This window comes from Rhipicephalus microplus, chromosome 6 (genome assembly GCF_043290135.1).
Source record: "Rhipicephalus microplus isolate Deutch F79 chromosome 6, USDA_Rmic, whole genome shotgun sequence".
NCBI lineage: Eukaryota > Metazoa > Arthropoda > Arachnida > Ixodida > Ixodidae > Rhipicephalus > Rhipicephalus microplus.
The window spans coordinates 167101383-167173471 of NC_134705.1; the positions used below are offsets into that span (position 1 = coordinate 167101383).

At 46.9% G+C, this 72089-nt stretch overlaps 1 protein-coding gene and 1 long non-coding RNA gene across 3 annotated transcripts in view; both read right to left on the minus strand.

Annotated features, from left to right (window-relative positions):
- Positions 1-4606: 4606 nt before the first annotated feature.
- Positions 4607-36813, minus strand: LOC142765639 (uncharacterized). 2 transcript variants are annotated; one of them, XM_075866967.1, is made up of 6 exons: positions 36485-36813; positions 35590-35718; positions 34216-34266; positions 25090-25185; positions 7638-7739; positions 4607-4923 (listed from the first exon to the last, which is right to left on the minus strand). In XM_075866967.1, exons 2-6 carry the CDS (start codon positions 35666-35668, stop codon positions 4880-4882), a joined length of 372 nt encoding a protein of 123 aa, XP_075723082.1. In that variant the 5' UTR covers positions 35669-35718; positions 36485-36813; the 3' UTR covers positions 4607-4879. The 2 variants fall into 2 exon arrangements, 1 of the variants encoding a protein (XP_075723082.1); XR_012884340.1 differs by lacking the exon at positions 35590-35718 and having other exon boundaries at positions 36485-36806.
- Positions 36814-71916: 35103 nt separating this feature from the next.
- Positions 71917-72089, minus strand: part of LOC142765640 (uncharacterized) — a 9784-nt gene continuing 9611 nt past the window's right edge. The window contains exon 5 of the long non-coding RNA XR_012884341.1: positions 71917-72089. This exon is cut by the window's right edge and continues 88 nt beyond it. This is a non-coding gene — a long non-coding RNA (uncharacterized LOC142765640).

The window sequence follows — 72089 nt, forward strand, 5'->3', positions numbered from 1 at the left end:
AACAATGTAGTGAAGATAACACGTGTAATCCCGTTCGCAGAAGTCGCACTTCGATGCGGGCGAAATTAAAAAAGGCCCTTGTATTGTGCAATATCAGAGAACGCTAAGGAACATCAGATGGTTGAAATTCCCGGAGAGCTCCCCTACGGCACTCATGGTAGTCTCTATTGATTTTATGACATAAAACCATAGGTGACAATTGTCAGCATTGTTTCGATTGCATGCCTACGATACTACCAACCATAGTCTAGAGTTACCAGTTCAAAATTTCAATACATAAGGGTTTCTGCTAAACCAATCATACAAACTTCATTTCAAATAAAGTGACGTGTGCGCTCTAACGCGAGTGCCAGCATAAGACGGTGTGTGAGCTGCGTACATTTTACGTGTCCACGTAATTTGCGTGTCTGGTTATCCCCCCCCCCCCCCCCCCCACACACACACAGCTACTCAAGCTAAATAACAATGTCGATCCACCTGAAAAAAGTAGGCTCGCTTTCAAAAAACATGCATGGTGGGGACTGCCTCGCATAAACTCTATTAACAGAATACATGAGATCTGTAATAATTTATCAAACATACCTTATATTGAGAACCTTACCACAATTCCTCATTTTTCTTTGTAATAACTTCCAGTTGCCAAACCAACAATGTCTTCAGCAAAAAGTTAACCGAGAACAATGGTATACTTACGGCCACATTGACTCGCGAGAACTGAAGCGTTAACGAAAACGCCGGAGCAGCCAGAGAAGCATGACCGCGCACGTCGAAAATGTTCACATGCATTCTGCCTCTGGGGAACCACCACTATCACCACCGCTGCCTTCGATACTTTTAAAATTATTGCAATTTTGCAGCACTCGCGCAAAATACTAAAAACAAATTCACAGCATATCCACGGAGTGAATGATGATGAGTAGGGCGAATCGTCCGTCAGCCCAACCACGCTCTCTTACGTCCGTTCGTTCTTGCTTTCGTCCGTCCGCGCTACCATTTGTACGTCTATCTGTCCGTGCGTTCATCCATGAGTCAGTCCATTCATCTGCCTGTCTGTCTGTTCATGCGTTCATCCGTCTCTACGTTCGCGCATCTACCCATCCGCCCGTCCGTCTGCTAGTCTGTCTGTCAGCCCGTCCGCGCGTCCATCTAGTGAACACTCCAAGTACCGCCATCTCCCATCTCGCATCCCCTCTAGCACATACCCGCTTTAGAGCGGGTATATGCCACGTATGGCTACGTACTACTACATACATACATAGAAGGGATGGACAGACCCATGACTTAAGGAGCTTTGCCCCTAAAATAGCTCGAACCTTTTTAAAAAGTTGTTTCAGCAGATACCCCAGCAGAATGCCTGGAGCGAACGCACCAGCAGAGGCTGAATTAGCCGGCTGTGCACAAGAAGGAGACACGTTGGGAAATTCTGAGCCGCACCAACTACTTCCATTGTTCTCGGTGATTATAATTTAAACCGAGTTATCGATGAACGCGTCCACTTTGAGGACATCAAGCGTCGTCAGGCTGCACGGGTAGTACGAAATTTAAGCCGATGTGGCAGAATATAAAGTTGAGTTAGTTGGATATGCATGGCATAACTGTAGTTTAGGCGCATGAAGAAACATAAAGAAACATAAGACATGCACTTTCTCGCAACTAAAATTTATGAGAAAAAGAAAAATATATAAGCAGGCGAGCTATGTCAATGCATGAGTCTGAAGGCAAAAAGTACAACCACGACAACTCGAGAACAAGCAGTAAAAAAAAAAGAAAGATTAACCAGAAACACATTTTAGAAAAGCAAACTCTTCATCGTGCAGCATCACCGAAGGTTGGATAATGCACTGTTCTCCTCTTTTTTCTCACGTGAAAAGCTTTCGTGAACTCACGAGTTAATTGATTGTTAGAACGAAAGCCAACTTCAGCATCTGGAAGAACAGGACAGCAGCCGCACTCTCTGCAATGAACCACGAGATGCGACGCCCCTGAAGATTTCAAAGATAAACCGTACTCTTTAAGACAAACTTTCATGCACCGGCCCGACTGTCCTACGTACACGTTACCACAGCTAAAAGGAGTCACGTGAACGACGCCAGTTGCGCAGTCTACGAACTTTTTCTTGTGTATCATTCGACAGTGTGGAAACTCTCTGCGCATGTGCGAAGAAATGAACAGCAGTTTATGTTTGGCTGAAAAAAGCACATCGACTTTCTATCTCTTGCCGAGTTGCTTGAGCTCATGCAATGTCTTATGAAGATAAAAAATTACTGCTATCCTCTTACCTTTTCTAGCCCCGCCGCGGTGGTCTAGCGGCTAAGGTACTCGGCTGCTGACCCGCAGGGCGCGGGTTTGAATCCCGGCTGCGGCGGCTGCATTTCCGATGGAGGCGGAAATGTTGTAGGCCCGTGTGCTCAGATTTGGGTGCACGTTAAAGAACCCCAGGTGGTCTAAATTTCCGGAGTCCTCCACTACGGCGTCTCTCATAATCATATAGTGGTTTTGGGACGTTAAACCCCACATATCAATCAATCCATCTTACCTTTTCTACTGTCATTATGACAGCCCGAGTGATTCCCATTGAATTTTAATTTCTTAATCATGTTACACATGGATGTGATGACATCATTAGGATACCTTGTTTGTTCTAGTTTACTTACTTCATAGTCAAAACTCATTTTCATTCTGTGTTGGCAGGGCATTTTAAGAGGGAAATCCAAACTAGTGTTAACAACACTTCTTTTCACGAGCATAGAGTGGCTCTACTCGTAATTAAGTATAGATTTTATGGATATAGGACAATACTACCAGCAAACGTACTGGGGTGACCCGCCGTGGCTTTCTAATGGCTAAGGTACTCGGCTGCTGACCCGCAGGTTGCGGGATCGAATCCCGGCTGCGGCGGCTGCATTTTTGATGGAGGCAAAAATGCTGTAGGCCCGCGTGCTCAGATTTGGGTTCACATTAAAGAACTCCAGGTGGTTAAAATTTCCGGAGCCCTTCACTATGGCGTCTGTCATAATCATATGGTGGTTTCGGCTCGTTAAACGTCACATTTCAATCAAGGTACATGGGTTCGAGGACCAAAAAAATATATAAAGAAGTCGCAGTTTCTTTAGACGCGCCAACTAAAAAAAGTTTAGTTTATGCTTCTTTTTTTTAAACTTAGCGATCGTCGTCTCGAAAGGAAGAGGTGCAGCGACAAGCAGATACCTCCGACTTCCCGTAACCATACTAGGGAAAAGCTGTGGTCTGTTCATTATCAGTTTAACGACTGACGCGCCGGTTTCCAGCTCGCAGGGGGCGAGGGAATGGCGTTAAGGGATCCAGGGCTGTAACACCGACGTATCTCTGACAGAGTTCGCGAACCTGCTGTTACGCAGTAGTGTATGAAAAATTATCATCTTATTTGTGATCAAAGATGCAAATAAAGTAAATAATAAAAACACCCGGGTTAGAGTGCGAAGCGAAATCATGCCGACTGTGGGGCGAGCAGGTATTCTAGCACAAAGCCATGAGTTTTTTTTTTTCTTTACTGCCGAATGTAATATTCAAAGAAAAGCAAGCACACACCCACTGAGGTTCGAGCTGAACGTTATGGCTTCGAGGGAGGTTAGCCACGCACCATACATTCATAACATGGTTTCAGATCCCACAAGACCTCTTTAACATTTGGCAGTTTATTATCGTAGCAAAGTTTTTCAAAGTCGCAACTTGCTTGTTAGTTAAATAAAATAAATACGGGCTGGCCGAGCATCTAAGTCAGAATGCCTAATTGCCATGCGGCTTCGCGATATGCTGTGTAGGCCCAGGAGAAAGGAGAAAGAACGCATCACCTTTTAAAAGCGAGCCACTTGATTTGCTGAAACTAAAAAAAAAACAGTATATGGTTGAATGGAAGGAGTCTCCTTAGCTTTCTATAAGTTGCATGGCAGAAGCGTAGAGTCGCGCCAGACATCAAAACCTGTGAACTGAGACACGAGCGGGTGTTTTGAAGGCCTACCCATTACAAAACGTTCAGACATATTTAATAATCATCAGCAACAGGACCATCAACAAAGTTATATGCTGTGTGAGTTGGCGTGTTGTCTTACGGACGCACAGTGGGCCCTACGCTTATTCGCAAAAGGAGTAATTATGTCGAAGTGGGCGCTTGAGAACAGTGTTTGCAATATGCATTCAATGGTACTTTCAAACGGCCAGTGTTAGACGCGCACGGTCATTCGTTTCCTTACGGCATGGTTCAGGCACGCTTCGAGAACTGAACCAGTTCAGAAGGGATGGAGGAGGATATTACAGCTTAACATGCAAAAGTCACCATAACCATCTACTCTTGCAGGTAAAGCTGAAGTATCTTTCTCCATTTTTCTGCCGGCGTATGTACGCGAAGATGGTTTAAAAGAGTCAAATGACTTACGAAACATTATCAGTATTGCTCATCAAAATCATGCCGGTACCAGTGACTTACTATCTTGGCTTTCAGTGCAAGGCAGAACCGCCGCAGGTTAGCTGTTCTGAAGGCGATGCATTTACGACCCGATAACGCTATCACGACCTATTCTTGAAAGTAAAGCTCAAGCGTCCTATAATTTTCGGTTATTAGGAAACTACGTTGGTATTATAGACGTCGTACTACGTCATACATTTATTTGCTCCGCATTTTCACAAGAAATACCCAGTTACGAGTAGACGAATGCTAATTATTAGTGGTTGCCATAAGGCGTGGCACTAAAAAACAGTAATCACCCCGTCACTGTTTACGTCGCACAGGCATTGAAATCACAACTGTTTCAAGCATTTTCACACATTAAGGTTTGTCGGTATTTCTTCAACCGTGAAATGAGCTTGGCGGCGTAGCATTTTGTAGATATTTAGAATTTCCTTCTCACTCCGCCTTATTTTTTGCCTTCATGATCACCCTGGAATCGGCTGAAAAGAATAGTATTTGCAATTGCATCAATGTATATGTGAAAATTTGAGGGACGGCAAATAAATAGTATTACCATATAGTACATTTCACAAGGCAACAGCCAATAAAAAATTCTTTTTTCGTTCATATGTTTTTGTAGACATCAGAAACTTGAACAGTACTCACTGAAATATTATCGAATGTGCACACCGCTTACATTCTTTGTTTCGCATATCCAGCAAAATGACATAATGCACAAATCCTTTCTTTTGGGCGACTAATTGGTAGTGTTAAAATACACGGTAATATTTTTTAGAGTAGGTACGACTGTCCTGGACGAGAACAAATATTTAAAGATAATAATGGCCGAGTTTTTTCTCTAAAAACTTAGATTAAAATATCTAGCCATAACTATACACTAGCCACCACATTATTTATGCGCTAAGAGCCTAAGTCATCTCAATAAAGAGACACGTTTGAAAGCATAAAATGCGAAGCACGAATAAAATGCAACACAGAGAAAAAAACAGCTGAATATTTTTGCACTTCTTCCCTTTTGCCTCTTTTCGTTTCACCAGGAAAGGGTGCTGCACCATGAAGCGCATTGTGGACTAGCGCACATGGATGTGGCGCACTCCGACCATAAAGACTTCATCAATACAAAAGAAGTTGCTCTTAAAAAGCTTTCAAAAATTCATTTCGTTTGAATACTCTTAAAAATATTTGCAAGTTTGATTTTTTTAGACACGTGCCAACAATCTGCATTTACCTCAACAAGAGTGATTTGACATATTGTCATTTGTTTTCGACCTTATCTCGTCCTCGGAGTCAATGTTGATCGCGACCTCTCCTGGAGCCCTCACATCGCCCACGTGAAAACTAAACTCTTCCTGATCACCCACGTGCTCAGTTTGCTTGCTGGAAAAACGTGGTGTGCATCGGTACGAGCAATGCTTCAACTCCACATCGTTCTGTTTACCAGGTATATGCGATACAGCTTACCCGTGCTTTGTGGGATCCGAAGAACAAACTTGCGCGTCCTCCAGTCGATCCAAGCCCAAGCCTTGAGAATATCCCTTGGTCTCCCGAGATGCGTGTCTACAGCAGCGACAGTCATCATTGCGCGTGATTATCCAGTCAACGCATACATCCGCGTAGACGCTTTGAGAATGCACGTAAGACATTTCGCTCGGCTTCCATCTCATCACCTCGCCTCACTTCGAACTTCCAGGCCCCACTCAGCGTTCAGCGCAACTGTAGCTCAGCATTGCGCAGTGCTTCCATTGCACTTCACGCATGCAGCACGGCCACCGATACCATTATGGTGCCTACACCCACTCAAAGTCCTTCTTACAATTCCTGGCATCCAAAATAAGAAAACATTGTCGCACCTAGCCCTGAAACAGGCCACATTACTCCTCCTGCATGAGAAGCACAACGGACGCCTTCACATTTACATGGATGGCTCGGTGTCTTCAGTAAGCTCTGCAGGGGAGGTGGTTATTCCCGCGAGGTACATCACAATTGCATTCATGACATCGCAATTGACGTCGTCGACAGCTGCAGAACTCGCCGCCATACGTGCAGCTTAGGAGTTTATAGTTGAAGAACCGTCGGGAACTTGGTCTATCTTCTCGGACTCGAAGGCAGCTCTTCAGTGTCTTATGTCACCCTTTCGACATAGATCTAATGAACAGTTAGTAGCTTAAATAAGGCTCCTTCATCACCAGGCCATCGAGAAACAACACAGCATAGTGTATCAGTGGATACCAGGTCATTGCGGCATATATGGCAATGACCACGCAGATGAGGCCACTAGATCTGCACACGACAGGTAACCAATACGCAGCCATCCCGTTCTCAAGAACCGACGCAGCTACAAGACTTCATTCGCTTGCACGTGATCTCGCACTGGTACATTAAAACTCACCAGAATTCACAAACGCGCGCCTGTATAACTTGGATCCCAATCTGCAGCTTCGTCTTCCCTCAAGGACATCTTGAGCTGAGGAGACTCTTCTATATGCCGCCTGTGGCTTGGAGTGGCCTTCACGAACGCATACTCTTATCTCCAGCTCTTCTAAATGCACTTACTGCAGCTACGAAGAAACCATTGCGCAGCTTCTGTGTGAGTGCACCCATTTCAACGCGCAAAGACAAGAGCTCACTGCAGCTCTGAAGATAGACTGGACGATCGGCCTTTGTCAGAACAAAGTATTCTGCTTCATTGGCCGAGCCCATCCTCAGCCAATAAGGCTTTGAAAGCTTTGCTGCGCTTTTTGTGGACAACTGGCCTCAGAGACAGACTTTAGTGTCTGATGTTGCCTTTCCTCTGTCGCATTTTTTTTGTGATTTCTTTCTCTCTTCACGACTTTTCTTTTTAACATCTTTTATTCCCCTCACCACATTCCCCAGCACAGGGTAGCCAGCCGGTCTAAGAACTGGCTAACCTCCCTGTCTTTCCGCTTAAACTTTCTTCCTCCTCCTTCCTCCGCTCAGTACTGCAACGGAGCAGCCATCGCAGCTCTTTACTTCGGGAAACCAATTCAAGCAAGTTCGTCAAGTTAGAGCTGGGGTCGAATAACAAAATAAAAAAAATATATGAGGCGTAACTGCGTGTTGTACTTGGGTATGTAAACTTTCACTAATTAAACATATATGAAAAGCTTTAGCCAATGTGTTGCAACATAAGTCAAGAATTATTTAGGTTTGGAGAGATCTGGCTCTTACTCACCGCAAGCGCAGATGCAGTGTTTAGGAGTTGAGCTACAATAAGGAATAGAAGAATTGGTGCAAATTTTTCGCCAATATTGCTCGCAGGTGCTGTTTAGTTGTACTGCAAAAAATAAAAGTAAAAGTTGAAAGCGACAGAAATAATAAATAGAATAATAAAACTTCCAGAAATAATCAATAGAATGATAAAACTTCCTAAGAGGGTCTGTAATACTTTGTAAACAAAGAAAATGTACACAAAAGAGGGTACTTTGAGGAAAACTTTGTGTGGCGACTACAGCTTTACTGGTAACGACTTGTCACAAAATATTCTGATGAACACCTTTTCTAAGAGTTGCCCTAGGTGCTGTGACGTGTCTTTGCCGGTCGTAGATGCTCCTTAAAATGAACCAGTTCTGACCACTTCAGATGTTACATGTTTTTCTAGAGCTTACAAATTCACTTTTTCACTCACAAATCAACATATAGGCGTGGAATTAGGGAAATTTCTGTTAGAGCGTAGACTGGGCTTTGCGGGTATTGAAACATGGAATTTCGTGATTTCAACTTGCACGTTTTCGATAGATGTTCTATAGCATATGTTCGCTTGACACGATGCTCTCACGTGTTTTGTCCCGTTTCACAGCGAAAGCTATCATAAGATTACAGCAGCAGCTGTTTTCGCACCGCCGTTGTCCTTTGCCACTGCCGTTGCTACTGGCGCCACCACCATTGTTCGTAACTGCCTTCCCGAGAAGTAACACAAAAACAAAAGAAGAAAAAAAGCATCCATTATAAAATGGCATAAAAGCTCGGAACTTTTTCGTGGCAGCATAGTATCCTAGCACAGTGCTATGCCGGTGCGTGAAACTCTTTCAAAAAGAGGCGCTATTCAGACCATGTCGTGGAAACAATCGCGTAGCATGCATAATGGCGGGTTCAAGAAAAGTAAAATATTAGCCCGGCGTCACAAAATCCAAAATACTGCACAAGGTTGCTTTTGACTGGTTCGAGAGCTGGGCAGGAACACTCGGAAAAGTTTTTCGGAATACAAATACAGCGGTGTAGATACTGGAATACTTTTTGTATTTCAGATTTTGATTGGCCTGATAGAACTTCGATGTATTATATATATATATATATATATATATATATATATATATATATATATATATATATATATATATATATATATATATATATATATATATATATATATATATATTGTTACGAAGCAGTGGGCATGGCTCTGCCGTCCTAAACGAATCGATGAAGAAGAAGCGGTCTTGCCACTTGAGGTGCTGGCAACCCCGGGCTGTTGTCACACCTCCCTGTAAATATTGGAAATATTCTCGTTTCTCTTTTCCGTGTGTTCGTAATCCCCGTAACAATTTGGTGGACGGGCTGGGTGACGAAGTGCCACACAACGGAGCTCCGCAGTGGTCGTCAAATCAGAGTTTCTGTGATGGAACACGGGACTGATCCCACAGCCACCTCTCCATCAGCCTGTCGGCCTCGGCAACGCCTGCACCATTGACGGCATCCCCTCCACCGGCCCTACCCCCACTCACGTACGTGCTGACGCATCCGAAACGTCCAGGAACATTCTGCGGTACCGACGAAGTTGATGTCGACGACTGGTTAGCTGACTATGAACGTACCAATGCGCTCAACCGGTATGACCTGACTCTCATGCCAGCCAAAGTGCTGTTTTACCTGAAAGGCACGGCCAAAGTCTGGTATGAGAACCATGAGGAGGAGATGGCCAGTTGGGACACCTTCAAGGAGAAGCTTCGCGAATTATTTGGGAAGCCCTTCGGTCGAAAGGCGGCTGCAAAGGAGGAGTTGTCTATACGTGCTCAGACGTCCACAGAGCCGTATATCTCGTATACACAGGACGTGCTGGCTCTATGTCGTAAAGTTGACAACGTCATGTTGGAGTCTGATAAGGTTGGCCATGTCCTAAAGGGGATAGCGGACGACGCGTTCCACCTGCTAATGTTCCAGAACTGCGTGACCATCGACGAAATTATTCCGGAATGCCGGCGTTTTGAACTTGCCAAAAGCAGGCGTATTTCAAGATCATTCACTCGACTGCCGAACACTGCTGCGACATCCTCCTGCGCAGAAGGACTGACCTCTTGTCAGCAGTTTTCACTGGCGTTAAATCACGTGAATCGTCCGGCGGAAAATCAAAGCTATTACACCTGCTCTTCCAATTAACAGCCACGTCGATTCGCAAGTACCTCAGATTTGCTTGGTACAGTCGATTGTGCGGGAAGAACTCAGCAATTTGGGCTTCGATGTCTGTGCTGTTGCTAAATCTCGACCAATTGGCTTCCGTTCAAGGTCACCTCCTCGCCCCTGGTCACCGCCCCAGGAACGGTGTTATCCATGCTCTCGCAATCCGGCCGAATGTTGAACTGCGGATGATCGGCCGATGTGCTTTAACTGCCACAGAATGGGTCACGTCGCATGGTATTGCCACAACCATTGGTCTTTGTCCCGAACCGAGTATAGCACTGCTCTCTCCGCCGACAGCTACCACGTTTTCCAGCCTCCTGCGCCGATCCCCGACAACTACCGCCGCCTTCCACCCTTCAATTCCTACGCCTTCAATGCCCCTGATATGCAGCACCGCCGCTCACCATCGTCTCGACGTCACCAGTCTCGTTCGCCACATGGACGTTGGCCGTCGTACCCTTCTCCTTTACGACGACGCCCGACCTCCCCACTCAATCTTCATAAGGGAAACAGAGTGGTGCAGCTCTTAGAGGTGAAGCTGCATTCTCGATACCGACCTCAAATCCTTTCCATGTACTGCAGACACGACGAAATTTCATCAACGTCGACGTTCACCGCCTGACTGTTTCTGCGCTTATTGACACCGGGGCGCATATTTCTGTGATGAGTGCCCGGCTTCATCACCGCCTGAAGAAAGTGCTCACACTGGCTGCTCCTGGCATTATTCGTGTCGCCGACGGAAGGAGTCTTGCCATCACAGGAATGTGCTCAGCACGCATCACAGTCACCGATCAGCCCACATCTGTTCTCTTTGCAGTTATTGGGCAGTGCCCAAATGACCTCATCCTTGGATTAGATTTCTTGTCCACTCATACCGCCCTCATCGACTGTACAACCGGCGTTCTCAAACTTGATTGGCCTCGACTTGGGGCTGTGCCGTCCTCATCGTCACACCGTTTGTGTGCTGTTGATTATGTTCGGCTGTCACCGCAAGCCACCACGTGTGTGGGCTTAAAGATATCATCAGCTCTTCCTGACAGTGACTACATAGTGTCTCCACTAGTGGATGTGCTCTTGGCCCAAAGTGTTGCTGTGCCGCATACCATCGTGACTATTGTGGACAACTACGTTCAGCTTCCACTCCTCAACTTTAGTAGCTCAACCCAAGTTCTCCCGCAAGGCATTTCCTTGACCCACGTTTCCCCACTGGATGCATGTAACATCGTGGCATTAGCTCCTGAAGACTGCTCGTCCCCTATTGTAGCCAGCCGAGCAACCGCACCTACCGACGAAATCACGATGATGATTACCCTTCATCTCCTGCCCTGTCAGGCTGCGCAACTCCACCACGTTCCGACTACCTACCGAGATGTTTTCGACATCGATGACCACCCTTTAAGTCAAACGTCCGTCGTGCGTCATCAAATACATACCGGCGACGCTAGTCCTGCTAGAGCGCGACCATATCATGTTTCCCAGTCCGAACGCCAGGTCATACAACCTGACGCCGAGACGATGCTCTACAAAGGAGTCGTAGAGGCCTCTTCAAGTCCATGGGCGTCACCTGTTGCTTTAGTCAAAAAGAAGGATGGCAGTTGGAGATTTTGCGTTGACTACCGTGCCTTGAACAAGGTAACCTGCAAAGACGTATATCCGCTGCCACGAATCGACGAACGCCTTTGACTGCCTTCATGGCGCTCGATACTTCTCATCTATAGATCTGCATTCTGGGTATTGGCAAACTTCTGTGGACGACTTAGATCGAAAAAAAGCTGCCTTCGTCACACCAGACGGCCTTTATCAGCTCAAGGTTATGCTTTTTTGGCTGTGCAACACCCCGGCAACATTCGAACGCATGATGGACTCTCTCCTTCGTGGTTATAAATGGTTGATCTGCCTTTGCTACCTCAACGATGTGATTGTTTTTTCTATAAGATTTTAAAGGCACCTAAGTCATTTGTCGACCATTCCAGCCGTTTTTCGTCGAGCGGGATTCCAGCTGAACTCGAAAAAGTGCAATTTAGGCCGACGAGAAATCACGGTCTTTGGTCATCGTGTAAGTGCTGCTGGCGTGCAACCGGACCCTGACAAGATTAGCGCAGTCGAGAACTTTCCTCAGCCTTCTTCTACTAAAGATGTTCATTGTTTTGTGGGCTTATGCTCGTACTTCGGATGTTTTATACGCAATTTCGCTTCAATCACACGACAACTAACTGATCTTCTAAAAAAGAACGCACCCTTCTCGTGGGGCCAAGACCAAGTAGCTGCATCTTTCACGCTGATCGACCTGCTCACTTCTCCACCAATGCTGGCTCACTTCGACCCATCCACGACAACTTAATTTCGTGAAGACATCAGGGCTCACGGCATCGGTGCCGTCCTCGCTCAAAACCAGGAAGGCCAAACGCGTGTTATTGCGTATGCCAGCCGCCTTTTCTCCACTTGTGAGCGAAACTGAATGATAACGGAGCGCGAGTGTCTTGCGTTGGTCTTGGCTGTAGCGAAGTTTTGCCCGTACTTGTATAGCCGGGAGTTTTAAGTTATTACGGACCACCACGCTCGGTGTTGGTTTTCGTCGCTCAAGGACCCGACAGGTCACCTAGGTCACGGGGCTCTATGCCTCCAGGAGTATAACTTCGACGTAATTTATAAATTTGGCAGGTTACGCCAAGATTCCGGTTGTCTCTCACGTTATCTGGTGGACCCTGCTAGCCTCGCTGTACATGAGAGCGATTCTTGTGTGCTCGTCATATCTGATTTGCGCGACATCGGCACAGAGCAGCGCCGGGATGCAACCCTCAAGATGGTCATTGAGCGAGTATCTTTCCAACCCTTCACACTGTCAATATGTCCTCCACGACGAAATTCTGTATCGCCGCATGATGAAGCCTGATGGCCCGGAATTTTTGTTAGTTATTCCACGACACCTGCGTGCCACCATTCTTGAACATCTGCACGACGCTCCGACGGCAGAACACCTGGGTTTTTCACGCACCTATTACCGCGTAAGTCAATGGTTTTTTTGGCCTGGCCTGTATAAATTTGTGCGCCGCTATGTCGCTGCTTGCGAGCGCTGCCAGCGTCGCAAAGGTCCTGCTCTCCATACCGCTGGCCTGCTCCAACCTATCGACATTCCCCTAGAACCATTCTTCCGCGTCGGCCTCGACTTGCTCGGATCTTTCCCGACGTCCGTGTCAGGCAACAAATGAATCGCTGTCACAACTGACTATGTGACCAGATACGCTATAACTCGTGCCTTGCCAAGTAGCTGCGCTACAGACGTCGCAGACTTTCTACTGAATGACGTCATTCTGCAGCATGGGGCTCCACGCCAGCTTCTGGCGGATCGTGAACGTTGCTTCCTCACAAAAGTTATCGATAAAATCCTCCGTAGATGCTCTACCGAACATCACCTTCCTACTGCCCACCAAACCCAGACCAACGGTTTTATGGAGTGCCTCAACCGAACTCTTACAGACATGTTGTCCATGCAAGCCTCCGATGACCACCATGACTGGGATGCAACACTCCCATACGTTACGTTTGCATATAGTTCGTCAAGGCATGACACCGGCAGCTATTCTCCGTTCTTTCTTCTGTACGGTCGCAACCCTGCGTTGCCATTCGACACACTCCTTCCTTCTGATACTACCGAACCAACGGTGTATGCTCAGGACGTTGCTTCTCGAGCGCGCGTCGCTCACCAAATCGCGCGCACTAGGCTCACTGCTTTTCAGGCATCACAAATAGTTCGCTACGATGACTGGCACCATGACGTTGACTACCTTGCTGACTCTCTCGTCCTACCCTGCTGACTCTCTCGACACCGTATTGACGTGAAGGCTTGCGCGAGAATTTCCTCCCATGATACACAGGGCCTTACAAGGTTCTCCGCAAGGTCACCATTGTTGACTACCTCATTACTCCGTTCAACCACCCTCATCTTCTGCTACATCACCTACTGACGTTGTCCATGTGTCGCGACTAAAACGCTACTACACTGCCAGTCCTGATTGACTTAGCGACGTCGTGATGGCGCTTCGTCCACCCACCGGGAGTGATGTTACGAAGCAGTGGGCATGGCTCCACCACCGTAGACGAATCGATGAAGAAAAAGTGGTCTATATATATATATATATATACATATATATATACATTGTTGTTCGATGCTTGAATGAGTTCGATAACGCGTTATTCGAAGGTCGTAGAATCGATTCCTGCTCACAGCAAGTTAATTTTTCACGCACTTTTCTTTCATCTTATTTACATTACCATGGTTGAATTAACTTCCCCTATACGTTCTTTGGCAGTATTGTCTGTTAGATCTTAATGTTATTGTGTCCAAACACGGGAAAACGAGCCCTTAGGTATACACTTCTTTTCCCCCCCCCACACCCCCCCCACACACATATATATATATATATATATATAATAAAATAGAGGTGTTGTACGTCGAAAAAGGTTCAGACGCAGCTTGGCAGAATGTGTTTTATCAGGCAGGTCTGGCTAATGGCGAGCGGCGTGCGCGTGCTCCTACAACAGCCACCGATCATCGTATTCTTCTTCATTACCAGCACAGCGTCCGTTATTCAGATTCATTATTTCATTACAATTACTCCCCGTGAAATAAGGAGCCATCCTGGCGACCGATGGACAAGTAAACACGGGAGGGTCGTTGCAGGGCTTAAGTCTCGAGACGTGGACAACTTCCTGGCCACGACGACCTTGGTCAGAAGATGGTTCCAGTGGCTCAATGAAGTGATTCACTGGCGACGTTTTTTGTAGCACACGATATGGGCCGTGATACTTGGGCACCAACTTAGCAGAAAAGCCAGGTGTAGCAGAAGGGATATGCAGCCAGACGAGTGAACCTGGATTGTAGGAAGTAGTGTTATTTGATGCGTCATGGTGGTGCTTTTGGCGTCGTTGGTCTTTGGTTGTAAATGATCTTGCCAGTTGGCGGCATTCCTCAGCGTATGTAGCGGCTTGAGACAAAGTCGTGTACTCTGAGGAGTCAGGTTTGTACGAAAGAATGGTGTCCATAGTGCAAGAAGGTTCGCGTTCGTAAAGGAGGAAAAAAGGAGAGAACCCAGTAGTGCTTTGAATGGCGGTATTATAGGCGAACATGATAAACGGGAGCACTCGGTCCCAATTGGAGTGGTCTGACGAGATATACATAGCATGTCACCAAGGTTGCTGTTGAAGCGCTCTATCATTCCATTGGTCTGGGGATGATAGGCGCTTGTAGTGCGGTGAACGACGTGGCACTCACGCAGCAATGCTGTGATGACGTCTGACAAGAATACGCGACCACATTCGCTCAGTAACTCCCGAGGCGCTCCATGACGTAATACGATGTTGTAAAGTACGAAAGTCGCAACGTCTTTTACTGTAGACGAGGGAAGGGATGAAGTTTCGGCATACCGCGTAAGATGGTCGACGGCAACTATGATCCAGTGGTTACCGTCAGCAGTGTTCGGAAAGAGACCATAGATATCAATGCCGACGCGGTCGAATGGTCGGGATGGGCATGGTAAGGGTAACAGGGTACCGCTGGCGTGATAAGGGGGAGTTTTTCGTCTCTGGCACGTTGAGCAGGCCCGAACGTATTGTCGTATAAAACGGTACATGCCACGCCAGTAATATGGGAGACGTATGCGAGAATAAATCTTCAGGAAACCTGCGTGGCCACATTGGGAGTCGTCATCAAACGTGAAACAAATTTCGGATCGCAGATGACGTGGAAGCACGAGTAGCCACTGACGTCCACCGGGTGCGTAGTTGCGTCGGTACAGCACGTCGTCACGAGTGGCAAAGGGCTCGACTTGCCGACGCAACGTGCGAGAAGGGGGGGAAGCCGTCCGCCCAGCCAGGATGTCTAGTATCGAAGCAACCCAAGGGTCCTTGCGTTGCTCAGATGGCATGTCGGCGATGGTGACGGCAGTGGCATCACAGGTTAGACTTTCGCAGCAGTCCGGGTCAGGGGGTAGGGGCGAACGGGATAGGGCGTCCGCGTCCGAATGTTTCCGGCCGGAGCGATAGACCACGCGAATATTACATTCTTGGAGGCGTAATGCCCATCGGGCGAGGCGACCGCTTGGATCCTTGAGTGACGACAACCAGCAGAGGGCGTGGTGGTCATTACGACGTCAAAAGGGCGCCCATACCAGTAAGGTTGAAATTTCTCTATCGCCCAAATAATGGCTAGGCATTCCTTTTCAGTGACGGAAAAGTTGATTTCAGCTTTGCTAAGAGTTCGGCTTGCGTAGGCAATCACGTACTCTTGGAAGCCGTCTTTCTTCTGTGCAAGAATAGCGCCTAGCCTGACACCACTAGCGTCGGTGCGGATCTCTGTGGGTGCCGATGGGTCGTAGTGTCGCAGAATAGGCGGCGACGTGAGGAGGTGGCGCAGTTCATTGAAAGAATCGTCACAGGTGGCAGACCAGGCTGAAAGGTCTCTAGAGCCGGCAAGGAGCTTGGTCAAAGGAGCGATGATCGTCGCGAAATTGTGGACGAAGCACCGGAAGTAAGAGCACAGGCCTATGAAGCTTTGGAGCTCTTTCATGGTGGTCGGTTTGGGAAACGCTTAAACGGCTGTAAGTTTGGCAGTGTCAGGAAGAATGCCGTCTTTTGAAACCACGTGGCCAAGGATCGTAAGCTTTTGAGCGGTGAAATTGCACTTCTTCAGATTCAGTTGCAGCCCCGCGGCAGAAATACACGCGAGGACTTTCTCGAGGCGGGTTAAATGGGTTGCGAAATCAGTTGAAAAAATGACAATGTCATCTAAATAACAAAGGCAAAGGTTCCATTTGAGGCCTCGAAGGATAGAGTCCATCATTCGCTCGAAAGTAGCTGGCGCGTTGCAGAGGCCGAAGGGCATGACTGTGAATTCGTAAAGCCCGGCGGGCGTGATGAAAGCTGTTTTCTCGCGATCGGCCTCTGCCATGGGTACCTGCCAGTATGCAGAGCGCAGATCTAAAGAAGAGAAAAATTCGGCTCCCTGTAGGCAGTCCAAGGCATCATCAATGCGTGGCAGCGGATAGACATCCTTGCGCGTGATTCGGTTGAGACGCCGGTAGTCCAAGCAAAACCTGATGGATCCGTCCTTCTTCTTCACCAACACAACTGGAGAGGCCTAGGGACTGCTTGACGGTTCGATTATGCCACGTGTCAGCATGTCGTCAACCTGTTCATTGACGGCACGGCGTTCGGTAGTTGACACACGATATGGACGCTGCCGTAATGGCGTCTCTTGACCGGTATCTATAAGTGAACAACAGATGACGCTTGACCTAAGGAAGGCTGATTGAGGTCAAACGAGGCTCGAAAACGCTGTAGGAGCTTGGTCAGCTGTTCCTGCTGCCCAGGCGTGAGGTTGCAATCAATAAACTTGCGGAATACGCCCATAGGTTCATTAGCGTCAGTTGCGGGTGTAATGGCACAAGCCGGTAAAAATGGCTTGTCTGGATAGATCGGGTCTTCGAAAATACAATTTAAGGTCTCGAGGCTTCCCAGACACTCGCCGCGTAGCAGGATGTACGGCAAGCAGAAACGTGTCACGCATAAAGTACCGCCGAACCATTGGAAGAGTTGATGACGGCAAACGGGAGTACAGTGGTTCGGTGTTGCACACTAGCTATAGCTGGTTGGAAGAGGAGTGTCGACTTAGTGGCAGCAGGGGAAAACACAGGCACTAGGACGGCGGACAACGGCGCGATGCGGACGTCAACTGCGGCAAACACTTTCGAGGGACTTTGTGGTCGATATCAAGGCACGGATTCGTCAACGTGAGTTTAGCACGAGCGCAGTCGACGAGGGCCTGATGGGTAGAAGGGAAATCCCATCCTAGTATGACGTCGCAAGATGAACGTTGGAGAACAACAAAGTTGACGGCGTATCAAACATCTTGAATAAGAACGCGTGCTGTGCACTGAGCTGTCAGCGCGATGAAATGGGAGGTGGCTGTACGCAGAGCAAGATTCGTAAGTGGCGTTGTAACTTTTCTCAAATCGCGACATAGTTTTTCACTAATTACAGAAACGACAGCGCCTGTGTCGACAAGTGCACGTACAGCAGCACCTTCTACTAGCACATCAATTTCGTTGGTCGGACAAAGAAGAGGTCTTAGAAATTTCGACGACGACGCAGTTGTTGCCTCCGGAACTGCGGCTGTCAGTTTTCCTCTCGAGCGGGGCTCGTGCGCCGAAGCATCGGGGAGACAGATCGGCGACGGGGTGGTAATGACCGGCGAGAATCGACAGGGCGTCGTGGGGACAATAAGTCGGTGATAGGAGAAGATGGTCGCTGGGGATTCTGCGCAGCCTGGTAATTTGCAGAATTCCCATGGTTTGGTGGCTGGAAGTTGCAACGGCGACGGTAGCGTGCTATATGTCCCACGAAACCGCATGCGAAACAGATGGGTCGATTATCCAAGGTGCGCAATGGGTTAACGACAGAAGGTACTGGGGGCGAAACGGCATGGGGTGCCGTGTATGTAGGCAGCGTCGTAGGGTAGGAGAAGCCGGTGCCCCGGTATGCGCCAGAGACAGGTGGGGCTGGGGGTCTAGCAACGACGGCAGCATAGGTCAGGTGGGGCTGGGGGTCTAGCAACGACGGCAGCATAGGTCAGCGGCGTAGGGAGAGATGGCGATGGAGGCAGTGCCTGCGTGACCTGTGTCTCGATGACCTGGCGTTGACGTAGGTCTAACGAGGTCACTGGCGCGGATGCTTCGGCCACAAGAGAAAGCTGACGCGCAACTTCCTCACGAATGAATTGTTTGATGTGGGACAGTAAAACGGTGTGATCAGCAGCGACGTCGTGTACGAGGGCGGAAACTCCAGCCGTATCTCCAGCGGCCCTGCGCGTCGAGACGCGCTGCTTACGCAACTCGTCGTACTCCTGACAGAGCTGGACAACATCGGTGACGGTCTGTGGATTTCTAGCGACGAGCATCTGGAAGGTATCGTGGTCAACTCCTTTGATGATGTGCTTGATTTTGTCGCGTTCGGTTAGAGATTCATCGACGCGCTTGCAAAGAGACAAGACATCTTCAATGTAACTTGTAAAGGTCTCGTCCCTGCGCTGGGCTCGACTACGAAGACGCTGTTCCGCGCGAAACCGGCGCACGGCGGGGCGACCGAAGAGCGTGGCGATGGTGGTCTTGAAGGTGGACCAGTTGGTGATTTCACCTTCGTGGTTCTTGAACCAGAGGCTGGCCACATCAGCGAGGTAAAAGCGCACGTTTGTGAGCTGGTCGCAGACGTTCCACTTGTTGGAAGCGCTTACGATTTCGTACTCGACGAGCCAGTCCTCGACGTCTTGTTCGTCGTTGCCGCGAAAAATTGGTGGGTCGCGTTGCCGAGGCACGCCAGTACAGTAGACTGTCGTTGGTAAGGCAGCTTGAGAATGGCCAGGAGCAGTCATAGTGCACGGTGAGGGTAGCGTCCGATTGGGAAGTTCCAGGTTGATGGGAACCCCGGCTCCCCCACCATTTAAAATGGAGGTGTTGTACGTCGAAAAGGGTTCAGACGCAGCTTGGCAGAATGTGCTTTATCAGGCAGGTCTGGCTAATGGCGAGCGGCGTGCGCGAGCTACTACAACAGCCATCGATCATCGTCTTCTTTTTCATTGCCAGCAGAGCGTCCGTTATTCAGATTCATTCACTACATTTATATATATATATATATATATATATATATATATATATATATATATATATATATATATATTGCCCCAAAGGAGTTCTGTTTTTAACGATGAAGTTTTGAAAACAATTACAGAGCGTCGCTATAAGTGCACTGCGCAAGGAACCCCACGTGATGAAACTTCTGGTACGTCTCAATGATCGAGAAGCGCGCGGGAATCAAAAACAGCGTTTGGCATCAGTGGCAGATTGAATTCAAGAAGGCAAGGTTTTGAAGTTTGAAGATTCTACTTTCACTCTCAAGCACACATTTCGACAAATATTTTCCCGCCCAATCTGCAATGAACTCGAAGCACACTCCAGTAGTGCCATAGGGCACACAGAAAACTGCAGGGCCCTATAAATGCAGGTATGAATTGTAATAAAATCTATAGTCTATTTCACAGAAGGTAACACCGAAAGGTAACACCGGAACCACCGAAATGCCGAAATAATCGACACAGAAATTGATCTAATTGGCGACAAAAGAATGATTGATTGATATGTGGGGTTTAACGTCCCAAAACCACCATATGATTATGAGAGACGCTGTAGTGGAGGGCTCCGGAAATTTCGACCACCTGGGGTTCTTTAACGTGCACCCAAATCTGAGTACACGGACCTACAGCGACAAAAGAATGAGCGATGCTTAAAATAACATAGTTAAGGCATTGACAAGAACCACTAACGTGCCGTGAATTGACAGAAAATATACCTCAACTTTGCACATAAAAATAGTTTTGTTGAGTAGGATGTCGTTTAGCTGCTCTTAAGCAACAGGAGCTTTTTCAACAGGCCATTTTTTAGACTACGTCATTTCAGCCTCAAGAGAAATCGTGAAAGAAAATAATCTTTATATCGCTGGAGTTGCTGCAGACTTACAAACATGTGCGTTATACAGAATAAACGGTGCTTTGATAGCCCGATAGTCCTTCGGCGTGGTGATATTTTTACTGCGAAAGCTGTTATTAGATCAATGCTCAAGTCACGCGCGGTGCCGTAGTTGTCGGCCGCCGCCGCCGCCAGTGTCCGTAACCACGATCACACGAAATAAAAAAAAAAACAGTACCAAGGACATAGTGGAGCTCTAACCGGTATTCACTGGCTGCCAGCTCAATATTCAACCACTGAGCCACGCCGGTGTCATGGACTTCTTCGCAAACTTGACTTATATAGGCAGGCTTGTTGTCGGGAAAGTAATCACGTAATATGAGCAACGAAGCGTTTTAAAGTAGCGAAAAAACAACGAGTCATCGTACAATGCGAATATCGTAACGAGCGGGTTACCAACCCTCGAAACCATTACAAAATCTTGCTTTTTAGCACCTACTAACTGTGATGTATTACTCACTTCAGGCATAATTCCTCATCGTCGTCAGCCACCACATGAACAATTGGCACGAAATTCCTCGTAATAGTTTAGCGGATACAACGCTTTTAAGAAGAATGACGAAAAATAGCATCGCGAATGCTTGTCTACTAGCGAGAAATCATTATTCAAAATCTTTATATGTCACAAAAAAATATACACACATGGGGTTAGTATATACAGAAGGAGGTCCCATAGCACAAGGCTGAGAGGGGAACTCCTGTTAGAAAATGACATGTTGATAAGTACAACGAAATGGCAACAAAAAGCGATTGAGTAAAGATTGATAGTAATATTATTGCGATAGTGGGCATCAAGCAAGTGTGCTAGCAGCAATTACCCAATGACTGTTTTGGAAAGGCTCTGTAAGGCCGCTCTCCTATAGCTTTCTCCATGAATGTTCGGCGCCTTCCACGCAGGCCTGGTGTTTTAGGGGAGAAGTTCCTTAAAGCGGCACCCGTTCGTGCCTCGTCGTAGTACGTAACATGTCTTACGCTTTGACCTGCAAGGTGGTGCCGGTGGGAGATTTCTTCAGTGCGTTCTTGAACAATAAAAATTCGCAGCGTGTGCGTTAACTAAAAGCCGAATTCTCATGTCTCTCATTCCCCATTAGCAGCCATTGGCATGTACATTCAGCACTATCTGACAAGAAAGGGTTGCTACGTTATACTTGCTGGTCGTCACCTCCTTGGTTTTAGAAAGGTTTACCGAGCGTTGGGCCGCAGTGCCATGAATACAGGGAACTAGTATATACCATGAACTCGAGGTGTTTAAAGGTGGGAAGTAGACCCGAAGCGCAAGCCGTAAAAAAACGTGCGTGTGCCACCTCTCGTTTAGTCTTTGGAATGTTCGCTGGATGGCGGTGCTTCTATATGCAAAATATATGATGAAAAGATGCGAGATGGTGGTACTTGGAGTGCTGAATAGATGGATGAACGGACACCCAGATGCATGGACGAACGCACGGATGGCTGCACGGACGGACGCACGGATGGCTGCACGGACGGATGGACGCATGGACGGACGCAGGGGCAGATGCATGGATGAACGCAGGGACGGACGCACGGATAGACATGTGGACGCACGAACAGACGCACGCACGGGCGGGCGGATGGACGCACGGACGGTCACACAGACGGACGCATGGATGGGTGGAAGCAAGAACGAATGAACGGACAAATGCTTCGCCCCTCTCTCCGTCATTCACCCCGTGGATATGATGACATTTTTTTCGGTTGAGTTACCTCGATGCAGAAGCACTAATGCCTTACGTAGGTCTATCTGAAGAATGAGAAGCCTAAGTAGGTCCCATTAGTTGCAAAAAAATGCAACTCACTCAGACTGGCTCTATAAACATATCTTATGTTTTGTACTTTCCCGGACTCAGAATCACCAAACTCTTCCTCAGCTGGGCTCACTTGCACTCACACTCACGAAGATTTTCTGCAACCACACTCACTCGGACTCAGGTTCACCAAAATATTACTCACTCACCAAAACTCAAGCTCCATGTCGGTCTGAGCGAGTCCGAGTGAGTTGACCTAAAAGTGAGTTGACCTACCTGAGGCTCGCCATTCGCTGTGGTTTATGAGTGAGTTCGCCGACCGTGTGTTTAGAATCCTCAAGCATCGGGCATGGTGGCCGCCATGCGAGACCGCTGATAATTACCTACGACTCAAGTATTCAAACACTGGCTTCCTAATATTGCGTTATTTCGTTGTTTCTTGGTGAGGGGTTTTAAGCCATTCGAGGTCGTTCGTGGCAGCTCGATGAATAGACGTGGAAACAGGGTCACATCATTAGAGCACCCGATCAAAGGCAGCAGCCGACACTCGTCACCTGGGATGAAAAGGACACTTTTCCACGAAGCTCTCACCACCACCGATGCCAGTCGTGGTCATTTCAGCAAGCCGCAACAGGTGCTGACAGCTTTAGAGTAGTTGGAGCCGGGTACTACAAGAGACCATTTTATACCGTCAAATCAATTACCAACGCTCCCTGATAGACTCAAAGGGTAGCTGGAGCGATGTCAAATATAGCAGTCTTCTTGTAGCTCCCGCTGAGACTACGGGGACTACTGTTGGAAGTGCCGCACGCGAAACGTTGCAAAGCTTCTAATAGGAGGGGGTATCTAAGCGGGAAGTCACGAAGTAATGGCTTGCCACCCGAAAAAAGTAAGGCGTGCTACACTATCTGCGAAAGACGCTGACTGTCATTGGTCGACAAAACTGCCTTCACAATTGTACCATTATCGGCGAAGCGCAATTTACCACAACAGCTAATATGCGCTTGAAGAAAAACCGTCGCTGCTCTTCCCACCCCGTCCTTATGGTGGCACGCCTTTGTTTGTCCTGGCACAAAGAAAGAACCCCCCTTTTCTTTTTGAAAAGATCCACCTGCTCTTCACCATCGTGAAGGTACTGGGTACATGGCGCTGCCCATTGTATCCAGTTCAGAAAAACGACGAAGGCGCTGTTGCGTTTTCTCAAGGACACTGGTATAATTCATCGTGTGATGTCAAACGCGAAACTGTTGCACATCGACTCAATCTATGGCTTTTCTCTCCTCTACTCTAACTTTATTTCCCTCTTTCCCCGTAAAAAGTAGCCTACGGAGATCATCTCCGGGTCACCTATACGCTTTTCTTCTTATCTCTCTCTGCACTCAATTCATACGAAAAAAATGCCCGTATACTGCAACAATCTCAACGCAATCGATAAGTGATAAATCTATTTCACTACTTTGGTAGAAGTACATTTTCAATCGCTTCTTGATATTGCAATACGGATAATCATACATATATATCTGAAACACTGTTGTTATATTCTTATAACCAGATACTGCCTAGTCCTGAGTGCATTCAACCAATTGCAAAGGGCTATGTCACAATTTGACATTACAGCATCAACAAACGGCACACAACGTGTTATAAGCGGGTAGCAGGTACCAGCCCCTCCGTGAAATGGTGATAATAATGCCAAAGCGAACGATTCGCTACAAAGAAAACGTTATGGTTTATGGTAGAGTTGGTACCCCGTGAAAAACTTTGTATTAGTTGAGATTGAATCAGGTTAACGTATATAATATAACGCAGTAGGAGAAGGAGTAAAACAACAACCGGGCTCTGCAGAATCTGAAATATGTAACTAAATGTGGGTCATTGAAAGTTTCCAACCTATCACAAAGAATTAGTCGTGATTATCGTTATCAGCCACAGCACAAGTATGCCCATAAGGGCTCTTAGATGCGAATATATAATCACGCTTCTTTGTAGATTGAGAAAATGGCATACTGGTTGCTTTACGTCAAAAGTAAGATGGATCAGCGCGCCAGCGCGCACTAAGAGAACGAACAATGAGCATTAGAAAAGCCGGCATTCAAGATTCCGCTGTGAAAAGTGGTGTGTCCTCTGCAGGAATGCCAATTTCTTTCATATGGTGTATCCTTGTTTAGTTCATTCTTCCTCCACCTCTTTCACAACGAAGGCAGTTATAATATTAAAACAACGGTCGTTTTTGGCGATCTGGTTGTATGCCATGGCCGCCGATGTCTGTAACTCCTATCGTGCGAAATAAGAAAATTTCTGAGATTGAATGGAAATATATAGTCTGCTCCTGTTCGTCGTGGTCGACTATTTCACCACTGAGCCTTGCCGACGCATGTTTTTTCATCACTAAAATACCCAATGGACGCGTTATGTCAGGGAACGAATCGTGTTATCATATAATGTAGCATGGAAGAACAGTGATATAACCAGGCGTCATACAACGTGATCTGTGCAACGAGTCTGCTATTGAATACTTCCGACCCACTTCGTAGGGATGATCTATAGATTATTCGTTATCAGACGCCGCACAAAGTGCACTTAATGATATCTAGCGGGTACCACCTTCTCTGCAGAATGCAATTAATGGCGTAGGGGCTACTTACCTGCTGCATAATGAGTGCGATGATTTATGACGTACACATACAGTATGTCTGTGGTTGTAGTATTGGCCCCAAGACAGTTTGTATTAGGCTCTAGAAAAGCCCTTTTTTCCGCTTTCGCTCTGACTTTTCTGCATTTACCGGACAGGTTCGCAATTTTGTCAGCGAGAGGGGGCAAACAAACAGATGACATATGAACACTGAGGAGTTTTTCTGAAATATGAAGTTTGTAGAACCATTGACGTGCTTACCACAAAAAATAGTCCATTCATTATTAGGTGTTCGGCATAACTGAACCCATCCCTGTGGGCAGAGAGATACTCGCCGGCATAGAGGATGATCATGACCTAACAAGAAAACAAAGTAGATGTCTTAGTTAGATGCGATTATAAAATGCAGTTCTTCATCACTTGAGTGTTTACTTTTCGTATTGTCATCGTTTTTAAGCAACTCTTGTATCAATAATAATTTCAAAAGTGGTGCTTGCCTTAGTGAGGCTAACAATAAATCTTTGCCAGAAGAAAGCTTTCGCGACAGACGCTTTGCTCACGGAAGCTGAGTTGAGTACGCGACCACAATGATTAATGACCACAGCTGCAAAACGATCGGAGTGGCCGTACTGCGCCGCATCAACGAAAGCTACTCTGCCCGTGGACTTAGCCACGAAATCAAGGAGAGACTTGGCCCGTGCCCTTCGCCGGCCAACATGGTACTGTGGATGAACGTTACGCGGGAAGGGTGCCACCTCGTACGTGCCTTTCATTGTTTGTGATAAGAATATCTTCTGTTCCTCTCTGCCGTATGATGATATCCCAGCGACTGTAGGAGACGCTGCCCAGCTTTCGTGGAGGGGAGTCGCGTGACCTGAGCTACTGTTTGTGCTTCGGTCACCTCCGTGAGGGTGTTAGCATGCCCCGACTCATGAGCCGGTCCGTGCTGGTCCTCATAGGTAGGCCTAGTACTCTTTTGATGCTTTTACGCAATAAAGTGTCGAGTTTATCCTCCTCTCGTTTCGACCAATTAAGCGAGGATGCCACGTAATTATTGTGGCTCATCAGGAATGAATGAAAGAGCCGAAGGAGATCGCTCTCCCTCAGCCCTTCCCTGCGGCTTGAAACCCTCAATATTAGTCTGAGCATGTTCTCTGTTTTGGAGGTGATGCGAGCGAAAACCTGCGAATTTCTGCCGTTAGATTCAATAAGGAAGCCTAGCACCCGAATACAATTGACTCTTGGAATCGACTGCCCATCCCGTGTGGTTATAGTAATATGCACCTGATCAAGCCGTGACTTGTTCCTTCTTCCGGGTTGAACTGGTCGATATAGAAGAAACTCCAATTTACAGGTGGATAGTTGGAGCCTTGTACCTTGCAGAAAACGTTCTGTGATGGACAAAGTAGATTGAAGCGCCCGCTCCACTTCAGCATCCGAACCGCCCATGCACCAGACTGTAATGTCGTCGGCATATAAGGCATGGCTGGTAGTGGCTACAGTGGAGAGGCGCTCCGAGAGGCCTTTCATGGCTATGTTAAACAAAAGGGGTGAAATTACTGCTCCCTGTGACGTGCCCCTCGCACCCAGGGTGGAAGCCTCCAATTTTAATTCGCCAATCTTTATGGTGGCTTTGCGGTCCCTGAGGAAGGCGCGGAACACAGGCGTGGAACTTGAAACCTAATCCCATGCGCTCTACCTGCTCCAGTATAAACTGATGTGAAATCGTATCGAAGGCCTTGGCGAGATCAAGTGCCAGTATTACTCGAACATCTCGGGTGTGTCGATCGATAATTTGCCTCTTAATCAGCTGCATCACATACTGGGTGGAGAGACCCGGCCGGAAACCTACCATTTTGTACGGAAACAGCTATTTATTCTCAATATACCGAGATACTCTGTTGTGTACCGCATGCTCCATCGCCTTCTCCACCCAAGATGTGAGGGTAATGGGACGGAGGTTCTTCATGGTGAGTACCTTGCCCGGCTTGGGAATGAGTATTACCGAGGCGGTACGCCAGGTCTCAGGTACGCGACCTTCTGCCCAGAAGATATTGACCTCCTCGGTTAACTTATCGACTGACTTTCCGTCGAGATTGCGCAGCAACTTGTTTGTAACGCTGTCTGGACCAGGGGCTGAGTGGCTATTAAGCGCATTAAGCACCTCTTCGATCTCAAGGTTCGTAAAGGGCAAGTCGATTTCCTCGAGCGGCCTTCCCTGGTAGACCGCGTAATCCCAGTCCCCGGAGGGGCCAAGTGGAAGATATTGCTCCGCCAAATCCTTGAGTAAAGTGGTGTCAGTTCTCCACCGCTCCGCTGTGCTTGAACTAAGCGGTCGATTGCCAACCTCTGGTTACTTTTGGAATTTGTCTGATCGAGTAGTACCTTCAACAGGTTCCATTTACTTCCGGTGGGCATCTGCCCATCTACTTTAGAGCAAACCTCGTTCCACTGCTGCCTAGAAAGCTCCTGACAACATTCTTCAATATCTTTATTGAAGAGAGCTATGCGTTTGCGGAGCCTCCTATTTAGCTTTTGTGTGCGCCATCTCTCAACCAGCGATTTTTTGCCCCCAAATAAATGCGCAAGACGCGAGTCCATCGTATCTACCTGTAAGTCGGTTTGGACAGACTTGGTGGCGAGGAGCTCATCCTCCGCGAGTCGAGAAAATAGTTCCTCTAACGTGGCATATTCGGTCTCATCAGCTTTCCGGCGCTTCCTGAACTCGTCCCAGTCCGTCACCCTGTACTCTTTAGGTGGAGCCACCCGGGTTTCCTGCGTGACTGCGAGGATGAAGTGATCACTTCCCAGGCTTTCCTGCAAATTAACCCACTGAACTTTCCCCGCGTTTCTGATGAATTCCAGATCCGGAGTGGTGTCTCTTGAAACGGAATTGCCCAACCGGGTTGGGAACTGAGGGTCCGTGACCAGCTCCAAGGAACAGTCCGTGATAGCTTTAACAAAGTTTTTCCCTTTAACAGTGGCCTTTGGATAACCCCAGGCTGGGTGAGGTGCGTTAAAGTCACCGATAGCTACGAGCGGTGACTTGCCGACAAGGGTAGCCGCCTTTGCGAGCACGGAGGAGAACGCCTGCTTGTGATTTCGAGGGCTGCTGTGAACATTCAGTACGAATATGCTGCACTTAAGTCAATTATTCGGAATAATTTCAACCAGCTGAGCTTCCAAAGTAGAGTTGCCGAGCGCAAGCGTGTGTTCTAAAAACCCACATTTGTTCGAAACGAAGACAGCCAGACCACGTTTATCTTCCCCCCTAAACAATATAGATCGATAGCCGGCAAAGGCAAGCGCCGCGTCAATGGTTTCTTGTAAAGCAATCACATTTGGCTGCACTGCCAATGAAGCAATGTACTGCTGGAGGGAGGCCTTACGCTTCCTGAACCCCGCGCAGTTCCACTGCCAAATGACGAACACAGTTGCGTTAGGAGCCATGGCTGCTGCTACTGGTTTGCCGACTTAACGGCACGTCCATATTGACGGGAGCCTGATTCATTGGCGTACCGGGGCGCGCAGAGGGAACAAGTGAAACAGGCGTCACCGGGACAAAAGAGTTCCCGCCTGTTGCAAGTCTGCTTTCGATCATGGCAACTTTACACGCTACGAGGTCAAAGCATTTCACCTGCCATGCCACCGCCTTTCGTAAATCTTTGATTGCTCCCAAGACGTCCAAGTCGGAAGCCGCCGCTACCTCCCCTTCTGCACCTATCTTTCTTTTAGCCGGCCGCGGCTCTACTGACGAAGACCGCACCGGGACCTGTGCTGTATTTTTGAGGGCTTCAAACTTTACCCTCATCTGCTGAAGCTGCGCTTTTAAGCTAGCATTTTATTGAAGTAAGAATGCAATTCTAGGGTCTTCTTTTTGCTCTGGCGGTACCACGTGCGTTACCTCTTCTGGCTGCTGCGCCAGGCTTGGTTTGGCACGATCAGCCCAGGTCTTGGGAGCTTCCTGGAAGCGTAGCCTAGAGTGGGAGTGTCCCTTGGAGTGGGAGCGCCCCTTGGAGTGGGCGCGCCTCTTGGAGCGACAGCGTCCTCTTGAGCGGCTGCGACTCTTCTTAACAGCTGGCAAGGGAGAGCACATCCTCGAGGTTGGTGCCACGCTCGAATCCCGTGACGTCAGACCCTCTTGGTGCTGCCTGCGTTTATTGGCGGCCTTTCTACGCCATCTTCGTTGCCTTACCAAGTAGGGAACTTGAATCGATGCTGGCAGGATTTGTCGGCCATTAAATGTGCCCCCCCGCACAAGGCACATGTCGGCTAGCATTGGTGATCGTTTGTGGGATCGTTGACAGCACACCCGCGGCACACTTTCTTCATCGTTGTCGGGCAAACATCCGCACGATAGCCGAGAGCTCCACATCCGTAACAAACGTCAGTCTGTCTCTTGTATCAAGTACACCGTAGTATGCTTGAACCACACGTAACATAGTTGGGTACCTTGAGACCACTGAAGAGAACGACGACGGTAGTCGTTTCCCTGATGCGATGCTCCTCTATGGCTTTAGGGTTGCGCTGGTTGACGATCATTGCCGCCAACTGTCGCTCATCGATGTCCACGTCGACGCCTCATATGACACCTTTGCAGGTATCGTCAGAATCGGCCGTGTAGGCCGAAACGTGATACTCAGTCGAGCCAAGGCGGATGAGTCGCAGCGCCGCGTAGGCGCCCGCGTTGCGGGACGCTGGCGTAGAGACCACAACAATATTCTGAGTTATGTTCGGGCAGACGATATCTTCCATTGTTTCTTCCGGGGACAGTTTTGCTGCCATCTCTAGGGCTTGTGCTAGACGAATCAGGCTAACCTTCTTGAGATCCAGGCCTCCTTTAAATCAAACTATGACTCGAATATGGCTCCTCGGCAATCGGGGAAGCTTCGATGCGGCTGCAAAACGCCGAGCGACGCCATGCGCGGTGACCGTGCGATGGCCAGCCGTTCCTTCACTTTGAGAAGAAGCAGACGCCCAGGCGCGTTTGCGTCTTCTTGGGAAATAACTTCCCCGTCCACCACCATCACCTCCGGCATGATGCCGTTCGGTCGGCACGGGCAGATGCCCGGTCGAAGAAAAAAAATGGCAGCATATTCATGGAGTGAATGATGGAGAGTGGGGCGAAGCATCCGTCCGTCCATTCGTTCTTGCTTCCGTCCATCCATGCGTCCGTATGTCTGACCGTTCGTGCGTCCATCCACCCATCCGTGCGTGCGTCTGTCCGTGCGTCCGTCCCTGCGTTCGCTCATGCATCTGCCCCTGCATCCGTTCATGCGTCCATTCATGCATCTGTCTGTGTGTCCGTTCGTCCATCTATTCAACACTTTAAGTACCACCATCTCGCATCTTTTCATCATATATTCCCCATATAGAGGCACCGCCATCCGGTGGACATTCCAAGGACCAAACGATAGGTGGCACACGCACACTTTCTTACGGCTTGCGCTTTATAATCATCATTTATTGAACCCTTAAAGGCCCCTTGCGGGGTTATTACATAAGGGGGAGGCAAAAACACAATTCAACAGATGCATGATTGTCAATGGTACAAAGCATAATCGAAAGTGAACTACATGATAAAAAATAATGTCAACAGAAGGAAAAATATACATATACGTGGACTAAAACGGCAACAATTGTAAATTAACTAACATATCAAGTGATTTGTGATTAGCTGTTTAAATTTTAAGGGGTTTTGTTCGTGCACTATGGATTCAGGCAGGTTATTCCAGTCTTCAATGGCAGTAGGTAAAAAAAAAATGGCAGCATATCCACGGAGTGAATGATGGAGAGTAAGGCAAAGAATTCGTCCGTCCATTCGTTCTTGCTTCCGTTCGTCCATGCGTCCGTCAGTGTGACCGTCTATGCGTCCATCAGCCCGTCCGTGCGTGCGTCTGTTCGTGCGTCCGTCCCTGCGTTCGTCCATGCAGCCGCCCCTGCGTCCGTTCATGCGTCCATCCATGCATCTGTCTATGTGTCCATTCGTCCATCTATTCAACACTCCAAGTACCACCATCTCGCCTCTTTTCATCATATATTCCCCATATAGAAGCACCGCCATCCAGCGGACATTCCAAGGACTAAACGAGAGGTGGCACACACTCACTTTCTTACGGCTTGCGCTTCGGGTCCACTCCCACCTTTAACCACCTCGAGTTCATGGTATATACTAGTTCACTGTATTCATGGCACTGCGGCCGAACGCTCGCTAAACCTTTCGAAAACCAAGGAGGTTACGCCCAGCGAGTATGACGTAGCAAACTTTTTCAGTCAGATAGTGCTCAATGTACATGCCAATGGCTGCTAATGGGAAATGAGAGGCGGAGAATTCGGCTTTTACTTTTTTACGGCTTGCGCTTCGTATCTACTTCCCATTTTTAACCACCTCGAGTTCATTCATGGTATATACAAGTTCATTGTATTCATGGCACTGCGGCTCAACGCTCGCTAAACCTTTCTAAAGCTAAGGAGGTTACACCCAGTGAGTATAACGTAGCAACCCTTTCTTGTCAGATAGTGCTCAATGTACATGCCAATGGCTGCTAATGGTGATCACAGCCTGCGCGTTAACTAAAAGCCGAATGCTCCTGTCTCTCATTCCCAATTGGCCGCCATTGACATGTAGATTGAGCACTATTTTTTTATTGTTCAACAACGCACAGAAGAAGTCTCTCACCGGCAGCACCTTGGAGGTCAAAATGTTATACTTGTTACATACTACGGGGGACGAATGGATGCCGCTATAAGGAGCTTCGCCCCTAATTCTGTAAAAACGGTGAAAAGTGGGCATACCAGGTCAAAAATGGGCTTGGTAGAATCCTCTCGATGACATCTGTCGAAGGGTGTACAATTCCGGAGGATTGAAGCAATGTAGCCAATATAGTTGCCTTTTCAAGGATGTCGCTTTCCTCGAAACTAAGAAGGCGTACCTGCAGTACTTGCAGTACTTCAAGTAGTGGCAGCTTTGAAGAAGACAAGTCTGTACGCTGCGTTGACAATGCAACGCTATGAATTAAAAAGCAGGTGTTTCCTACGATTCGCTAAAACTACACTTTGCTGGCAGCTGCCAGTAGCTCTGCGTTCAAAAAAACATTTTGGGGGCGAACCTCCCTAAGCCGATGGTCGTGCGTACGCGATGTATGTAGTAGTAGTAGTAGTAGTAGTAGTAGTAGTAGTAGTAGTAGTAGTAGTAGTAGTAGTAGTAGTAGTAGTAGTAGTAGTAGTAGTAGGAGGAGGAGGAGGAGGAGGAGAAAGCCGCCTTCACGGCGAGACTGGAGAAGTGGCATGCGCGCTCTCTTTTGAATTGTGGAGAAAGCCCACGCATGTTACTTATAAATAAAAAGATAATTGTGTCCAATGAAATAACCTACAGAGACGAGTATTGGTGACTTGGTTTCCGATAAAATTTGCCTTGAATTTGATGATTACGAAAAAAAACTATTATTAGAAGGACGCGCTTTCATCACTATCTAACCAGAGGAGTTGCCATGTTAAACTCGCTCGGTGTAACCTCTCTGGTTTTAGCAAGATTTAGCGAGGTTCGGGCCGCAGTGCCATCAGTATAGTTAACTAGTATATAGCCATGAACTAGAGCTGGTGAAAGGTGGGAAGTAGACACGAAGCGCAGGCCGCAAGAAAGTGCGCAAGTGCCATCTCTCCTTTAGTGCTTGGAATGTCCGCAGGATGGCGGTGATTCTGTATGCTCAGCATATGATGAAAATATGCGAGGTGGCGGTACTCAAAGTGTTCACTACATGGACGGACGTGTGGATGGACTGACAGACAGACAGATGCACGGATGGACTTATGGACGCGTGGATGGGCGGACGCTCGGACGGATGCATGGATGGGCGTCCGGACGAATGCACGAATGCAGGGACGGACGAATCGACGGAAGCAAGACCGAACGGACGAACGTACGCTTCTCCCCACTCATCATCATGCACTCTATGGATATGCTGCGATTTTTTCTTCACTGTATTGGCAGATGGCTCCGCATCTCAAGCAGCACTCTTCGTTCTACTGGTATACAGAACGTCAAATAAGCGTTTTATTCTCTCTCTCCGCACAGTAGAATATAGTCTTTCGGCATTATTCGCAGGTGTCCACGCAGATACGTGGCCATTTTTTTAAATTCATAACGGAAATCTACCAAGTCAAATGCACCATCGACACACCGTGAATGGCTTTTACTATCTTGTGGCTTTGGTTGACTGCGGGGGCCAATTTTTTTCGATAGATACACGACCAATTTTTGTCGGTTCGACTACATTTATTTTGAGATTCCGGGCCTTCCACCAGTGCATCAATATTACGTAGGCTTTTGCCATTTCTTATATCACCACTGAGATGGTTACTCACGCTCTCGTTTCTGCGTGGGTAGCTCGTTTTTGGATGTCCGGGCACCATGAAAAGTGACCGTGGGTGTTAATTCGACTCCTCCCTGTTGTTTCCCTTAATCGGATCACCTGAGCCTGAAATGGCCCTACCACTGCATATTATGCCACATGGTGTAGCGCCTTCACCGAAAACTGTAGACAACCCTGACTATTTGCTTCAGTGGCGCGACCCGGCCTTACGCCTTGTCTGTGGTACACCTGCGTTTGTGGTGCTGTCATTCGGGTAGCTCTACTGTTCTCAGCAGTGGACCATGTGTATGGCAGTGCTCAGTGGCTGTCTGGAGATTTCTTAACCCCGACGCGGCTACCAGCCCAGCCTCCGCATATCCTAAAACACCACCTGGACTGCGTTCAATACCTCTAGCACGCTCCACCCCAACTTTCGCATCACAAAATAATATTTATACCCTTTAACACATAATTATGTGCACCACGACGCAGTCTGCACAGTTTTTACTCCAACATATGGCGAACCACTCGATATACCTAACGTGATCTCGAAAATTGCCACTTTCCTTGAGATCGGCCGTGAAGCTTTGACCGACAGAGACAGTCTTCCACGGAGACCACCCTAGGAAGCCTCGAATATATGTCTGACCTCTGCTTGGACTGCCACAAACAGCCATTTGTCACATTTTGACTACTAATCTACATAGGGCCTCTCTTATAGCACCCTCGTTTGGACGACGAGCATAAGGGAAAACCCACGACCACAGGAGAAGTAAACGAAGATGGCACTTGGAGGTGGCCCGTAAAGCCACAGCTCAAGTTCTTTTGTGGGATTAATTCTGTTCAGCCGTCTCTTTTCTTCGATGATTTTGCATAAACAGACAGACAGACAGACAGACAGACAGACAGACAGACAAACAGACAGACAGACAGACAGACAGAGATAGATAGATAGATAGATAGATAGACAGATAGATAGATAGATACAGAGCGCTTAGGGGGCGCCAGAAATGTTTCGCTTTTAAAATCTACTCACCTGTAATTTTTGCATGTGGCTTTCCATGAGAAGGAGGACGTGGGCCATGATCTATATATATGAAGTTAATCGATCAGTTATTTTAACAATAACAAAGTAGAAAATTTTGCCAGTGAATGGACACATATTGATTGGCATGTTATACGCGGCGTCGACTTTCATTGACAGCTTTGTGCAAGCCATAGCACCGAAGCACGTGCTTGCTACACAGCGCCATTAAGCGTACTTCAGTTTATTGATAATGTTCTGCTTTTGCCGAGCTGAAATAAATACTGCTTTATTTATTATGAGCCTAGAACAGTTGCGAAAAACCGTAGGTAAAATACAGTTACTCCTCAGTTTGCAAGAATGCCTTCATTATCTTTCCATTTTTTAGACAGCACCACCTCTTCGGGAATCTCCGTTTGCTAAAGTAAACATTGCGTTGATGGCATAGTGGGTTCGTGAAGGCCGCAGAGGTGCCCTTACGTTTTCTAAAAAAATCTACTCGTAATATGACACTACAATGTACTCTATACCAACGAAACGTGTTCCCGATTCTCATTTTTTGAGTATATAGTTTTCTAAACACGTTAACGACGCGAAAAAGCAAAACCAAAATCAGCTGCCAGCGGCCCCTATAGACTTCTTATGGAGCAACATGATGGTGTGTAAGCTCACCTCTATAGCTTTCGCTCCAGTGTCAGTATAGGTTGTCGCCAAGTATATTTGTGTTGAAAACATGAGCTCTATTAAACATGTTTATGCGTTCATCCCGTTTATTCCCTGCAGTTGTCTTGTAGTTTACTTGTGTTGATAATATCACCATATTTTCAAAATATGATATATTCTGAAGCAGTATTTAAACTGAAGTATTGCAACCTCATTGATAAACTTAAGTCCTCAACCCAAGAAGTTTTTCGAGGAGAAATGTACACTGGCCAGTAAGAAGAATGTTAGCGTCATATAAAACAATGATCTGGACATTTCCCCAACCACAGCCCAACCAGACCTTCAGGACGTCACAACGAATTGTTAGGCTATTGGCCATCTTTCTTGCAGATGACGTGCGTGTCAGAGTAGGTATGGTAATAAATATTTGGGGCTCTACAATCAATCTACGCATTGTTGGTTTCTAATTAGTGGATGTTCGCGAGAAGTGGTCTCTCAGGTATGAACAAAAGTTTTCCAATTGGTCAAGATGCGTATTTTGTTGAGTTACGTGAGTTGACTCACTTCGGATACATCTGGTGGATATATCGGGTATAGCAATCCAATGTGCTGGGCAATTAGGTTCAGGTGAAAGCACCAAAACACTGCTATTGTACCAATACCACCGAAAGGACGCGCGCAGTAACTGCGGCATTAAATAGTACATAAAAAATATGCACTTACGTGGCTTCATACTGTAAGTAAGGGCGGCAACTACGCAAAGTATCGAGCAGCGAAACACGATTCCTCTCCTTGTCATCATTTTGTAGGACTAGTATATCCGAGGGCTTTTCTTTGCAAATGATTCAAGGGCTGTGTTTGTACAGAACAGCGCAATATTAAATGATTAGGGGTGCTTTTTTTCAGACTCGCATAAATCATCAACTAGTACACTTTCTGAAACAGTGAAATCGGGATTATTTAAGGACATGGTTTTAGGATGCCCGTGAAGGAAGAGCAACAGGTTACTGGTCATAGTTTTCCAAGTACATACCATTATGAAATTTGTAGAGGGGCAGCAAACGACTATAAAAGATGCTTGCCGTAGTGTTGATTCAATGCTTTCATTAGCAAAGATGGCACTTCTAGTTTTGAATACTTGCCGCTGATTATTAACTTTCGATGTACATATAATAATAATATCTGTAGAGGTGACAGCAAACAATTATAAAAAGGCCTTGCAGTATATAGTGTTAATTCAATCTTTTTACTAGCAAGGATAACATTCCTAGCTTTGAATACTTGCCGCATATTATTACCAACGAATAATATTATTTGTTTGTATTGTGTGCACCAAAATCGCAACATAAATAAAGATACGTTTATTGGAGTGCCTTGGAAAAGCGGCCACTTTGAAGGTCTTTAACGTGGACCCGTATTGAAGTAGACAGACATCTAGTGATTTGTCGCATCGCACTTCGGCCACACGCTCTGGACTATACTTCGTGACTGTCGTGTCTGAAGTTGAGTATTATATCTACTTCTGACTGCTGGAAGTTGATGGTTCATGAATATTAGTGCCCCCAAAAAAACAATTATTCTGCACTTTCGCTCAATAGTACAAATAAATTTTACTTACATTAACGACATCACATGGGAGAACTATTCGTATGTTTGAAGCTGCGAATGTGATAACAGTGGTAGGCTAAAGCAGAATGACATTTTAACGGCTATAGAGAATTCACAATAGATAAAGGCTTATCGCAGCATTTGTCATTGCGTGAGCGCGTCTTAGTTAAACTGAATTCCGTGGAAACGACATAGTCTTGAGCAAGAACAATAGCAAGATTATGGCGAAGGGCTTTGTTCCTGAATAAAAATATTTTCGCAGCATGCCTTCTTTGTGCTATTATTAGCTCTTTTGGTATCAAATTCTTAAAAGTAGCGTTGACAAAGGCTTTTCGGGTATTCACAAAAGTCGCAGGTTGCGATCTCTTTTGTGCATTTGCAAATCACTTAGCAGTATCGCACACAAGTTTAGCTCCTTGGTCTAGTTGCTGCAGTGAGGCTATTCGATAAGCTAAGGACGTTGCAGTTCCTACTACGCGTTCGAAAAAAGTGTTTAACGATTTCGAGTACTCCTTCAAAGAAAAATGACCGAAGCACGTATTTTTACGAAATGAATGAATGAATGAAAACACTTTAGTTGATTGATTCGTGGGGTATAACATCCCAAAACCACCATATGATTATGGGAGACGCCGTAATGGAGGGCTATGGAAATTTCGACCACCTGGGGTTCTTTAACGTGCACTTAAAAAATTAGCACATGGGCCTACAACATTTCCGCCTCCATCGGAAATGCAGCCGCCGCAGCCGGGATTCGAACCCACGACCTGCGGGTCAGCAGTCGAGTACCTTAGCCACTAGACCACCGCGGCGGGGCAGTGAAAGGACTTCATTTAAAGTGCAGCAGTTTTACCAGGCGAGGTGGCGGAAGAGGGGATTAACCCCTGTCCCTTTCCACTCTCCGTCGATAATGATGGCGGTGCCTCAGGTGACCGCTCGAAGTCCTTGCACCAGGGCGGCATCTTCAGCTTGCCGGACGGCCCAAAGCTGGCCGGCCAGCTCGTTGCTTGCGAGGGCCGCAGCGCTGCTGACGCCGCCTATCGGCAACAGTGACCGCAGCCACGGCGGAGGCCGGCCCCTGCCCTCGCGCGGTGGTGGCGGCAGCAAGTGCCCTCGAATTCCGTCCCTGCCTAACATGCGTCGCGAAGGGAGCGGCGGCAGTGACGGCAGGGACGAAAATTTTTACGAAAGCGTATATTGTGTATCATTGCGTAATATTCGTTAGCGAAAGCCGTCGCAACTGCACTAGCTGAAAGTTGTCCACAACAGCGACAACAAAAAGACCTCACGCATTGAGATATTCGTTTCTACGCCATTTAGAAGACGTACACTTCTTACTTCTTTTCTTTAGAATGTATGGTTCTTTTAACGGTTAGATAAGTTTGTTTAAAAAGATTTGGGCAACACAATAAAATGTTAATTGTCGGAATTTTACGGCCCAAAAGTATATTATCGTTCTTTCAGACGCTGTAGTGGAGGGCTTTGTCAAATCCGACCACATGGGTTCTTCAACATAGCACCTTAATCTGAGCACACGGGCCTAGCATTTTAACCTCATTCTAAAAAGCAGCCGCTACTAGCCGGGATTCGATCCCAGCCGTGGAGGGCAAAAAACAAACAAGAAAGATTGAAAAGACAACAATTTCACTCCCCAAAACCTGAAATGCGTAATTGAGTAATTACACGGTGGTCCATATTAAGGGTGCTCTTGCGCAAATCTATTTCAGGCAAAGCATTCAGCGAGTGGCATGCCATGCGCGATTTCTTGAATGAAACTAAGTGTTACATGGGGGATAGGTGCATAAAGAAATGAATTTAATTCTGCTCGTATGATTGTTATGACAGGCACGTGGAAATACGCTGCCGAATAATAATAATAATAATAATAATAATAATAATAATAATAATACGCACATGTATACATACATACTTACAAACAATCATAAAATATCAAAGAGACTAGCTTAAAAAATTGGCCCGTATCTGCATGTTACACTGCAAATGCTGTCGAAATATTGCGTCTGGTGAAAGTGAACAAAACGTTTATTTGATGTTCTGCGCTGGAAAATCGGTGAATGGTATTCTGGAGGCGCTGCTTTAGAGTGCCTAGAGCGTGCAGCGGAGGCGATCGAGCGCTTCGAGGCACGTAAGACACGAGTGCCATCTGGCAGTTATCTTCGAAAACGAAGGCGTGTGCGCCCGTGGAGAAAGATGCGCGCCAGTCTCGAAGGTGATAAGGAGTAGAACGAAAAGCGACGGGCCGGTGCCGCCACCGTGTTGTAGCAAAGCGCTGGACACACTTACATTTTTGAGCATCACGTTGCGCTGTCAGCGCAGCGCGATAATTGTTAAAGTCGTTGAGTTATTTGTGTGTGCCTCTTCTAGCATAAAGGCAGACATAAAAAAACATCAACCTTCTTTTATAATACCTCAGATATGCGCAATATTCGGTTTTTAATTGACAATCGCTTAACTATGAACGCTTTGGCTTGAGGAATAATGGTGGGCGCTGTGGATGGGATTCGCTGTTTGGAGCCGTTTGAGGTATCGTTAAGGGCGGGCAAACAGACAATTGTACAGACAGACAGACCAAATTTTTTTCCGTCGAAGGTCTCCAAGAAAGACTATGGTCTTTAAAAGTCCCAAGACACCCTCAACTAATTAATCGGCGGCTCCATCCAGGTCGGCACAGGAAGGTGAAGACCCTCCGCGATGGAACGGGCCCTCCAGACAGCCAGTGATTCTAGACCCAAGTCCGCCTTGCGTAAGCTCAGCCACCACGAGTTCTCGTCACACAAATCAGCACCCACATTCGCAGGGCACTGCCACAGCATGTGAGTTAGCGAGCAACTCTCAAGGCCACAACGAAGACACTTTTCATGAAAGTCGGGCTCTCTCCTACGATACGTTCGCGGGCAGAGATGTGTACCCATCTCTAGGAGTACAAAAGTTATTCCTTGGACTCGGTTGCACATATACCATTAGGAAGGGAAAAGCGCCTCGCACTCAACTTGTAGCTAGACGTGATCTCATGGTACGTCGTGAACATCCCCAAGGAAGTATATGGTTTCTACGTGGAAGGATATTTGATTTATATCTGGGGTTTAACGTCCCAAAACCACCATATCATTATGAGAGACGCCGTAGTGGAGGGCGCCGGAAATTTTAACCACCTGGGTTTTTTTAACGTGCAGCCGAATGTGAGCATACGGGCCTACAACACTTCCGCCTCCATCATAAATACAGCCGCCGCAGCCGGGATTAGATCCCGCTACCTGCGGGTCAGCAGCCGAGTACCTTAGCCACTAGACCACTGCGACGGGGCAGTTATCAGCACAATCATAAACGCCTAATGGCACACCCATAGACGTGCAAAGTTGCCGTTCTCGTGCAAGATTGTCTTGCTCAGGCCGGTGTGATTGCTGCGTTGAGCGTCAAACAGTTGCAGGAAAAACCAAAGTGACGTTGCTTTTTGATTGGTTTGTCTAAAATACCAGACTACATTGATATAACTAAAATGTAGAAAAAAATGACAGCAATATTTTGTTGATCATGGTCATTGGTCACCCCAATGATGTGAAAAAATTAACCGTATTAATGTGCCAAGCCCTTTAATCACCATTGACGAATATAGTGGTCCTCAGATTTTGTAGAAGTGTAGAGCTTAGTATTGACGATAATAAAAATGCAAACTGCAGTGATTATTAGCCCTTCTGCCCACTAGCTTAAGCAGTTGCAAGAATGAATTTTTTCAAAAACTATAGGTGGGTAAACACATGTTGTTAACTATGTTTCAAGTTCGTTCTACGAAAAACAGTGAAAGCCAGGCTGCGTTTTTACGTAATAGATCAAACGAAATGTGTACAGTCCAACCTGGTTTCCCTATTCCTGCCTGTATTAAAATTATGAAGAAGGCAAATGACAGAAGGCTTGCACCTATAGACAGACATAACCAGGAATTGAGAAAAAGCTATATGAATGACCGGGATTAACAATGAGATAAAAACCATAGTCTCAGGTTCAAGCTTCGCTGAAAAATTTGTATTCGTGGTACTTCAGTTCCACGTTTGGCCAATAAATATTTCAGAAGGTAAAGGGAATAACGAGGCTAGAAGACCCTGACACAATAGAAGATCTTCACGAACGATAATGCGCTTGTTGACCTCTCGGAGGCGCTAACATTCGGTTTCAATGGGAGCTTCTGTCTCAGGAGTTTGAATATGCGTGTCGTGTCTGTGACTGTCTGTGTTCTACAGGAACCTCTCTGTGCTGGAAGGGAACCAAGAAACAAGCTAGTGTCTCTTAGTGAAGACCTAGCAAAAATGTACGCAAAAAAAGCAACTGTCTGGAAGCCAACATTTTAGATTTCAGAATCATTCACCTTAGCAATTGGTAGCCTTACAGAACGTTTAATTATTTTTACAGGAATTACCCTCAGGGACAGATACAATGTAGAGGGGAGTGGTACAATAGAAAAATACAATAGAAAGCTTGTCCTGTAAATACAATGTTAGCCAACAAATTACAATATTGTCGGAACTGGTCAAGTAGGAGTCAGACTGTGTGAAATAGCATCGTTACACAGTTAAAGAAGTAACAGTAAAAGTCCTAACGAAACAAACGAGGATCGGCCAATTTGGCAAAAAAAAAAACAAGAACATAATTGGTAGTTTGCACAACACTACACTTGAACCTGAAAAGTCAGAAAAATGAAAATTATGAACAATATCTCGCGATGGATACTGACAGATCGTTTGATTCCTGTGAGGTTCGGGAAATGAATGACTGATAACATGTGTGGGTTCTCATCATTCTCATCTTTTGGGGATGGTCAGAGCAAGTGGAGATGTATCGTGCAGGGAGAACAAAGATCTGGGAAAATTTATGGTGACAGGTCAGTGACGAAAGCTCTAAAGAGTGTCTTTTTTATGTGATACTTGCGCTACGAGTGTAGTTTTCAAGACTAAAGCTGACAGAAATATTTTAGACAAGCTAAAGAAATGAGGTTAATACATTATTACTGGCGCTCTTTGGCCATCAAATGGCCCTTGCACCAGAAAACACCATATATCATCATTAATACAATATTAGACTAGTCCCAAAATAAAACAGCATATTCTAAATTACTTCGTATGAAACTTTTGTCAAGAACGTCTTTTAAGAGAACTGGGGCTGAAGATAAGTTGCGTCGGAGGTAAGCTAGCGTACGGTTAGCAATACTAATGGTTTTGTCAACTTGAACACCTAGGTAGCAAAAAAGATGCTACGAGATCAAAAGCGGAGCTCACATCTAGACATAGACTTCACATTTTGTAGTGTTTAGTTCCGTCAGCCAGGCTTGACACCAGTTTGATATGGAGTTGACGTCAATTTGAAGAATCATTACGTTGTTTGGGTTAGTAATTTCTCGTTATAGAATGCACTATTTCCAGCAAATAAGTAAATGTTAGATGTAACACATGCAGTCAAGTCAGTTATATAAACAAGGAAACGAGGGAGCCGACTACAGAATCTTGGGGTACGCCAGATTGGACGGGACTGAATTGGGAATTGAAAGTGCTCAAACATAAATTGTGAGAGGCCACTTAGACATTATTTAATCCAAGAATATAGCTTATTATCGATGTTTATTGATCTTAAATTTATGAAAATAATGATGATGTTGATATGTAGGGCTTAACGACTCAAAACCACCATATGTTCATGAGAGACGCCGTAGTGGATGGCTCCGAAAATTTCGACCACCTTGGGTTCTTTAACGTGCACCTAAATCTGAGCACACAGGCTTACATAATTTCATGAGAATAAACTTTAACAAATTTTTTAAAAGCTTCTGAAAAAATAGAAAAGCAGAATCAGCGATGGAACGATGATGAAAGAGGGTGTGTAATTTATGAAGAAATAAAGCCAGCTGTGTCTCACAAGACAGTTGTTTGCGGAAGCCATGTTGATCATTTAAAAATATTGAGTTCCCTTCTAGGAACTTTACAATGTTAGTGTAATGGAGATGTTTAATGATTTTGCACGGGTACTGGTTAATGAAAGTGGCCGGTAATTTAATGGAGAATTTTTAGTTTCAAATGTGTGCTTAGGACCCACCTTTCCAATTTTGCACACAAATGGTATGGTAGATTCCTTAACGCATTGTTGGCATATTTTCAATAAAGTAACATTAAGATATACCTTTGTACTTTATAAAAATTTATAATGTATAAGATTCATTTCAGCGCTAGAGGACATGAAAAAAGTGTCGGTAATTTTTTCAACACCAAGGTGTTGAAATTGGATCCGTAGTTACAGAAATAAACCACTTAAAATCGGGAAATGTCGCGCACAATACTGTAATAAAGTTACGACCAAATACTTCGTTGAAAACAGTTGGACAGTCGGGGAGTGGAATGGTTTCTTCAGAAAGATGTAATAAGACATTCGCTCAGCCTCAATCGGGATTGATGGTCCACTAAAACTTTTTTGGGTCATTACTGAGCAAGGCAGACAAGGTGACTTGTAAAAAATTCTTTCGGGCTATCTTAGGGGCAGAAACGTAAGCATTTCTCGCCTTCATGTGTGCGTCCCACCAATTTTCGAAGGCAGAGCGCTTCACCAAACAGAATAGTCATATTTAGGTTACGTATTTGTTTTATGTGCGTGGTAAACCAAGGTGGTTTGTAATGGGAGAAAACTGTGCTCATAAAAACGCGTCTGTCAATGAATTCATCAACTTTTCATGCAGACAAATCGCAGTTAGATTCCTTTGTCCGATTTTTAAAACCTAAGTAAACGCCTATAAATATCAACAGCTCGTCATTATTAGCCTGAAAGTTGTCTTCGTTGAATTTACGGAGGCCCTTTGAAGGGGTGACGCTAATAATGGGGTGGGCGTTCCCTCTTCTGTAGGGGTAGTAGTATTATTAGCAGTAGTAGTTTGCCGCCCCCTCTTTTTTATGAATTCATCAATAGATAGCATTGTGTGTATAAATCCTTGGAAATATTATCGCCAGATGACATTAGTGCTTATCGTATATAGCTGATGGTCGGACCAACGGATGGACGCACGGACGGATGGATGGACGCACAGATGGACGGACGGACGGACAGACAGACAGACAGACAGACAGACATACAGACAGACAGACAGACAGACAGACAGACAGACAGACAGACGAAAGGAAGGATGGAGTGACGCTTCGTCTCACTCATCATCATTCACTCCGTGAATATGCTGTAATTTGTTTTTACTTTTGTGCTTTAGAGGCTTGTAATACGTTAATTGAAAAAAAGGGGCGAATTGCCAGTCAGTGCAAGTAGATACGACGATTCCGAGACAATATACGAACAGTGCGTTAGGGAAACGTCGATTGTGTTTTTACCACGGTTCGCAAACCTAGTAGGTTGTGAAACAATCTGATGGACAGAAAATACTGATCAGAGGTTATAGATGCTGCAACTTCCTGAAGAAAATTGATTTTATATTGAAGGGGCAGAATACCAAAAAATGTTGCGAAGGTTGCAGTCTCTCAACAGAAAAATGAAAGCGTTAGGACGACGTTAAGTGATGGCACCGATGGTGTGATGTAAATCGGCAACGAATCTACATGAGTTGCTGGATGACAATAGTGGACCCAAAATACAAAGTTTTGTGGCATTTATAAGCACACGGCAATACCACCTTGAGGACTGTTAAACTGGGAATAGATAAGATAGAATAATAAATAAGATAGCCACCAAGCCACCATCTCCAACATTCGCCATCACAGCGATAAATGAAGAAGATGCGTGCGTCTTGAAATATTGCCATGTCAGCTATGGCTGGGAAAAGCCAGGTTTCGGTTAGGGCAATTACGGCTGATTTGCACTTATATATTACTGAATCAAGTGAGTCATGCTTGTTAACGACGCTTTTGACATTTTCCAGGAGTATAGACACACTACAATGTACTAAAACCACCGCATCCCCTTGCGTGTATATATATATATTGTAAGGCAACGTTTTTTCTGCAAGACACTTCTTTTATTTGCCGAGCTTCTGCCCCACAACACAGGTCAGGCTGATGATGACGAGTATGTACATATGACAAGATGACGCGCATGAATAATGCTCACACTTATTTCTCCCCCACGCTTGAGCGGCAGCCCGGACGCGTGTTAGACGGAAACGGAAAGTCGAACGAATGGCTTCAGACGCGATACGTGGACTATCTCCGAACCACGACAGTGACGATCCGAAGAAAGGTCGCTGGGAGTGACACGGTAGTTCACTGGTGACGTTTGTTCGTTGATTGTATAGGGTCCAATGAAGCGTGAGTGATGTTTATCGCACAGTCCCGGAGTACGATTGGGCATCCAAAGCAACACTTCCTCCCCCGGGCTGAAGGAGACGTCGCGATGAGAGCTGTCGTAGCGTTGCTTGCGATCTTGCTGATTGGTTTCTGTATTAAGGCGAGCCCGTTGCCGACATTCTTCGAGCCTTGTGATGAACTGCTCTGATACGGTTGTCGAGGCGTCAGTTGGAACATTTAGAAAAGAGACGTCGATGTTGAATTTCGGTGTACGGCCGTACACGAGGTAGAAAGGCGAGTAGCCAATAGTTCTTTGAACAGCGGTGTTATGAGTAAACGTCACAAAAGGCAAAATTGTATCCCAGTTGTCGTGGTTTGGTGTGATGTACATCGATAGCATGTCTGTTAGTGTCCGATGAAATCTCTCTTTCAGCCCTTTTGTTTGGGGGTGGTAGGCTGACGTCGTCTTATGTACTGTACCACAGGTTGTGAGCAGGGTTTCGATTATGGTGGACAGGAACGTCTTGCCGCGATGACTAAGGAGGACGCGAGGTGCACCATGACGCAATACAATGGCGTTGAGAAAGAAGTCTGCGACGCCTGAAGCAGAACTTGTGCGTAGTGCAGCAGTCTCTGCGTACCGTGTCAGGTGATCGACAGCAGTCACAATCCAACGATTACCTGCTGGCGTGATGGGGAGAGGTCCGAGTAGGTCTATGCCAACGATGGCGAAAGGTGTCTCGGGACACGGGATGGGTTGCAGAAGGCCAGCAGGAGACGAAGTTGGTCGCTTCCTCCAATGACACAGATGGCAAGATGCAACGTACTTGGCCACAAAAGTAGAGATGCCAGGCCAAAAGAAACGTTTCCTGATGCGGTTTTGTGTTTTGTGAAATCCCAAGTGGTCTGCACACGGGTTGTCGTGAAAGGCTTCGAGGACTTGGTGACGTGGAGAACGTGGAAATACTGCAACCCAGCGGTGTGCATCAGTAGTGTAGACGTAACGATGGAGCACATTGTTTTCGAGCTTAAATTGCCGTTGTTGTCGGCGCAATCTAGCATTAGGAGTAGGTGATTTACTATTTAGGCGTTGAATAATGCTATTGCAATACGGATCATCACGCTGGTGTGTGGCGATCTCAATGTAGTGATTTGAATCTGGCGTGTCGATAACCGCAAGTTGTCATAATGTGAGGGGTGACGCAGTGTTTTGCCCACCAGACGAGCAATCACCTGACGTACTCGATGGTGACAGTAGAAGGGGGCAGCGAGAGATAAATGACGTCAAAATCGTGCTCTCATAGGCGGAGCACCCAACGACCGAGGCGACCAGTCAAGTTTTTCAGTGACGATAGCTAGTACAAGGCGTGAAGGTCTGTAATAACTGTGAAGTGGCGTCCGTAAAGATATGGTCAAAATGTTTGTATGGCCCAGATGACAGCAAGGCTCAGTTATGGAGTAGTTTTGTTCAGCAGCCGTAAGCGCACGACTAGCATACGCAATAACTCTTTACCGTGAAGTGGCATGCCGCTGTAGAAGAACTGCACCAATGCCTTGGCCACTCGCGTTGGTGTGGAGACATGTAGGTACGTTCTCGTCGAAATGACACAGAACAGGGTCGGATGGTAAAGCTTGCTTGAGGGCTTGAAAAGCACGCTCGCAGTCGTCCTTCTAAGCGAAAGTTGATCCAGATGTCAGCAGCTTATGCTGTGGCGACGTGGTGGCAGCAAAATGGCTAATGAAGCGGCGGAAGTAGGACGCCAGGCCCAGGTAACTTCGTAGGTGTTTCTGATTTTCTGGCTGAGGGAAGCGTATCACGGCAGCAAGCTTGTCATGATCCGGGCGTACGCCATCTTTGCTGACAGGGTGGCCCAACACCTTGACGTTCTTGTTGGCGAAGTGGCGTTTCTTTGTGTTTAGCTGAAGTCTAGCATTAGAAATACACGTCAAAATTTCGTCTAAACGAACAAGATGCTGACGAAAAGAAGAGGAGAAAATGACGATGTCATCTAGATAACAGAGACAAGTTTTCCATTTTAGGCCGCGTAGAACTGTGTCAATTATGCGTTCAAACATGGCAGGAGCATGACATAAACCGAATGGCATCACGTTGAATAATGCTCACTATATATATATATATATATATATATATATATATATATATATATATATATATATATATATATATATAAGGGGGCTACACTAGAAGATGTATCACGCTGGCTTTGATAGTGTAGAAAGAAGCGTAATTCACACAAACAACGTTTCAGCACAGTATATATATTGTGGGCATTTAGTATACGCATCCTCTTCACCGGTACATTATCATCATTATCATGTGTGGCTCATGCATCCTCATCGTTGTCGCGTAGCATCATCATCTTGGCTCATTCATCGTAGCTGTCGGCTGCCGGTTCCTCGGGCCTAATAAAAGGTAATCCAAACCAAGACTTCATACGTGGTGGAGAGTGCTGTTAGATCCCCCGCCATCCTCTCGACCCCTCTACACCCTGGAGCTACGTTCAGGTCGCCGCTTGGGCCAGGTGTCCGGAAATATGTCGCACCAAGATGAGGCCAGTGCTGCAGCCATTCCCACTCAACCACCGCGTGCCGCGCCTTCTCACGTCATCAACAGCCTCCAGCGTGAGCCCCATCCCTTCGCTGGTATGCGCGGGGAAGATGTGGAAGAATGGCTGGACGATTTCGAACGTGTCGGCGCTGCTAACCGGTGGGATAACATCTACAAACTCGCTCACGTGTCATTCTACCTCACGGGTGTCGTGAAGACGTGGTTCCTCAACCACTTCATCGACATCCCCGACTGGTCAGCCTTCAAAGATCAGCTTCGCCATGTCTTTGGCACACCGGCTGTTCGTTCGGCTCTCGCAAAGAAAGCTCTCGCGACTCGGAAACAGCACATCGGGGAGTCGTACACATCCTACATCGAAGATGTTCTTTCACTTTGCCGCCGGGTTGACACACCAATGACAGAATCAGACAAGGTGCGCCAGCTTCTTAAGGGGATTGCACTCGTCGCATTCAATGGCCTAGCGATCCAGAATCCGGCTACTGTTGCTGACGTTGCGACAGCCTGTCAGCGCCTCGAAGAACTTGAGTCTATGCGCCTACAATCAGACAGTGACGCGGCCCGTATTACGACTGATCCAAACCTGCGAGACACGATAAGGGCGATTATACGTGAAGAATTAGAATCAATGGGATGCACACTACCTTCAGTGTGTCCCGTTCAGTCCTCTTCAACGCCATTGCGGCATGTCATCAGGGAAGAGCTCACGTGCATGACCCACATGGCCAACCTGCAGCCCCTTTGTCTCTCGTACTCTACCATCGTTCCCGCACACCACCGCCGCACCACCAGGCACCGTCAGCTCGACGTCCCCGCCACGAACGTACGCGTCGGTTGCTGCCGCACCTCCCACAAGCTTTCCCACGAGCTTTTCATCACCACCGTGTGAGCCGTCACCTGTCCCTCTGACCTCTCTCTCTCCTGGTCCAGTTAGCGCAAGCTACTACCCTCCTCATCGATCGACTCGGCCTACGTGCTATTATTGCGGCTATCGTGGTCACATTGCACGCTTTTGCCGCAAGTGCCAGCAAGACGAGCGCCGAGGGCATGACATACGCGAACGGGACTATACCGCAGGAGCCTTGTACCAGGGTCGCCGTTATTCGTCACCGCCGCGTCGGTCTCCATCTCCGCCAGCATCGGGTGAACTGCGCAGTAGTCACCGATCAACCCGACGCCGTTCACCGTCGTCTTACCGGCACTCTTCTTCTCCTCTTCAGCCTGCTTTCCTTACTTCTGATCGGCGTCCGGAAAACTAAGCGATGCAGTTTTTGGAGAACAAACTGCATTCCAACACAGGACTCCAATTCCTCCAGCGCGCCCCTACAATATGATTGCGGTCATAGTTGAGGGAGTGGACGTTGATGCTTTGGTGGACACTGGGGCTGCGTTTTCTGTTATTCGTGCTGATTTGTGTGCCCATCTTCGAAAAGTCACGATGCCTTATGATGGACCGACACTGGTTACAGCCCAGCGAACAATGATTCGCCCTTCCGCTCTCTGTGCTGCCCGTGTAGTAATCGACGAAATTCTTCATCATATAGAATTTGCTGTGCCTTCCCCGTGCTCCCATGAACTCATTTTAGGCTGGGACTTTCTTTCCTCTGCTTCTGCGGCTATTTGCTGTGCACAACGTGTCGTCCATCTTACTGACACGGACCACTTGCTCAACGACGAAACCTACAGGCCACTTCGACTGCAGTAGACATCGAGTTACCACCAAACGAACATCAATTAGTGACAGTTTTGTCCAACGACGTCGACTCTGGTGACATATTGGTCAGTCCGTCACCGTGTTGCCTTAATAAAGGCATAGCTCTGGCATCAGGTGTGGCTCGCATCAACAATGGATGAACTGTCCTCGCTGCTACCAACACCACACAAGATAAAATTTTACCACCACGGGGCACTACTGTCGCCTGCGTTGCCGATCTGCAGCCTGTGTGCGTTGTGCCTCTTACCCCTGTCTCCTCTAAAGGCCATCCTGCAGATCATGCTGCTTCCTCGGCCTTTACAGCAGCCATCAACAAAGACTTGAATGACTCACAGAAGCAGCAGCTGCTTGATTTGTTGGAAAAGCATGCAAACTCCTTTGACGTTCATTCATCAACACTGGGCCAGACAACTGCTACCGCACATCGTATTCAGATCGACGGAACATCCATTGTGCACCGCCGTCCGTACCGCGTCTCTCTAGCTGAACGAAAAATCATTGAAGAAAACGTAGACGATATGCTCCAACGGGAGATAATCCGACCCTCTACCAGTCCTTGGTCGTCGCCCATCGTTCTGGTACGTAAAAAAGACGGTTCCGTACGATTTTCTGTCGATTACCGAGCACTCAATAAGATCACTAGAAAGGACGTATACCCCATACCACGCATCGACGACGCCCTAGATTCCTTACAGGGTGCTGAATACTTTTCGAGCCTCGACTTGCGTTCCGGCTATTGGCAAATCCCCATGCACGAAGATCATAAAGAAAAAACTGCGTTTGCAACCCCGAACGGCCTATACGAATTCAATGTTATGCCATTCGGTCTATGCAATGCGCCCGCAACTTTTGAGCGCATGATTGACGCCGTGCTGCGTGGCCTGAAATGGAAGACTTGCCTATGTTACCTCGATGACATTGTTGTCTTTTCATCGACGTTTCCTCAACATCTGCGACGCTTGGACGAGGTCCTGACTTGTTTTGCGGGCGCTGGTCTTCAAATTAACACCAAAAAATGCCATTTTGCCAGCAGATCTATCAAGGTACTCGGTCATGTTGTGAGCAAGGACGGAATTCGCCCAGACCCTGATAAAACTGCTGCAGTGCTTCGCTTCCCTCGCCCTGACAAACCAAAAGATTTGCGAAGTTTCCTTGGTCTCGCCTCTTACTTTCGGCGATTCATACAAAACTTTGCCTCCATAGCCGCACCACTTCATAAGCTACTTGCTTCCGGTATGCCCTTTCAGTGGTCTCAGGAATATGAATCGGCTTTCGACAGGTTGAAGAGTGCCCTTACGACCAACCCTGTACTTGCTCATTTTCACGATGATGCACCGACCTTCCTGCACACAGACGCTAGCGGCCGTGGTTTAGGAGCCGTACTCCTGCAACGCGACAACTCTTCGCGAGAGCGAGTCGTTGCATACGCCAGCCGCGTCCTCTCCGCAGCCGAGAGGAACTACACGATCACCGAGCAGGAGTGCCTCGCCATAGTTTGGTCAGTACAGAAATTTCGTCCATATCTGCATGGCCGCCATTTCACCATTGTGACGGACCACCATGCTTTATGTTGGCTTTCGACACTCAAGAACTTGTCGGGACGCCTCGGACGCTGGATTCTGCGCCTCCAAGAATATGATTTTGAGATCGTGTACAAGTGTGGCAGGAAGCATAGTGACGCCGATGCTCTTTCTCGCTGCCCCCTACCAGCGACTCCACTCGGGGTTTCTGCCATTAATTTGCACAACACACTCTCGGAGTCCACGTCTACGGCGGTTTCCTCTCTCGCCTCTATGGACCAGCTGCCTTCGGACGACCCACACGATTTTCCTTCTCGACAGTTGGCTGACCCATACTGTCGACGTATTATAGACTACCTCACTGGCAGTTCCCGTCCGCCTAATGCAAGGCTCCGTCGCCAACTCTCGCAATTTTAGCTGGACAACTCGGTGCTGTACCGCAAAATTTATCATCCTGACGGTCAGCGCTGGGTTCCCGTTCTACCCCGATCGCTTCGGTCCGAAGTCCTCAGGGCACTTCATGACCATACGACTGCTGGTCACCTTGGTTACCATAAAACCTACGATCGCCTTCGAAGTCGGTTTTATTGGCCAGGCATTACCACTAGCGTAGCTCTGTACGTCGGGTCCTGCACTACCTGCCAATGTAGAAAACTACCAACATCTGCTCTTGCCGATAAACTACAGCCTCTTCCGTGCGCAGCCACACCATTCGAAGTTGTAGGCGTCGATCTTTATGGCCCCCTCCCAGTCAGTGCTGCTGGAAACCAGTGAATAGTAACAGCCTTTGACCATTTGACGCACTACGCCGAGACGGCATCCATTACTACAGGTTCAGCTTCTGAGATTGCCGATTTCATCCTCCGAGCCATTATACTGCGTCATGGTGCTCCACGTGTGTTGCTCAGTGACCGTGGAAGGACCTTTCTTTCACAACCAGTGAACGAACTTCTTCAGGCCTCCGGCACAACTCACAAGACTGCCTCTAGTTATCATCCCCAGACTAACGGCCTCACTGAGCGATTCCACTGCACTCTTGCTGACATGATCGCCGCCTATATTCAACCAGACCACAAAAACTGGGACGTTGTTCTACCATACGTCACTTTCGCCTACAATACGGCCATTCAGCGAACAACCAGCTACTCGCCATTTTACCTAGTTTATGGACGCTCCTCTACTTCTTTCCTGGACGTCTCCTTCTTTACCTGCCAAGCGAATTCATCTCCATCCTCTTCAGAGGAATACGTTTCACGACTCGCACAGTGCCGCCAATGAGCTCGTATAAACACTGAAGACCGCCAGCAAGACAGAAAGCTAGTTTATGATGAATCGCATCGTGATGTATCCTTCGAACCTGGAGACGAAGTGCTCCTTTTGACGCCTGTTCGCGCACCTGGTTTGTGCGACAAATTTCAGCCTCGGTTTATTGGGCCGTAGACAGTTCTTGAAGAGACTTCACCAGTGAATTATCGCGTGACGCCACTTGTAGCCCCAGCAGATCGCCGTTATCGAACTACAGAGGTCGTCCATGTCTCCCGTATGAAGCCCTTCATGCGACGTTCTTTGTCCCCTTGACTTGCCGCGGCCAGGCTGGCGGCTTTCACGTGGGGGGAATTGATGTGGGCATTTAGTATACGCATCCTCTTCACCGGTACACTGTCATCATTATCTTGTGTGGCTCATCCATCCTCATCGTTGTCGCGTAGCATCATCATCTTGGCTCATTCATCGTAGCTGTCGGCTGCCGGTTCCTCGGGCCTAATAAGAGGTAATCCAAACCAAGACTTCATAATATATATATATATATATATATATATATATATATATATATATATATATATATATATATATATATATATATATATATATATATATATGTGTGTGTGTGTGTGTGTGTGTGTGTAGGTGAAAATGTACTTTGGGATGGTTCACTAGAAGTAGATGAGTTAAGGTATATAATTCTGCTACCGCCATATTTGCAACGCATATTGTTAACACTGAGCTCGTAATACTGCTGGATGTTCGATGAACCAGACAAGCCTCTGGCGAATTCAACAAACCTTTCAGCAAAGCGTGTGGCGGCTGAAAAGTCCTGAAACACAAACTTCTTCGAATTTAACTTTGACCTTGATGACAGCACGTTTCCTCTGGTACTTGAACGAAAAAAAGTTTTATAATGACAGGCCGACACTGACGCTGTGAAACGCCCCAAGCGGTTAGCACGTTGGATCTCGGATTACAAGACTTTTCTACCAAGCGCACGTAATAAAGCTTGATGTGCTTTGTGCTCAGTCTGTTGCCTAGTTTTCGTACATCCCCTGCCACGGTGGTCTAGTAGCTAAGGTACTCGGCTGCTGACCCGCAGGTCGCGGGTTCGATTCCCGGCTGCGGCGGCTGCATTTCCGATGCAGGCGGAAATGTTGTAGGCCCGTGTGCTCAGATTTGGGTGCACGTTAAAGAACCCCAGGTGGTCGAAATTTCCGGAGCCCTCCACTACGGCGTCTCTCATAATCATATGGTGGTTTTGGGACATTAAACCCCACATATCACTCAATCAATCATCAGTTTTCCGTACATCAGAAATACCGCATAAAACCACATTTTCATGTCTGGACCTATATTCAACGTCATCTAAGTGATTTGGAGTCAAAACTTCCTCAGGCATCAACCCTACTCAAGCATCATGCATAGCGGCTTATCGCTTAAGGAACTACACACTCGTTACTTTTAAGCTCGATAATTTCAAGACGGGTAAGCGCGTCTACAAACATTGTTTGACTGTTTTTTTATTAGATTTTATTCTTTTTATTTCAGCTATATCAGCTGCTTCTAACAGTACAAAAACTGTTCTGAGAGTACTTTGATACTGTCATTTGTGTGTTTAAGCATCTGCGTCATCACCACTATTTGTGCCGGCTCGGAATTGCGTCCTATTCGATTAGATCGAGTGCTGGGTGGACCAGGGTCAGGCTCAATATCACCACAGCGTAGAAGCAACAAGAAAGAATCAAAGCAATTGCCCAAATTTCATAAAGCACCCATATGTACGGCAGCATTACCAAGCAGAGGTGTTCTGGCTTCTGGCTTTCTAGCAAAGATGGAAAAGCACTTGCACACCAGCGGAGCGTTAAAACGAAGAGGTTAGCCATGCTTCCGTGGCGGCTGCTCGCATGTCGACTAAACCGTAGGGAGCGGTGGTTGAATGCAGCGTTCATCTTCTCAGCTTGATACCAGGAAGGCTGTTGTGTCGAGGAAGGACATCAGTGCATGCACACGCACCTTATAAAGGGAAGCACTGCGCGGGCTTTTCGTGGAGCGGCACTGTCGATGACGGAAAGACGGCTGGCGACGCGATCATGCACGAGGCCACCAGGTTAACCCTGTATTCACAAACGCTCCTTCACTCAAGGGCTCTTCACTTGAAAAAGTAGATAGGAGTGCCGTCTCTTGGCAGACGAAGTAACTGCGTATCGGCAATATTCTGCAGCGATTCTTGAGAAGCACAGCGTGTATTTCAGCCGAGCAGCGGTGCAGTGCTCAACTCAGTTAAGTGAAGGATGGAATTTGAGTCGAGGAGCGTTTCCGAATATGGGGGTGAGAAAAGCCTGCGGAGCGTAGGAAACAAAAGGGTTAGCCACGTTTCGGTAGCAACCGCTCACAGGCCCACACAGGAGAACATTTGCCATCTTTAAAGACGATAGATTTTCTTAGGGCACTTCCACGCAATACCGATATGTCCAGGCAGCCATTGATATATAATATCATGCCCTCGTGCTAGAGCTTCATGATGGCAATATCTTATTTCTTGCACCAATTGGTCATGACTCCTCCTACGCATGGAAGACTGCAAACTCTGAAGCGCTGCCTTCGAATCACAGAATATGACCCATTTTCCTGGACGTTCTTGAACGAGATATTGTAAAGCAGCCCTTATAGCAGCAAGCTCTGATGCCGTAGATGTAGTCATATGCAACAACTTAAACTTGATTATCATTGCCGCAGCCAGAATTACAGCGGCACCTGATGAGCTGCTGGACGAGACGGACCCATCAGTGTATATCTGCGTTCGGTCTAAGTACAACTCATGTAAGAATAGCAGTGTTGCTTGCTTCAATGCTACTCTGGAGTGATTGCTTTTCTTTTTGATTCCTGGAAATCAATTAGCCGATGATGCAGCCCGCTAAGCCCATGAAGAAACCCGTGTAGTCCCGATTCCTCTATCAAGGAATGATGCAGCAAGACAACTTTACCTGCTGGCTCGAGATCTCACACGCACGTTCTGGTCGTCTACCAGCTTCCAAAGGTGTCAATTTTATGAACTGGATCCTTCGCTCAAGCTAAAGCTACCATCACAACTTTCCCGCTCCGATGCGACACTATTATGCCGCCTTTGGTTGGGTGTTGCATTTACAAAGGTGTACTCCTTTCGCATTGGTATGGCAGACACTCCTACATGCGACTACTGCGGAGATGAAGAGACCATCGAACACGTCCTGTGCAGCTGCGCTTGCTACGACACACAGCGATGCCAGCTCCGGATGGTTTTGAATCAACTTGACCCCGGACCAATTTGTGTGCAGAAGATACTAGGACCTTGGGCATCTGCCTCAGTTGCGCAGAAAGCAACTAAAGCAATGCTACTTTACCTAAAGTCAACAAACCTGAGCGACCGCCTGTAGACTGTGTGTGCTCCCCGAGTGTGCTCGTGATTGTGTGTACCTTCTCATCTTTCTGCAACCTCTTTTCTCCCCTTTATCCCTTCCCCAGTGCAGGGTAGCAAACCGGATGTGCGTCTGGTTAACCTCCCTGCCTTTCCTTGCATCTTTATCTCTCTCTCTCTCTTCCACGCAAACATTTTGGTCTGTCTGTCTGTACATTAGTGTGTTTGTCCGCCGTAACATTATCCCGAACGGCATCAAACGATACCTTAAACAGCCACCCCATCTGCAGCACACACTAATGATGCTAAAGTTTCAGCGTAAATAGTTGTGCGATTGTCAATTAAAAAAGCAAGCATTGAGCATATATGAGGCACCATACTATCACGGCAATATTTTGTATGTGAGTATTTATACTAGAGAAGGCATACATGAGTAATTCCAAGGACCATAGGGTTTATCACGCTGCGCTGACAATGCAACGTGATGTTCAAAAAGGCAAGTGTTTCCAACGCTTTGCAAGACGACATGGTGCTGGAAGCTGTCCGTCGCTTTGCGTTCCACACCTTATCGCTTCCAAGGCGGGCGCGCACGCCTTCCTTCTATTTGGAAGATAACAGCCAGATAGCGCTCATGTCTAACGTGCCTCGAGGCCTTCGTTTGCCTTCGCTTTACGGATCAAGACTGTCTAAGGCTGATTTATTTTTTTTTTTATTTATTATATCCTCAAAGGTTCCGTATGGAACTTTACATGAGGGGTGGGCGATGAAAGGCGGTATCAAAAGTAAAGGTTAAGATGCAGTTGAGTCTGCTGCTTGTATGGCATTCCTGAAGCGCGCAGAATCCCGGATGACAGCCGCCTCTTCCGGAAGGTCATTCCAGTCTCGGGCGGTGCGCAAAAAGAATGACTGTTGAAATGATGTGGTGTGAGCACGTGGCGGAATTACAGCGTTTGGATGACTTCTGCGATGGCCTCGATGGACTGGTTGGATGAGCTGGTTGTCACGTGTGGCTGAATGAAAGAATTTGTGAAAAAGGCACAAACGTGCAATATGACGACGAAAAGCGAGGGTAGGAAGCTTTAACTGGTTTTTTAGGTTGGAGATGCTGGAGTAACGGGAGTAATCTGAAGCAATGAATCTGGCTGCTCGGTTCTGGACAGATTCCAGAATTTTAATATGATTTGTTTGGTGGGGGTCAAAGACGGCAGATGCATATTCAAGTTTAGGTCTGACAATGGTGATATAAGCGAGTAGTTTAACGGAAGGTGGTGCCATGAAAATGTTGCGGCGTACGTAACCAAGGGCACGGTTAGCGGAGTAAGCTATGTGATCTATGTGGTCACCCCATGATAGGTCGCTCGTAAGATGGACACCTAGATATTTGATTGAGTTAGTAGCAGCTATAGGACAGTTGTTGATGGTGTAAGTAGCCGGCGCGTAGTTTCTGCGACGATGGAAAGAAATGAGCAATGTTTTATTCGTATTCAGAGACATCAGCCAAGTGTTACACCACTGTTGAATGCGTAAGAGGTCATGCTGTAGGGAAGAAACATCGGTAGAGTTATGTATTGGACGGTAAAGGACACAATCGTCGGCAAAAAGACGAATATTAGATTGAACAGAAAGTGGAATGTCGTTAATATATATCAAGAATAGGAGAGGCCCGAGGACGGTACCTTGGGGCACGCCAGACAGAACTGGGGAGAGGTTGGAAGAAAGGTTATTAACATGCACAAATTGTTTGCGGTTTGTTAAGAATGCTTTGATCCAGTTGAAAACATACTGGTGAAGGCTTAGACGCGAGACTTTTAGTAGGAGACGAGAGTGAGGCACCTTGTCAAATGCTTTTTCGAAATCAAGAAACAGTGTATCAACTGGGATGTTACGATCTATGTGGAGATGGATGTCATGCAGGAATAATGTTAGTTGGGTCTCACAGGAGTGACCTTTACGAAAGCCATGCTGGTTTGGGTGAAAAAAACTTGCAGATGATAAAAAGCTGGCAACATGAGAGAAGATGACATGCTCCATGATCTTAGAACAAACACTAGTGAGCGAGATGGGGCGGTAGTTACCTGCAGATAAACGATCGCCCTTCTTGAAGACCGGAATGACCTTCCCAATTCTCCAGTCCAATGGGACTTCACCTGTATCGAGCGACTGTTGGAAAATGATTGATAGTATGGAACCAGAGATATGCTTAGTATTTTTAAGAATTTTGGCATTGATGCCATCTATACCACATGATGAAGAATTTTTTAATTGATTGATTACATTAACGATTCCCTCTGAGCTGAACTCAATCTTCGGCATTTGCGGAAAAGCAAAATGCGGATATTCAGGAAGTTCTCCGCTAGCTTCGTTAGTAAAAACGGAACAAAATGCAGAGTTCAAGACAGATGGAACGTCACAATCGGCAATAGGGGATCCAGAATTGTCACAAAGAGAAAGTGTAGTTTTATCATCCGGTTTCATTATTTTCCAAAAGCGGCGTGGGTTGTCCCGAAGCATGTTGGGTAGTGTGGTTGAAAAAAAGTTTCTCTTTGCCAATGCCAATAATGCCATGTATTCTTTGGCTGTACTTTTATACTTGTCCCAGGCTAGTTGAGAGTTCGATTGCCTGGCAGAACGAAACTGTCGTTTCTTCTTATTTTTCATACGTTTTATATTGACATTAAACCAGGGAGAACGAGATCTTTCACATATAGTGATTGTTGGAATGTAAAGTTTGATCAAGTCCTGCATCTTGGATTTAAATAAAGCCCAATTAGATTCAGTGGATTGTTGATCGTAAGTTGAGGAAAATTCACTATAAAAGGCTGCTAAGTCGTTGTTCATAGCGACATAGTCGGCTTTGTCGTAAAGAGTCAGTAATTTCTTCGATTTGACGCTTTTTTTTATCATGTTACCGGGAAACGTAGTGTGGATCGCGGTGTGGTCACTGAGACCGCTAATATAAGAAAGAGAAGAAAAGTTATCAGGATGTGACGTAAGCAGAAGGTCAAGAACGTTGCTTGAATGATCGGTTGTGCGCGTAGGAGAAGTGACAAGCTGTGATAGACCAAACGTTAAGCACGTGTGTAAGAATTCATTGGAGACATTATCTGTGTTTTGGCAGGTGGATAGCTTGGACCAGTCAATGAAAGGAAAATTGAAATCGCCAAAAAGCAAGATGGGAGTACTAGGATTAGTAAGCGTTATCTCATGTAATACGTCATGAAAATCAGATGCAAACGAACTTTCAGAATTGGGTGAACGGTAACAGACGCCAATGAGCATATGCGGCGTGGTTGCGTGGCTGCGGACCCACAACATTTCTAAAGGCGTTTGCACGCTTACAAGGGAACATTGCAATTGACGATTAGTGGCTATTAGTACACCGCCACCGCGAGAGCTGTCCCTATCCTTGCGGAAGATATCGAACTCAGGCAGGTTGGGAAAGAGCTCAGGACTTGAGACCAGAGAATTGAGCCAAGTTTCGGTGATTAGTACGACGTTACTAGAAGAGGATGAAATGAGGCTGCTTATGGCGTCACGTTTCGGTATGAGGCTACGAATATTACTGTAAAGAATTGATACATCATGTTTAGAAGGCTTATCTGGGTTGCCGACTTTCTTTGCTAGTTGCTAACGTTTGTACTCGACAACAGTCTGAGTAGGATGATCAAATACGTATGTTTTGTTACCACAGATAAGTTTATCGTAGCGCAGTTTGATGGGCATGTTTTGAGCCTTGCCGAATTCAACCAAGCGTCTACGGGCCAAGCGCGTATGCGGAGGAAAATCTTCACTTATACCGTAGACAGTGCCTTTCAGCTTGCCGCCCCTAGAAAGAATGTGGTCTTTGTCCTTGAAATGGGCAAACTTGACAATTATTGGTCGATTCTTTCTGTCTTTAAAAGCGCCAAGCCTGTGAGCCCTTTCAATGTTGCGTGCTTGAATTGTTATATCAAGATTTTTTTCGCAATGCTGGATGATTAATTCCTCTGAATCGCGCCACGTCTCCGTTTGTTTGTCTGCGAGGCCATAGAACACTAGGTTGCATCGGCGAGATCTACATTCCATATCTTCAACGCGAGCAGTCAGCTGAGATACCTGAACACCGCAGTTGTTCGTGACTGTTTCTATATTTTCAAGCTTGAGATTGATGCTTTGAATTGACTTAAGGTCGGATTCAATCTTGTAGAGTCTGTTATTGATGTCATTAAACTTTTTTTCGTTTTCGGACAGCGTCTCCTTAATGGAAGTTAATTGTTCGATCATAGCTGACTGCCCATTTTGTAACACTTTGAGCATTTCAAGTAAGTCGCCCGACGCTTTGGTAGCGGGGCCGGGATTAGTTTCGACATCACCTGCTAACAAAAGTACTCTCATCAGCATGCATGTACAGTCATATATTATCACGAGCGTTCGCCGTGGGCCCGGCAGCACAAACAATGCACGAGAGCTAGTACGCTTAGCATAGAGGCAATGCTGATTCGTTACCTGCGTTACGAAGAAACGAAGCCAGTTAGGGCGATGCATCCTTAACGTGCCGCCGGGCCCACTAGTCGCGGCGATGGTTTCACCAGGCTTTATAGACTTTTCCAAGGGGGAGGGTAATATGCTGGTTGCAGATAGCACGTAGTAAGTCCGATCCATGCGCGGGCCGTACCACCAAAGATGAGCCTGCCGCGCAGATGATTCTGCGCAGACTGTTTGTGCAGGCATGCAGCCATCACGGCCATCCTCGTGGAAACTGTAGTCACTGTTGAGCGTATCTGCAGGTCCGGGGTGCGGAACGCCGGCATCCTGTAGAACACCGACGGGCTGCCTCTCGATCCGAACCGGGAAAGGCTGCCAGGAAAGCACGACGAGCTGCGTTACGAAGAAACGAAGCCAGTTAGGGCGATGCATCCTTAACGTGCCGCCGGGCCCACTAGTCGCGGCGATGGTTTCACCAGGCTTTATAGACTTTTCCAAGGGGGAGGGTAATATGCTGGTTGCAGATAGCACGTAGTAAGTCCGATCCATGCGCGGGCCGTACCACCAAAGATGAGCCTGCCGCGCAGATGATTCTGCGCAGACTGTTTGTGCAGGCATGCAGCCATCACGGCCATCCTCGTGGAAACTGTAGTCACTGTTGAGCGTATCTGCAGGTCCGGGGTGCGGAACGCCGGCATCCTGTAGAACACCGACGGGCTGCCTCTCGATCCGAACCGGGAAAGGCTGCCAGGAAAGCACGACGAGCTGCGTTACGAAGAAACGAAGCCAGTTAGGGCGATGCATCCTTAACGTGCCGCCGGGCCCACTAGTCGCGGCGATGGTTTCACCAGGCTTTATAGACTTTTCCAAGGGGGAGGGTAATATGCTGGTTGCAGATAGCACGTAGTAAGTCCGATCCATGCGCGGGCCGTACCACCAAAGATGAGCCTGCCGCGCAGATGATTCTGCGCAGACTGTTTGTGCAGGCATGCAGCCATCACGGCCATCCTCGTGGAAACTGTAGTCACTGTTGAGCGTATCTGCAGGTCCGGGGTGCGGAACGCCGGCATCCTGTAGAACACCGACGGGCTGCCTCTCGATCCGAACCGGGAAAGGCTGCCAGGAAAGCACGACGAGCTGCGTTACGAAGAAACGAAGCCAGTTAGGGCGATGCATCCTTAACGTGCCGCCGGGCCCACTACTCGCGGATTGATTGACACGTGGAGTTTAAGGTCCCAAAACCACCATATGATTATGAGAGAAGCCGTATGGGAGGCCTCCGGAAATTTTGACCACCTGGGGTTCTTTAACGTGCACCCAAATCTGAGCACATGGGCCTACAACATTTCCGCCTCCAACAGAAATGCAGCCGCCGCAGCCGGGATTCGATACCGCGACCTGCGGGTCAGCAGCCGAGAACCTTAGCCACTAGACCATCGCGGCGGGGCAAGAGAGACTGTCTAAGACAGAGCTTGGTGAAAGCAATTCACCGATTTTCTCACGCATAACATCAAATAAACGTTTTGTTCACTCTCTCCAGCCGCAGGACTATCGTCTTTTGACGACATTTGCAGTGAAGAACGCAGATAGGGTGCAGTAATTCAATGTTTAAATAGCACGGCTACGTGGAAGTAACCTTAGAGTTTCCTAAATATACACAAGAGAGAACTCTGACGCCAGCGTTTATGGGAGCGGCAAAGCATGGTTCTTAAGCGAGCATGGGAATGGCGGGTAGTACACACCTTTGTCTAATCTTCCTACTTCTTGATCCGCGAGCGTTCGTGTGGATAGGTGCTGTTTTCTCACGAAACGAAAATCAGCAAACGTTCACCGTTGTGGCTTCATCACCTTATTCTTTGAGACTTACCTTATCAAATCGGATCACAAAGTTCAAAAGAACTCGTTTTTTCTCCAAAACAAAAGCGAGATCAGCAATAAACGAAGCCGCAAGTATGAATCGCCGCCCGCAAGTATGAGGAATAGTAAAATTCGTGTACTTCTAACTATTCCAATGGTCGCTGAATGATCGCATAGGACGGCGATGGAAGCCTACCTAGGACGGAGAGCCTACGTAGGAAAAAAGAAACGTTCAAACAGTCAATGATTAAGCAAGTAGAATAAACCGGCATTTACAATGAAACAGGTGAACTTCCTATGTGAAGGTGATTGAGATTGAAATGTCAAAACAGGCTCCTGTTTAAATCAAGCATATGTTCCTTTAGTTTATCAGCCGCATTGAACTTAACATCAAACCAACTCGGCGCATTTCCACTATCACCGTGCCGCTTCTTTTAAAGAATTTTCTCGGTTCATCACTCTCTGTCTTCATAATTGTGTTGAAACGTAAGGGATATACCGAAAACACTGAAGTTTGAAACTATATTTTTCAAAAACACTACTTCGAATTTTTCTAGTGATTCCTCTGAACGATGTCAAAGACTTCAACTACCATTCTGTAAAAAAAAAAAAAACCTCGCATTAGTTATGTTGCAAACAAGTTGTACCTCGTGACTTCTCGTCACATGCGACACTGCTAGCTTTGCGGCCTTGCTGTTAATTACGGGCAAAATATGAAACATACGTTTTTCTAAATATTGTTACGTGGTATAATCACAAGACAGCACCTGCAGAACAACAAATGAACAGCCAGGTTGCACGGTACAGCCAGCACTGTCTGGTGACCAGCCGCTTGAGAAATCAACGACAGCAGCCGCTCGATGCAGCAGGCACTCGCGTTATATGAGCGCCACTTCAACGGTGGACCACCTCTACTTGCGCGCACTGCGCTCAGAGAACTATTGAGATGAGAAATTGCGGCCACTCCACAGGGAAGACAACACGTGTTGCGTTTCCTCTGGCCGGGCAGTCGTGTTTAATAAATAATAGCTTCAACATGCTGTGAGTATGCAACCACAAAACCTATTCGGCGTCCACCGAATCACGCTCTTATGGCTGTCACATCGCTTCCTCTGCTTCCGGTCTCATGTTTACCTACGGAATCTATGACTACAAGCCTTTCTTAATTGACCTTGGGCGTTAGCCGTCTAGATGTAGATGCATGACGGAGCATCAACTTGGACGCATCCACGTTAAGCACAGTTATAGAACACCAGTATACATGGTACAATCTCTCCTACATCAGCGTATTGCAAACATTATTTACTTCGGGAAGAACACGTTTTACTTTTGTATTTAAGCAATTTCATAGACGAAGAGGTTAACCATATGTAGCATACCGGGGCCCAGCTCTGGTTAGCCTCCCTGCCTATCTCCTTGTGTTCTCTCTCTCTCTCTCTCTCATATTTTCTTCATATATGTCAGAGAGATCAACCATATCTTATGCGATAATTATTGCCCTGGCATACGCTGAAATAAATGATTTCTATCATGTGCTTGAGTTAGAGCGTGCAAGTTCAGAAGACTTGAAATAAACGAAGTTGCTACGCCCCGCTTTCTACGGCATAAGCAGATGTAAGTATTGTTCCTACCACTAAGTCATTTCTTAGGTGATCATTAAAGGCCGGATTATAGGCAAGTGCCTATTTGGTTCTTGCGTTCATATCATGACACCTTGATATATAGGCATGAATCACAGCATAAGAAGAGCTTTTATAGTGTTGCTATCGCGCCTAAAATCCTTATTAAATGCGAAGCATATCTTAGCGAACTTCGGCGACTTCGCGCATATCTATCTATCTATCTATCTATCTATCTATCTATCTATCTATCTATCTATCTATCTATCTATCTATCTATCTATCTATCTATCTATCTATCTATCTATCTATCTATCTATCTATCTATCTATCTATCTATCTATCTATCTATCTATCTATCTATCTATCTATCTATCTATCTATCTATCTATCTATCTATCTATCTATCTATCTATCTATCTATCTATCTATCTATCTATCTATCTATCTATCTATCTATCTATTTACCAACGATTTTTAGCTCTCCTGGCCGTTTCGATAATTGTATCGATACCAAACTTGGTATGGCTTAACATGACTGTATGAAGAACATAGTTGACTAGCCATAACATAAAAATCGTGACATGGATGTCATGAGCGTCATGATTTACATTTCATGGTCCTGCAGCTCTTGCGGTGGTTTCGTTCTCATGGCATGTGGCAAAACGGGTTTGATATGAGATGATATCAAGGCGAACACAAAGGACAGACCCTAACATAAAAATCATGACATGCTTGCCATGTAACAATATGACTACATGCCAAGCTCATGATGCGCTCGCGGGCGTTTCGCAAGCGTCACATAAACCAATTTTGGTATAACGTTACGTAAAGGATGACGAAGCTATGTTGAATGGTGCGAACATGATAATCATGAGATGTGTGTCGTATAAGAATATGACTACATGCTACGCTCATGATGCGTTCGTGGCCGTTTCGATAGGTTCACATGTACCAAACTCGGTATTACGCGACGCGAACGGACGACATAGATAAATAACACATACAAACATGATAATCACGACATGCATGTCATGTAACAACATGACTACATGCCACGCTCATGATGCGCTCGCGGCCGTGTCGCTTGGTTTACACATGCCAATTTTGGTGTTACGTGATGTCAATGGATGAAGAAGGTATGTGACTGATGTAAACATGATAATCAGAGATGCCAACATGACTACATGCCACACTCAAGGTGCCAATACATTTCGACGTGACGCGCTGTGCGTGCTCACCGGCGTTCATTTCGTCGGGTCACACTGGCGTAACCATGAAGGCACCGGTTCTGCCACATACTCTCAGGCGCGCGACGCGCTGCGTTGCTTTGACGCATGCGCGTTTCAGCGCGTCCAGCGTCCTTCTGTCACAAAAAGAGGGAGACGCAGTGTTGTCTCGGTAACGCATCGGCACGAAATGCAGCCGGTTGCCGTCGGGCCACGCCTGTCGCGCCTGGCGTTTTGCTAACGTAGCGTCGCTCTGCCCAGCGTGCGCGTGCGTCAACTCTACGTTGGGGTATATTGGGCCCTTTATGATGCGCTCGCCGCCGTTTTGCTATCTCCACATATACCAAATTTAGTGTTACATGACGTCAATGGATGACGAAATATATGACTGGTGCAAACATGATAATCCTGAAACGAATTTGATGTAAAAACATGACAACATACCACGCTCATAGCATGCTCGTGGCCGTTTCGCTAGCTCCACATATACTAAATTTGGTATCACGTGACGTGAATAGATGACGAAGGTAAAAGACACATCCAAACTTCATAATCATGATACGGAAGTCATGTACGGCATCATTTACCTCCACCTCGTAACGTTGGGCTGATTTTAAAATGACATATCAACCTTTCTCCTTCATTCTTCGCATATCATAGATTCCCACTGCACGTGGTATCTTCCAATTTTTTTTGGACGTTCATACCAAAATGTTTGTGTGCCATAATCACCGATTTTAATTATCAGTGCCTATATCAACACTATTTAACCTCACATTCTGCTTTCGAGTATAGTTAGTGACGGACATTAATAGTAACGGATGAAGTTCAGCTTTCGGAGCTCTAATGGGTGCAACCTACACTCTATCTCAGAAATTTCTATTTTATACATGGCGCCTTAGCCAATAGGAAGGTGGATTAGCCTCTACACATGCATCCATCTGCGTCGCGTCGTCTGCTCAGCCTATACTTCATGTCTGTTCAAACGCGTAGTGAACTGAAGTGCTTATATGTTGCCACAGGAGGGTAGTGACCGAGTGCGAAACCATGGAGTGTCATCAGGGGAATGTGAAGGGTAGGAAAAAAAATCAGATGCCCTCGTGGTTTTTGTTTTGTCTATCACCTGCTTCTTGAAGGGCGCTTCAGTAGGTCTCTTAAGAGATTTTAGTTAGGCCCAGAAAATTATAGCGTGCCTAATAAATAGCTTTGTACCTTAAAAACTTTTTAATTGGTTCATTACGAGAAAGCACGATGCGAAGAGGTGAGTTAGAAACCTGTGCCGCTCACGCTGTGTAGATTTCGCGAGGCAAATTCCTTTTTTCCCTCTTTGGTCTCGGAGCAAATCGGAGCTCGAAGATCACACGACACTGACGAATGAATACAAGGTTAGATTCGCATCACTGGCCGAGCCAGGTCATGCACGCAAGCGATGTCCTGTCGCTTCGCAGTTATCTGTATTTCAGAGCCTGTTTTTTTGGGATAGTTTCCTCTATGCGACGATGAAGTTACTTAGTGATAGAACGCTTCTGTCACTACTAACTGTTTTTCGTTATATTTTCCACAATTCTTGGGACGCTCTCTGCGTCCCGCCTTGTGGCGATGGCAGCGGCGACTTCTACAGGCCCACGTGGTCAAATGTCAGCGCCCTCAAGCTCTTCTGTGGCTTAAGGCTCATGGTCCATCACCAGCGACGGCTCAAGAGATGCTCCTGTTCTCGTGCCCATGGACGAAGAACGAACTGCTGGCCCGTCTGGCTACAGCCCAACATTTGTAAGCTCCGCAAGGAAACGAGGCTCTTGGTGCAGCTCCAGTGAAGACACGGACATCTACTCAGTCGATGGCGACGACTCATCAGATGGCAGCTTCGTGTCTGTGATGAGCCGCATGGCCAAAAAGAGGCTCATCAAGACGTCATCACCAGCAAGCACGTAAACCGTGAAGGCAAGGAGTAAACGCTGGCCGCATACCATTCTCTTCATGCCCGTGGATCCTTCCACCAGTCTTCGAAAATTGAACAGGCAAGCCATTTCCAATGTTCTTGAAGGAATAGCACAGAATGAAATCAAAGAGGTCCGGCTAAACACACGTAAGAACGTTTTAGCTGTTGACACAACACATGCAGACACGCTGGAGAAGCTTCGAATGATGACAGAGTTTGGAGATGTCAAAGTACGAGCGGTCGTACCGATGACTGGGACCTGCACTGCAGGTGTCATTTACGACATTGACTTGGCAATCCCAAACACGGATCTACCCATTCTTATAAAACTGGCGTACGAAGGAGTGGTCATTAAGCGTATAAGCCGCCTCGGGAATAGCCGCTGCGTTAAGATAGTCTTTGAGGGCGACTCAATCCCTACGCACGTCAAGGTGGGACATTTCCGGCAAGTGGTACGGCATTTTGTCCCAAAGACGCTTCAGTGCCACAAGTGTTTCAAGATCGGTCATGTGTTTCAAGTGTTTCAAGATCGGACAAGTGGTTCAAGATCGGTGTTTCAAGATCAGTCAGGTTTCAAGATCGGTTTTCCGATGGAGGCGCAAATGTCGAGGCCCGTGTGCTCAGATTTGGGTGCACGTTAAAGAACCCCAGGTGGTCAAAATTTCCGGAGTCCTCCGTTACGGCGTCTCTCATAATAATATGGTGGTTTTGGAACGTTAAACCCCACAAATCAATCAAGATCGGTCATGTCCAGGGCGTCTGTGCGAACTCTACCGTATGCCCCCGGTGCGCGGAGGCGCACACGGTAGACATCTGTTGTGCAACAACTTATAGGTGCGGCAATTGTCGAGGTACGCATGAGGCCACGTCTAAGGAATGCCCAAGACTTAAGAAAGAAATGGGTATCCTGAAAGAAATGATCAGGGATAACTCCACCCATAGAGAAGCTTCATAGAAAATCCGGCGTCGACGTCGCCACCGACGGAAGCGCTCCAGTCATGGTGATATTCATGCACCTCTTTGGTCTACACCACCATCAACATCCAGTAGAAAGCCAGAGAGTACAAGAATACCTCCACCGGCGAAGACTCTCTCCCCTGAAGACTGGCCGGTGCTTGCGAACGCGCGGCCTTCCAAGCAGCCTTCCCGCTCTCTGCTCCCAGTGAAAGCCAATGCTGCTGATGACGAGGCTCCAACAGCAGATCGTCAAATTATTCCTATGCTGCGATCCATTGTGAGTGTCATATGAGAAGTCTTCTGACAAGCATCGATACGCTAACTGCTAGGAGCGGCCTACAGGTGCTGGACGCGTTGAGTCCGGTCCTTGCAAGCCTCCAGTAAAGCCATGGCCGACAATCACAAGTCGTTCCGTCAGGAGGTCAGAGAAGCGTCGATTTTTCAGTGGAACGCAAGAGGTCTGAGATCTCGCATATCTGATTTTCGCCAGCTTGTTCATCTGTACCAATTTCCTATCATGACTTTATGTGAACCGAAATTATCCCACCCAATCAGATTATCCGGCTACGAGTCATTTTTCTCTTCAAGTGACATCGAAAGTAGCAATGTTGTTTATTTATTCGCCGGGAGCTTACTTACGTCGTCCAGCCAGTGCAACCTCACGACGGCAATCAGTATGTGTGCTTGTCTGTTAAAAAAGGAAAGGTGACATTCGCACTTCTAGGCGTATATATATCCCCATCAAGTCATTTCGACGCCAACAAAATAGACGGCATATTAAGGGCACAACTGGGTCCATGGGTTATCTCCGGGGATTTCAATGCGCATTATCCAATCTGGGGAAGCTAAAGGCTTAATTCAACGGGACGACGTCTAGCATCATTCGTTTCCAGCCATCGTCTCGTCCTTCTGAATGACGCCAGTCCTACGTTTTTACGAGGCACTACATATAGCAGCTGCCTTGATTTGTCCTTTGTTTCACGCTGACTTGCTACACGGGTAAAGTGGTTTTTAGACATTGAAACACACGGAAGCGACCGCATCCCCACTTACTTGAAGATTAAAGGTATTTCGAACACGTACTCCTCTACCAGAACACAAAGAATAGATTGGAGTGTGTTCAAAACTCAACTTGAGGATGCTTGTGAAGAAGGCCTGTCCAATGGTCTTCAGCAAGCTATTAAGGAAACTGCACATGCGACTATGCGCACAATAATACGCTCTTCAAAGTACTCTGAATATGACCTCGAGCTGGAGCGACTTCGTGCGATACGCCGTCGTGCCGAAAGACGATACCGACGCACCAATTCCACTGACGATCTATGGACAGCCCGGCGCATCCAAAACAAGATACAACGGCGCCTTTACAAATTAGACACCCAACGATGGAGGAAATTTTGTGCGTCGCTAGATACTCATAAACCACTGTCTCAGATATGGAGAATCGTGCGAGGCCTACGTTCTGTTCCAGAGCAGCATTTTCCCTTCAAAGCCCTTGCACTTTTTCATCGCCGGCATGAAATTGAGGTAGCAGAAGATTTCTGCGCTATGACCGTGGGACAGACAGCGTACACAAGCCTACATACAGTGAATCATATCCCTCACTCACGGGACCCACGCATGGATCTACCGTTTACATCACAGGAGCTCGATGCGGTGCTCGTCTATGTAATAAGTCGTCGTCAACTGGCCCGGATGACATCTCATACAAGATGCTGTGCAACCTTGGTAAACGGGCACGAGAAGCACTCCATAACATCTTCAACGATTCCTGGCAAGCTGGCGTCGTTCCGCAAGATTGGAAGATTAGCCACTTGGTACCGATCCCTAGGCCTGGCAAATCTCCTCTGGTCATTGCCTCTTACTGACCGATCGCACTCTCAAGTTGCGTAGGAAAGGTAATGGAGAGAATGATCTTGGCCAGGCTTGAATGGTACCTGGAATACTATGAGATATATCCGAACGCCATGGCTGGTTTTCGCCGTCACCGATGTTGGATCGACAATGTTATAGATCTCGTCACATCTGTCCAGCAACAAAAGGCAGGTAAACGACTATCTGCAGCCATGTTCCGTGACGTAAAAGGAGCATACGACAACGTTCTACATGACGCCATCCTCGAAGCAATTGAGCCAGTGGGCTTAGGCGGGCAACTGTATTGTTGGACACGCAGTTATTTACAAGGGCGAACCTTGTTTGTGAACACTGCAGATGGTCCAACTTCCCAACACCCAACGCATCGTGGAGTCCCTCAAGGTTGCGTCTTGAGTCCAACCCTCTTCAACCTCGTTCTCATTGGTCTTGTAGAACGACTACCAAGTGTGGTCAAGTTATCGATGTACGCTGACGACATCTGCGTCTGGACATCTGGCGTGACAAGACCTCAGGTACGTGCAAGACTTCAGAAAGAAAGTGACGTTGGTATCAGTGTACTTCAAGGACCAGGGTCTGAAAATCTCGCCAGCGAAATGTGCATTGATTGCTTTTAGTCGAAAGCCATTGAGACCATACACTATATCAATCGATGGCCAAGTCATGCCATATGTCAGGACGCACAGATTTCTAGGCGTATTCATTGATAGAGACCTCTGCTGGGGCCCACATGTGGCCCACTTGAAGAAGAGGCTCACAGAAATTGCTAACTTATTCAAGTATCTCGGAGGAAAAACCTGGGGGACTTCAGTACATGCAATGATGCAATTATACAAGACGCTTTTTCTTGGCTATTTGCGCTACAGTTTGCCTGTGTTGACCAACACCTGTAGATCCAAAATTCGGACTCTCGAAATCATCCAGGCCATGGCTCTGCGAGTTTGTCTGGGGCTACCGCGATGTTCATCAACAGCTGAGACAATCGAGATCGCTAATGACTACCCGCTAAAGACGCATATCATGATGGAAGTGCTCAGAGCACACGTGAGGCATCTTACTTGTGCCCCTGCCCATCATCTAGCTTCACTGCCAGAAGCCCGACCTCGTGCCTCATTTTGCCAGACAGGCTTGTCATATCGCACACGCATTCCTACGGGATATACAACTCCATCGAGGATTTCAACTCCCCCATGGAGTATGACCTATGCACATGTTGAACTCACGGTTCCAGGCATAGGGTCAAAAGCCCGGCTCTCGTCTCCAGCGCTAAAGCAGCTTTCTCTTCTCTTGTTATATGAGAAATTCAGTGAGCATACTCATCTATATACTGACGCTTCAACTAAAGTGGATGGGTCTGCAGGATCGCTGATCTTTCCTGCAAAAGCGACAACGGTGAAGTTTCGTTTATCCCACCAGACATCATCGACAGCTGCGGAATTTGCTGCTCTACGTAGCGCAATTCAAGTCATTAAACACCAAGAAGCCAAGAAATGGAGCGTGTTCACGGACTCTAAGGCAGCACTACAGTGTTTGATATTCGCCTTACGCCGGGGACCTCATGAACAACTAGTGCTGGAAATTAGAGAGCTGCTTCACCACCTCTTCGACGAAGGACACAGAATCACGTTTCAGTGGCTTCCAAGTCACTGTGGCATATTGGGCAACGAACATTCCGATGCAGCTGCCCGATCAGCACACGAAGATGGTGAAGAAAAATCTATACCATTTTGAAGGACTGATGCAGCAATGACCATCCGAAAAATCACTAATGCAGAATTAAAATCCCTGTGGAACACCAAGTGCTTACGGCACACGCGACTGCGTAGACTGGACACGTCTCGTTGACTCCGGCCTCCGTCTGGACTCTCCCGACTCGAGACAACGGGGCTTTGCCAACTATGGCTTTGTGTAGCCTTCACCAAAGCTTTCGCCTTCCGAATCGGCATGGAGGACAGTGCTGCTTGCGGTCATTGGGGCAGCAATGAAACTATAGAGCACGTTCTCTGTCAATGCCCTCGTTACAGCGTGCAAAGACGGCAACTAGCTGCTGCGTTAGCTCGCCTTGACGACAGACCTTTGTCTGAACAATCAGTGCTGGAAAGACGACATGATTTGTGTGCTCACAGAAAATCAGTGAAGGCCTTACTTAACTTTTTGCGTGGCAGCGGCCTATTGTATAGACTGTAGCACCCCAGCTCCCCCCCCCCTTTTTTTTCACGCGCGTCTATTTCCCTCTTCGCTTTCTTTCCGATCTTTCTTCCCCTTTCCCCCTTCCCCTAGTGCAGGGTAGCAAACCGGATGCTCCATTTTCTGGTTAACCTCCCTGCCTTTCCTTCATTTTTTATTCTCTCTCTTTCTTCCTCTATGCGCGCACTTTTCGAAAAGCTGGCATGGATCATGTATCCTTAACACGATAAAGAAGGCCGCACTGCTTGAACTGCTCTAAGATATGATGCATAAAAAGAACACGCCAAACATTCTCAGGACTGGCACCGGTACGATTAGAGAATGGTAACAACAACTACCTTGCCATTGGTATGGTAGAGAACCGTAGGCTGTATGAATGAGTTGTCTAGTTCATATATGGCTGTGGGGGCCGAGGGGTCACAGGGTGAGTACTCTATCAGGCAAATTGGAGAAGTTTCTTCTGAGGTATAATTTGGTAGTTTTATAAAAGAGGTTTCATACTATCTCGTGGTAAGTGAGAACTATATCCTGCAGTGTTCACAGAAAGAGAAAGTGCGCACTCACAGATTTTATTGTACCCATTTATTAGGCAGCTGTCCTTTGAACATTGCTGTTTTGTCGTCAAGTCCCTTGAATTAATATGCAGTAGCTCCAGCAGCAGCATGTTTTTCGTCAGAAATGCGGTCAGAATGACACCCCTATGCAATTATTTATTCAAAGGAGAAAGT

Coding starts and splice junctions, on each gene's coding strand:
- LOC142765639 (XM_075866967.1), bottom strand. CDS start 35,668: ATGATGACAAGGAGAGGAATCGTGTTTCGCTGCTCGATACTTTGCGTA. Junction 34,267..35,589: donor TACTTACAGTATGAAGCCAC/GTAAGTGCATAT, acceptor TCATATATATAG/ATCATGGCCCACGTCCTCCT. Junction 7,740..25,089: donor TGAATGGACTATTTTTTGTG/GTAAGCACGTCA, acceptor TATTTTTTGCAG/TACAACTAAACAGCACCTGC.